The 69,219-nt window shown below is 49.9% G+C and overlaps 6 protein-coding genes and 1 long non-coding RNA gene across 9 annotated transcripts; 2 read left to right on the top strand and 5 right to left on the bottom strand.

The window, feature by feature from the left end:
- Nucleotides 1-835: 835 nt before the first annotated feature.
- On the bottom strand, nt 836-1,249 carry LOC120648200 (mucin-21-like). Its single transcript, XM_039924937.1, has one exon. The coding sequence runs from the start codon at nt 1,247-1,249 to the stop codon at nt 836-838; it is 414 nt and encodes a 137-aa protein (XP_039780871.1).
- A 23,177-nt stretch (nt 1,250-24,426) lies between these two features.
- Nucleotides 24,427-27,019, top strand: LOC120646719 (protein OPI10 homolog). Its single transcript, XM_039923160.1, has 2 exons — nt 24,427-25,179; nt 26,657-27,019. The coding sequence occupies exon 1, from the start codon at nt 24,630-24,632 to the stop codon at nt 25,170-25,172; it is 543 nt and encodes a 180-aa protein (XP_039779094.1). The 5' UTR covers nt 24,427-24,629; the 3' UTR covers nt 25,173-25,179; nt 26,657-27,019.
- A 393-nt stretch (nt 27,020-27,412) lies between these two features.
- Nucleotides 27,413-34,977, bottom strand: LOC120646718 (65-kDa microtubule-associated protein 6-like). 2 transcript variants are annotated; one of them, XM_039923158.1, is made up of 12 exons: nt 34,602-34,977; nt 33,117-33,320; nt 32,102-32,362; nt 29,684-29,899; nt 29,447-29,602; nt 29,213-29,372; nt 28,987-29,138; nt 28,722-28,809; nt 28,452-28,525; nt 28,287-28,361; nt 27,858-28,204; nt 27,413-27,762 (listed from the first exon to the last, which is right to left on the bottom strand). In XM_039923158.1, exons 1-11 carry the CDS (start codon nt 34,683-34,685, stop codon nt 27,860-27,862), a joined length of 1,815 nt encoding a protein of 604 aa, XP_039779092.1. In that variant the 5' UTR covers nt 34,686-34,977; the 3' UTR covers nt 27,413-27,762; nt 27,858-27,859. The 2 variants fall into 2 exon arrangements, with proteins under 2 accessions (XP_039779092.1, XP_039779093.1); XM_039923159.1 differs by having other exon boundaries at nt 33,117-33,336; nt 34,602-34,975.
- LOC120646720 lies at nt 30,133-31,745 on the top strand. Its single transcript, XR_005664549.1, has 2 exons — nt 30,133-30,504; nt 31,246-31,745. It is a non-coding gene; the product is annotated as an uncharacterized LOC120646720 (long non-coding RNA).
- Nucleotides 34,978-44,046: 9,069 nt separating the features above from the next.
- On the bottom strand, nt 44,047-46,677 carry LOC120646717 (cyclin-J18-like). Of its 2 annotated transcripts, XR_005664547.1 has the most exons (10): nt 46,542-46,677; nt 46,362-46,438; nt 46,163-46,280; nt 45,964-46,062; nt 45,860-45,877; nt 45,692-45,762; nt 44,834-44,960; nt 44,682-44,742; nt 44,489-44,583; nt 44,047-44,370 (listed from the first exon to the last, which is right to left on the bottom strand). XR_005664547.1 is itself a non-coding variant. In XM_039923157.1 (9 exons), the coding sequence occupies exons 1-9, from the start codon at nt 46,638-46,640 to the stop codon at nt 44,328-44,330; spliced, it is 801 nt and encodes a 266-aa protein (XP_039779091.1). In that variant the 5' UTR covers nt 46,641-46,677; the 3' UTR covers nt 44,047-44,327. The 2 variants fall into 2 exon arrangements, 1 of the variants encoding a protein (XP_039779091.1); XM_039923157.1 differs by lacking the exon at nt 44,489-44,583 and having other exon boundaries at nt 44,047-44,458.
- Nucleotides 46,678-47,423: 746 nt separating this feature from the next.
- On the bottom strand, nt 47,424-48,209 carry LOC120648858. The gene has a single exon (XM_039925502.1). The coding sequence runs from the start codon at nt 48,142-48,144 to the stop codon at nt 47,497-47,499; it is 648 nt and encodes a 215-aa protein (XP_039781436.1). The 5' UTR covers nt 48,145-48,209; the 3' UTR covers nt 47,424-47,496.
- A 2,966-nt stretch (nt 48,210-51,175) lies between these two features.
- On the bottom strand, nt 51,176-54,124 carry LOC120646716 (type IV inositol polyphosphate 5-phosphatase 9-like). The gene is made up of 4 exons (XM_039923156.1): nt 53,884-54,124; nt 53,490-53,680; nt 52,743-53,396; nt 51,176-52,031 (listed from the first exon to the last, which is right to left on the bottom strand). Exons 1-4 carry the CDS (start codon nt 53,908-53,910, stop codon nt 51,503-51,505), a joined length of 1,401 nt encoding a protein of 466 aa, XP_039779090.1. The 5' UTR covers nt 53,911-54,124; the 3' UTR covers nt 51,176-51,502.
- Nucleotides 54,125-69,219: the final 15,095 nt, after the last annotated feature.

The following is a 69,219-nucleotide window of genomic DNA, read 5'->3' as shown; positions in this document are numbered from 1 at the left end:
GGTGGCGGTGCTGGCTACCCTGCCAACTCTGGACGACGGGGGACTGGCCCCACGCCAGACCGGAGGCGACTCGAACCGCGGGCTCCGGATCCCTGGCGCGTCTGGGAATCAAGCTACACTGAGCGCCGCGGGGTCCGGCGCCACCACGAAGGGGAAGCAGGCCGCGGCCAGCAGCGCCGCCACAGCCGGTTCCAGCCAGGCACAGAGCAGCTCCGGTGCGCCGTCGGGGGATGCAGGCCGACGCAGGCTACTCAGGGGCGACGGGACCCTGGTCTCGGAGCCCGCCGCGAAGCGCCAGAGGACCTCCGAGGGCGCGGGCCAGGGTAGCTCCCGGGCTGCCAGCCCTCGCGGGTCCTCTGGGGCGACTGCACCACCACCATCGCCGCCGAGGAATTCCTCCTGCCGGCGGCAACAGCAGCAGCAGCAGCCGCAGGAGCAGCTGCAGCGGGCGCGGGAGCGGCCACAGCAGCAACAGGTGCAACCCCGGGTCGCGCCCGTGCCGCAGCCACGGGGACAGCAGCAGCAGGAGAAAGCCCGGGTTGTGCCTGCATCGCAGCTGCAGGAGCAGCAGCAGCAACAGCAGCAGCTGCAAGAGAAGAGGCCGGGCCTCCGAGGACGCTGGGTGCCCGGTACTTCTGGGTTAGTATTATCCCGCTCTATTCCCTTGTGCCAGGTGCTCTGCTTTTTGCTGAAGGCTTCTCCACTTTGTTGCCAGGGGTCGTTGCCCCAGCAGTTCTTCCACCATCGCCGGTTCGTCGGCTGGTACCCAGGCGTCCGCGGCCTCGGCGTTGACGGCAACGGCGACGGCGGGTGCGGGGCCCTCTGGTACAGTGACCTATGCCAGCCCGGTGGTGCGCGACGTGATGCTGACAAGCACGTTATTTCCAGACTCAGCAGCACACAACGCTGCGGTGGCGGAGGCACCTGCGGCAGAGGCAGCAGACACAGCGGCGGTGGGGGCGCCGGTGCTGGGTGCAGCCGCGCCCGATGTAGCGACGGCGGACATGCCGGTGTTGGGTGCTGCCGTACCCGACGCAGCGATGGCTGAGGTGCAGGCGCTGGGGGCATCCGCACTCGACGCCGTGGCGGCTGAGACGCCGGCTCTAGGCGCAGCCGCACCCGACGTGGTGGCGGCGGAGGCGCCGGTGCTAGGCGCAGCCGCATCTGACGCATCGGCGGCGGAGGCGGCGCCAGTGCTGTTCGCAGCCGCATCTGACGCATCGGCGGCGGAGGCGCCGGTGCTGGGCATAGCCGCATCTGACGCGGCGGCAGCGGAGGCGGCGGTGACAAGTGCTGCAGCAGAAGCCCCCACCTCCAGCTCCGGTCCTGTTGCAGAGGAGGAGTTGGAGGTGGTCTTTGGCAGGCGGCTCCTGCAGCTCCAACTCCCGGAGGAGGATGTGACTGCCCTCCCCCAGGTGATGTTTCAGGTCCGGCGGTCGATCGAAGAGGCAACCTCCTTCGCCGAGACGGCCTTCCGGCGGGAGTGGTCTGCCCTGGAGAGCGAGCGCCAGCGCCTCTCCGACTGGCACATCCGCCTGGAAGCGCATACGAAGGCTGAAACCTCCCGCACTGCAGAAACTCGGTCAAAGCTCAAGGCGGACCATGAGGCCTACCGAGCCAACCTTAAGAAGGTGTTTGACCGGGAGTTCGCAGTGTCGAACCGAGAGAAATCCCTGGCACAGCGGGAGCAGGATTTCACCCTGGAGGTTGTTGGCTTCGCGGCTCAGCGGTCCGACCTCGAGGCTCGTCTCGCGGCTCAGCAGTCCGAGCTAGAGACTCGCAGCCAGGACCTCGAGGTCCGGAGGCAGGAGCTCGACGTCTTCTCTGCGACTCTGCAGGGATGGCGCGAGCAACTGCAGGAGAGAGCCAGCCAGCTGACTGCCGACGAGGCGGTTTTGGAGGAGGGCCGGAAATCCCTCGCCAAGCGGGAGGCCCACGCCACCGGCATAGATAAGGAACTTGGGCGCCAGCGAGACACGCTCAAGAAATTGAAGGAGCGGGCGGAGCAGAGGGAGGCCGAGCTCGAGGAGAGGTCCCACGAGCTCGAGGAAACGTCCTGCGAGGTGGAGGTGGCCAAGGCGGCTCTGGACACCCGGGTGCGAGAGGCGGTCCAGGAGGCGGTCCGGAAGCACCAGGAGGACCAGCGCGCGGGAGCCCAGCGGATCACTGACTGGGCGGCCAAAGCGAGCCTCGCACTGGTGCCATTTGGAATGAGCCCAATCCAGATGGCGGAGCTGCCAGCTTCGATAGCTGATGCCCTCCCAGTGCTGAGCTCTGCTTCGGATAGGCTCCATCGTCTGGAGCCAGTCCTTGCTGGTCAGCTTGAAGCCGAGGGTCGCGAGCTGATTTGGATGGTGGCGGAGCACATCCTAACCTGTCTCCGGAGCCATGACCCGGCCATGTCGCTGGCGCCCGTGGTCAGTGGCCATGTAGCGGAGACGGAGGCCGCCGCTCGGGACAGCGTGCGAGAGGTCGTCGACTTCATTGCCGCCTACTTCAAACGGGAAGCTGCGGACCCTTGAGCTGGGCATTGTATCTTTTTCTTTTTGCACTATGTAACAAACATTGTAATAGCTGAAATTTTTTGAAATAGAAGAAACTTCAACTTAGCTGTTTGTTAGTTGCTGATTTGCGGTATACAGCACCCCGGCGCCCTGGCCCCCTGGCGGATAGGTTCAGTTGACTGGACCTGTCTGCCACGTGAGCCGTAGAGGTACTCCGGACCTCCTTGGGTATAGGGCTGCATAGTTTGTAAGACGAGCAAGCATCTTGTTCCCTGTGTAGCATACAGAACTACAGGGAGAAGAATCAAATTCACTTATACAGTAGCAATGATACTGCAACTTAGCTGTTTCGACGCATGCAGAATCCATTCATAATGTCTGGGACAAAGCGGATGCTCCGGGCCCCCTGGGAGATAGACTCAGTTGTTTTGAGTCTGTCTACCATTGAAACCGGACCTTCATCTGCATGAAGGCTTTGAAGCGGATGCTAGGACCCCCTGGTAGGTAGGCTCAATGGTTTGAGGCTGGCTACCACCAGTCAGGACTTAACCTGTGTACCACTTCAAATTTACAGCTTAGTAGCAGGCCCGCGGGACTCATCCCTGACTAGTGCCAGGCTGGTACAAGGTCCGGGGCTCTAGATGCGCAGGTCCAGGTTGCTCAGTGCTTGTTACAGAGTGGCGGAGTGCGTATGCTTAGGGTACGGGACCAGGCTAAGGCGCTACACAGGGCTCCGGACCACTCCAGGAAACAGCACGATCTTCCCGGACCTGGCTTCATCGTCCCAGGCCTCTCGCAGCAGTGGCAAGGTCACTTTGTTGTACTCGATCCTTTGAGATATAGGGCTGAACATGCCGTGTTGGACTTAGGAAACCAACTCTTGAGCTGGAACGGGGTCCGGGCCCTTAATTACCCGGCTCCAGGTACTAGAGTACTCGTTACAGGATGGTGGAGTGTGTAGGCTTTTGGGTACGGAAATAGCTAAGCGGCTACACAGGACTCCGGACCACCCCAGGAAACAAGCATCCGCTCTCCAGAGTAGGTCCTTAGGGTTCTGGACTCCTCTCCAGCAGCAAGAGGGACCGGATCTGTACGGCGGTCCAGCAGCTCAATTCAGATCTTAGTTGTAGCAACAAGAGTTGATGTCCCCGCGGGGGTTAAAAAGGTAAAAATTTGAGAATCGGAATGCGAATTTAAATTTTGACACAAAGACAGAACTGGGAGAAATTATTTCCTTTGCAATCTTGATGTACATGGCTTGCGCGATGGATGCCAGAGGCCGGGTTTACGAGGTCGGACCTCTACCGTTCTGAGCCGCGCGTTAGCCGACGGTGCGATGGATGCCAGATGTCGGGTTTACGAGGGTGGCCCCCAACCGCTCTGGGCCGCACGGTAACTCTATCTTATTACAAAGGAAAAGTTTATTTTCCGGCTCTGCCTATGTGTAGAACTTACGCAGATGCTCTATGTTCCATGGGTTGGGCAGCGGCACTCCATCTTCTGTGGCGAGGCGAACGCATCCGGGCCGGCATACCTATGTAACTTTGAAGGGCCCCTCCCAGTTGGGGGAAAGTTTGTGGAGCCCTGCTCGGCTCAGGATCCGTCTGAGGACGAGGTCGCCAGCCCGGAGCCCCCTACTGTGCACGAATCGTTGATGATAGCGCCGGAGCGCCTGGTTGTAGCGTGCATTTCGGATTGCTGCTCGCCACCTTCGCTCATCAACGAAGTCCACGTCGTCACGCCGCAGCTGTTCCTGCATGGATTCGTTAAAGGCCTGGACCCGTGGTGAGCCCAGGTGAATTTCTGGGGGAAGGCATGCTTCAGCCCCGTAGACCAGGAAGAACGGAGTCTCCCCGGTGGCTCGGCTGGGTGTGGTCCGGTTGCCCCATAGTACGCATGGAAGCTCGTCAACCCATTTGGCATCATGCTTCTTCAAGTAGTTGTAGGTGCGGGTCTTGAGTCCCCTGAGGATATCTGCATTCGCTCTCTCAACCTATCCATTGCTGCGGGGATGTGCTACGAACGCAAAGCATAGCTGGATGCCGATGTCCTCACAGTACTCTTGGAAGAGTATGCTTTTGAATTGGGTCCCGTTATCCGCAATGATGCGGTTTGGGATGCCAAATCTGCACACAATGGACCTGAGGAATGCGACTGCTGATTTCTTAGTGATATACACCACAGGGGTAACCTCCGGCCACTTGGTGAACTTGTCGATGGCGACATAGAGGAACCGGTACCCACCGACAGCCCGGGGGAATGGCCCCAGGATATCCACACCCCACACAGCGAATGGCCATGAGGGCGGAATCATCTACAGAGCTTGAGCCGGGGTGTGTATTTGCTTTGCATGGAATTGGCATGCTTTGCAGGACCTTACCAGCTCAGCCGCATCCTGGAGTGCTGTTGGCCAGTAGAAGTCATGCCGAAAGGCCTTGCCAACAAGCGTGCGAGAGGAGGAATGACTTCCGCACTCGCCTCCATGGATCTCCGTGAGCAACTCGCGGCCCTCTCCCTGGGAAATGCACCGCATGAGGACACCGTTGGCGCCACGGCGGTAGAGATCCCCTTCTACCACCGCATAGCGTTTAGCCAATCAGACTATGCGCTCAGCGGACACATCGTCATCAGGGAGGATGTTATCTTTCAGGTAGCCCCGGATCTCGGAGATCCATGCATCGGGAGCTCCCTGAGTAGGTGGGGGTGGCTCTGCGAGGTCACTAGGATCCTCAACAGGGCACACGGCCCAGGTTGGGCACCACAGGTGGAGTGCTGCCGGGACCGCTGGCTTCGAGGTGCTAGCTTGATCCCCTTCACCCAGCTCAGCAGGCTGGGCGGTAGGTCTCAGCAGCCGTCTTTCGAAGACACCCTCGGGCACAGATGCCCAAGTAGATGCTCTCGCAGAGAGATCATCTGCTGCCGAGTTGTGCTCGCGGGGAACGTGTTGCAGTTCCAAGGCGTCGAAGTCCTTCTCGAGCTTCCTCACGTGTATGAGGTATGCCGCGAGCTGGGGATTGTTGCAGTTGCAATCCCCTCGGACCTGCTTGATGATTAACTGGGAGTCCCCCTTCACCAGAAGCTGCCGGACCCCCAATGAGAGGGCTTGCGTCAGGCCAAAGATCAGAGCTTCGTACTCCGCCATGTTGTTGGTGGCCTTGAACTCAAGGTGCACCATGTACTTCAGCTGATCTCCGTTTGGGTCGATGAGGACCACACCAGCTCCGGCCCACTTTTCGCGGGCGGACCCGTCAAAGAAGAGTGTCCAGTGGGGCTCGGTGAAGACTGGTGCCCTGATTTCCAGCTCCGGGGGTCCTGCGTTGACGACCGGACCCCTGAATTGCTTGGGGAAGGAGTCCACTCCTCTATGAAATCAGCCAGGATCTGGCTCTTGACTGCAAGGCATGGCTGGAAGTCCAGTTGGAACTCGGCTAGCTCTGCCGCCCACTTGGCGATATTGCCTGTGGCGTTGGAGTTGTGCAGGATCGCTCTTAACGGGTAAGAGGTCACTACGACAACTCGGTGTGCCTGAAAGTAGTGGCGCAGTTTCCTGGAGGCAATAAGTATTGCATAGATAAGCTTATGCGTCTCAAGATACCTGGCCTTCGCCTCGTGGAGGAATTCACTGACGTAGTAAACTGGCTTTTGGACGGTCCGGACTCTGGTTACCGGGTCCGACTCGCCCTTATCTACCACATCAGGTCCTTGGGCCCCCAGCGGCTCTGGGTTCCCACTGGCACAAGGCTCCTCCGGACCCCCTTGTGCGGGGTCTGGGGCTTCAGGCAGAGGTGAGGCTGACGGGCCCCCGTGTCCGGGGTCCGGCTCACCATCTTTGGCCGGGGAGACCCTGGTGTCCCCCTGGCGAGCTTGTTCCGTCCTTTCGGCGACCAGCACCATGCTGACTGCCTCCGCAGACGCAGCAAGATACAGAAACAATGGCTCACTGGGCTCTGGAGCCACCAATACTGGCAGCGAGGTAAGGTGCTGCTTCAGCTCCTGGAGGGCCTGTTCAGCCTCTTCGGTCCATGAAAATGGACCGGACCTCCTCAGTAGTTTGAAGAAGGGAAGGGCCCTCTCAGCCAACCTCGATATGAAGCGGCTAAGAGCAGCGAGAGATCCAGTAAGCTTCTGGACGTCCTTGATGCGGCCAGGAGGCCTCATCGCTTCGATCACCTTGATCTTGGCTGGGTTTGCCTCGATGCCTCGATGTGAGACCAGGAAACCCAGCAGCTTCCCTGCTAAGACGCCGAAGATGCACTTCTCTGGGTTCAGCTTCGTGCGCGTGGCGCGGAGCCGGTCGAAGACGAGGGACAGGTCCTCCACTAATGTCGACCCTACCTTAGTCTTGACCACAATGTCATCGATATAAACCTCAACAATATCTCTAATTAGATTACAGAAGGTTTTGTTCATAGCTCGTACAAACATGGGTAAGGCATTCCTTAGACCATACGGCATGACAATGTAGCAATAAAGCCCATCTACTGTTACAAAGGCAGTATGCTTCCTATCCTCTCTAGACATCTGAATCTGGTGGAAACCAGAGTATGCATCTAGGAAAGACAAAAGGTCACACCCGGAGGTGGAGTCCACGATCTGATCGATACGCGGAAGAGGATAGGGGTCTCTAGGACATGCCTTGTTGAGGCTGGTGTAGTCGATGCACATCCGAAGCTTCCCGTTGGCCTTTGGGACGACGACCGGATTGGCCAACCACTCGGGGTGGTGGACCTCCTCGATGAAGCCGGCGTGTAGGAGCTTATGGACTTCTTCGCGGAGGAAGTTCTGTCGCTCCACGGACTGCTTCCGAGGCTTCTGGCGTACCGGCGTGGCGTCGGGGTAGATCCTCAGATTGTGCTCAATCACTTCCCTGGGGATCCCGGGCATCTGTGACGGTTCCCAGGCGAACACGTCGACATTTGCCCGGAGGAAAGTGATGAGCGCGTCTTCCTATTTCTCCTCCAGGTTCCCCGCGATGCGGGTGGTCTTGGTGGAGTCCGCTCCAATCTGAACCGTCTTCACGGGAACATGGTCCGGATCGGACGGTTGGACTCTGGGAGCCTTAGCAGGCGCCTTGGGTTGCGAGGTGGATGGATCCTCCTCAGAACGTGCAGCCTCTGCCGCCAGAGCATGCAGTCTCTCAACTGCAGCGACGGCAGCGATGCGGTCGCCCTGCACGGTGAGGACTCCGGCAGGGGAAGGCATCTTCAAGACCAAATACCCATAATGAGCAATGGCCATGAAGCGGTAGAGCGCCGGCCGGCCAATGATGGCGTTGAACGGGAGGTTCACTTCCGCAACATCGAACAGAATGCTCTCTGTGCGGAAGTTCTCCTCGGTCCCGAACGTGACCGGCAATGTGATGCTCCCCAGAGGGAACACCGGGTGTGGGCCCACTCCAGAGAATGGGCGAGAGGGAGTCAGCTTGGACTCTGGGATCTGCAGCTGCTTGAACGCTGCATAGCTGATGACATTGAGGCCAGCCCCACCGTCAATCAGCACGTGATAGAGCCTTATGTTGGATATGACAGGAGCGGTGACTAGAGGTAGTACACCAGCTCCGGCCATATTCTCCAGGCAGTCGGATGGCCCGAAAGAGATGGTGGTGTTCATCCACCTCTGGTGCGGCGCCGCCTTCGGGACCCCCGGCTTCACCGAAAGGACCTCTCGGCGAAGGGTCTTCACGTCCCGTCGGGAGACAAGCTCCCAGCTTCCGCCGTACATTACGTACAGCTTATTGCGGCGGTCGCCGTTGTCGGAATCGGAGTCGTCGTCGTGGTAGATGCCCTTCAGCTCTCGAGCGGGGGATTGGTACCCCAGCTCCTTCTCCCCGGCGGCGGCCCCACTGTCGGAGGCCTTCTCCTTGCCGGCCCGCTGGCGAGGAGGGGGTGAGCCGTCTTTGGAGGACTGCTCACGCCGCCCATTGACCCGCTTCGCGAGCTTCTGGATCTCGCGGCAGTCAGCGGCGCTGTGGCGAGTGGTGGGATGCACTGGGCATGAACCTCCGCTTCCACCTTGCGGGCGAGGGCGTTTGCCATGTGCATTCTGGCCCCCAGCCGTTGCTGCCGCTGCCGGCGCCGCCGCTGGCGCTGCTGCTGCAATGACTGGTCCGCCGGATTGCGGTTCCCCGCGATTCTGGTTCTTGTTCTTCTTCTTCTTGCCACCGCCCTGAGCGGTAGCACCGGAGCCGCCAGCCTTGGCGTCTCCATCTTGGGGGGCTGAGTGCCTTGCACGGCCCTGGCACACTTGTCTGCCAGGGAGAAAAGCGTAGTGACGCTTTCCACCTCGTGCGTCGCCAGCTTCTCGAGCATCTTCTCGTCACGTACCCCCTGGCGGAAAGCAGTGATAATAGATGCATCTGAGATACGAGGGATGGTACCCCGTACCTTGGTGAAGCGCGAGATGAAGGTCCGGAGCGTTTCTAGAATCGAGATCTTCAGAAAAAAAATACTTGTGCATGGGAAATGTCACTTTTGCCCCTGCTAAAAATTCAGTTTATGTTTAACCTAGTTTATTTAATACCAGTTGTTCTGTTGCTCTAAAAATTATGAAAAATTCACAGTGGCTTACTCCTTACATGTGTAGTCCACTGAAAAATTTCCATGAGTAAAAGTTTTGTGTGTATTACAAATCCATTTATGCTCAATTTATTGTAGCTAGTAGCAAAGTAAATGTTTTCTTTCCCAGTATTTGTTAATAATTTGTTTCTTGCATGTTATGTTTATACATTATCATGCTGGTAAACATTTTATCACCAAGTCAGGTTTGCAAGTTAAGTTTTGCAAGTGTTTAGCTCCTAACCGCAGTTTTTTTTCTTTTGTGGTTGCTAAATAAATTCTTTTCTACCATAATTGTATCCTTGAAGCAATTGCTCGAATTTCCGTTTGTTTCTTTCTGTTCTGGTTTTAGGATCAGAATGGGATGCTCTTAGGTATGTTGTGGTTCTATTTGTTTGTTCGTAATTAAATCACTAATAAATCGTTGCCAAATTGTTTCTTTCGTTTAATTGCCGTATTGCATTTTGAGTGCCCTGCATCATTTCATTGCACCGCTTTAACTTTTGCATTGCATCCCTTTTCATACGTGTAGACGTCACGAGCGAAGCCGTCTACGAGTTGATCGCTGAGCCAATCTAGGAGCCGCAAGCAGGGGAACCACGAGCCGAAGCAGCCGTCGAGCCAGATTCAGAAGTTGCTGACCCCGCTGACTGGCAAGGCAAGCCCCGGTGCATAACCCTTATTTTCAGTATTCAATATTTGTTATATATTTATTGTGCATTTAAGTTTCTAGGAGTTGATTGGAACCTTAGATGCATGATCCCTAGGTTTCCTCAGTCGCTCTACTAGTATACAGGTCGTTAGTACTGCAATGCTTAATTAGGATTTGGTAGAAGACGAGTGATTCCTGTCACTCGCAAGATATATGTCTTGTTACTTATGAAAAAAGTTCTGGAGAACGAATCTTTGAGAAAAAGAAAGGAAAAATGGAGACCGGGCGGAGATGGATTGGTTATGGATATGGAAGTTATGGAAAGTAAGCCTCCGCCTGTGTCGATTGAGGACCGTACCATTGTTGGCACTATTGATCGAGGATTGAACAGTACTAACCGCATGCCGGGAGTAGGAGGTAGTCGAAACCGGTAAGCTCAGTACCATATGTGCACCGGTAGGCGGACTTGATACTGTCTTCACTAGTGGAGCTAGTATACAAACTCATGGCTGACCCTTCGTTGGTATCGGTGGGGCTAGCAGTCCCGGGTCGCAGGGCAGTTCGCCTATTCGGTGTGCATATGTGAAGGGTTGGTGTGTATAGCCCGACGGGGCATATACGTGCCGTGTTGGTTAGGTCCACCTTGCAAGGTTAAATCGAATCGATTCGCCGTGACTCGCGGATATGAGAACCTTGATCTCTCTGTCACATCGTAGTAAATAATGGAATTGGGAATGAAAAGTTGAGAATATGAGTTATGGTTGTGGTGCTCTGAAAAGATATTGTGATCAACCATGTATGCTCTAGAGTACTAGGCAAACCTAAGTTATAGCGGTCAACTCAATTGGCGCAAAAATATTGAAAGTAAGGATTCAGTGCTAGCTGCTTTTCAGCAAAATAACTCCAGAACCAAAAAGCCTTTCATGTCTAGTTAATGGGCTAAGTATACCCATGGACGGGTAAGTCTTGCTGAGTATTAGAATACTCAGGCTTGTTGTTGCCATATATTTTAGCAGGCTACATTCCGGAGGACTCCGAAGAGATCTGCGCCTCGTGGATCGGTCAACCACTTCATCCCGGTTGGTCGGTCGAGTGGGTCCCGTATTCTCCGTGAAGTCGGGCAGGTGAGCCTCACATCAGTGGGCAAGATGTGAAGTTCGTCTTCTGTGACAGCTGGCATCAGAGCTAATTGCACTGGGGGGTGATTACCGGTATACTTAACTATGTTAAGTAAACTTTGTTTTGCAAAAATTTCGGGTTTTCGAAAAGTTGACGTTAGATGCGCTAAGGAATAGAGTAGATAGTTCGTATGCCCTAATTATGTTCTATAAGTTAGGTGGCATCTAAGTATCTATTTTTATTCCAGCACTTCCAGCATTTACTTCTCGTTAAACCTTACTTTTATGCACAACTACTATTCTGTAACGACGCACCTACGCTGAGGTAAGCAAGGTGAATATTCTGATAGTCCTTAGAATAGCCCACGTGTTTCATACGTGCGTGGGTCCTGTATGTTGAGCATACGAGGAGGTGATAAGGCTCAATTCAAACGAGCCCGTCGCTATCTGCCGCCTGATATGGAGTGCGGATTTCATACCGTGTGATTGTGATCACAGCCATCTCGTAAGGCAATGTTACGAGGTGAAGACTCGTTATGCAGTTGGTCATAACCGTGTACCTTGGGACACGTGTACCCTTGGGTGTCCCGTAAGGCGATTTGTATGGGAAGTGAATACGTTGCTTCGGTAATGTATGCAGCGCTGCCCATTCAGCGTCGAACGTTTGGGTGCCATCTCTATAGTGGATGATAATGTATGTGTGAATATGTGGGAAACTGCATATGCGTTACCCGTGTGGCGTAGGACACATGGGGGCCGTTCGTGTGTGCTGGCACGAAGGGTCCAGAAATGGATATTTATATCTATATCTTGTTGTCTTGGTTTGTTTGCAGGAACACTAACTACGTAAGTACGTTATGAATCCTTGATCGTAGGAACGACTAGTATATATAAGGAGAGTACGTAATTGTGCCACTGGTCGTCTTCATATACCATAATTGGTAATTGTTTGGGTGAGAACGATAGAACGTGCATGCATCTTGCATTTTTGAGTTGGTTGGTCGCTTTGTGGTTAATAATTGTGCAACCTTAAGACTGCAACGTTATAGCTAGCCGAGTTACCAACCTGTTGTTCAACCCGGTTAGATGCGGTTTCAACTGAAGCAAACCATTTTGTCATCTTGGTGAACCATATCGCGAAGCGAACGATTCATGATGTGTGTTCATATTAATTATGCACATTCTTTATTTGCATGGATTAGTCCCGATAGCGGAATGGCTAACCAAGGGATGGTGCTTTTGCAGATGGGCAATAACAACACTGCTAACCGTGGAAATGAGGGTCAAGGAGCACAACCACCACCGTCTTCCTCCTTGACTCAGGCAATTGCGACTCTTATCGCTGACCGCAATGAGCAGACCGAATTGTTGAGGCAACTGGTGCAAAGCAATGCCGACAGAGGTCGACAAGCACCACCAGCAGAAACTGACTACGTCGGCTTTCTTGCTACTCAACCACCTCTGTTTCACAAGCCCGATGATCCCCTTGAGGCAGATGCTTGGATTCGCATCATGGAGGACAAGTTTGGCATTCTTAATTGCACAGAAGTGGACAAGGCTGCCTTTGCAGCGCAACAGCTGAGAGGCCCGACAAAGATATGGTGGGCTAGTCATATAGCTATGCAACTAACAGAGAGACAGATTCCCTGGTCAGAATTTAGAGAGATTTTTAGGGCACATTATATTCCAGAAGGTTTCATAAAAGTGAAAGTGGAGGAGTTTCTAAATCTGAAACAAGAGAACAAATCGGTGATGGAGTATGCCAATATTTTCAATCATCTTGCACAATATGCTGCACATCACGTAGATACCGATGAAAAGAAGCAAGATTGTTTCAAGAAAGGGTTAAATACCGAGTTACTCATGCGTTTAGCAGCGAGAACATTTACCAGCTACAGTGACTTGGTCAGTAAAACTATCCTCCAAGAAGATGCGATGCTGAAGCATGAAAAGGCGAAAAAGAGGAAGAAATCACTTATTGGGTCTCCTGGGAATATGGTGCAACGCCTACGTATGGGATCCACTAGCTTTTCCCAAACTCAATATCAACTACAACAGGGGATGCCTGAACATGTGGCTCCTTCACCGTTGGAGCAAAAGAAACCAGTATTGCAGCATGTTTTTAACTCCCTCCCTGACTCGTGCAAGCGTCAACTAGCCGAGGGTTGCCATCACTCAGAGGGTATCTGTTATACTCCACCCAAGCCGAGAAAAGGCTCTAGCAATACAAATAAGAAAAAGAAGGTGCCGTATATTAAGGATGGTTGTGTGAGTTACACCACTTGTGAGGACGTGCCAGAAGGGGAACACGTGATGGCGGATATATTTTCCCTCAATGATCATCCAATTAGGGTTCTATTCGACTCTGGTGCTTCGCATACATTTCTTAGTAAAGCTTGTGCAGATAGGCACGGATTGAAAATTGAGTGCATGAATACTTCATATAAAATTCAATCCTCAGGTGGTCAAATAATCACAAACCAAATGGCAAGAATGGTACCAATCAACTTGGCTGGGAGAATCTTTCCGACCAATTTTATCATTCTCCCACATCAAGGGATTGATATCATATTGGGTATGAATTGGATGAAGGCACATGGAGTTGTGTTGGATACTCAGGCGCATGCTGTTCATATCAATTCAAGTGCACATGGTTCTACGGTGTTACTTTTGACCAAGTACAAGACACACAATACAACCATGAATAAATTGGAGGGTAAAAGCTTAGAGGAGATACCTGTAGTGTCCGATTATTCAGATGTCTTTCCAGAGGATTTACCTAGGCTGCCACCTGATCGGGACGTTGAGTTTGTTATTGAACTCCAACCGGGTACAGCACCTATCTCTAGAAGGCCATATCGGATGCCACCAAATGAATTGGCAGAACTGAAGGTACAATTGCAAGACCTACTGAATAAGGGCTTCATTCGTCCGAGCGCATCACCATGGGGATGCCTAGCTCTATTTGTGAAAAAGAAAGACCAAAGTTTGAGGTTATGTGTTGATTACCGGCCTCTAAATGCAGTTACCATCAAGAATAAATACCCATTGCCTCGCATTGACATTCTCTTTGATCAGTTAGCCGGAGCTAAGGTATTTTCTAAGATAGATCTTCGATCCGGTTATCACCAAATAAAGATCAGACCTCAGGACATTCCAAAGACTGCTTTCTCCACTCGCTATGGTTTATTTGAGTACCTAGTCATGTCTTTTGGATTGACTAACGCTCCAGCTTACTTCATGTATCTTATGAATTCGGTCTTCATGCCTGAGTTGGACAAGTTTATTGTGGTATTCATTGATGACATCCTGATATACTCCAAGAATGAAGAAGAGCAAGCCAAGCACCTTCATATTGTTCTTCAACGTCTACGAGAGCACAAGTTATATGCAAAATTCAGCAAATGTGAATTTTGGCTTAAAGAAGTTCCTTTCTTAGGCCATGTCATATCTGCAGAGGGTATATCAGTTGATCCAGGAAAAGTTCAAGATGTATTGGATTGGGAGGCTCCAACATCAGTTAAGGAAATCCGCAGCTTTCTAGGATTAGATGGGTATTATCGTCGATTCATCCCAGAGTTTTCAAGAATTGCCAAGCCTATGACCGAGCTACTCAAGAAGGGTGTTAAGTTTCATTGGAATGACAAATGTGAAGAGGCTTTCCATACTCTGAAAAAGCTTTTAACTTCTGCACCTATCCTGGCTCAACCTGATACATCAAAACCATTTGACATATACTGTGATGCATCTGGTATTGGTATTGGTTGTGTCTTGATGCAGGAGAACCGAGTGATTGCATATGCGTCTAGGTCACTCAAATGCCACGAGGAAAACTACCCAACTCATGATTTGGAATTAGCTGCTGTAGTTCATGCTCTGAAGATATGGCGACATTATCTTTTGGGTAGTCCTTGTCGCATCTACACTGACCACAAGAGTCTTAAGTATCTTTTTACTCAACCTGATTTGAACATGCGCCAAAGGCGATGGTTGGAACTAATCAAGGATTATGAACTTGAAGTGCATTATCATCCAGGTAAAGCGAATGTAGTTGCAGATGCGCTAAGTCGCAAAGCTCACTGTCATTGCATCTCAGCTATACCATTAAGCGAGTCTCTTTGCTTTGAAATGGAAAAGCTGAACTTGAGCATTGTACCACATGGCACACTGGCCCATCTAGAACTCACTCCTACTCTTCGTGATCTAATCATCATAGCACAAAAGAAAGATAAAGGAATAAAGGAAATTCAGAGGAGATTATCAGAAGGAGATTCGAAAGTAAGTTGTTTTCACCAAGATAGTGAGAATGTATTATGGTTTAAGAACCGATTAGTGGTGCCTAAAGATTTTGAGCTCAGAAAGCAAATTCTTGATGAAGCTCATACCTCTCGACTATCAATTCATCCTAGTAGCAACAAGATGTATCGAGACCTCAAACAACAGTTTTGGTGGACTCGGATGAAAAGAGAGATTGCCAAGTATGTGTCAGAATGTGACATCTGTCGTAGAGTCAAAGCTAGTCATCTCAGACCAGCTGGAATGTTGCAACCTTTGAGTATTCCTGAATGGAAATGGGAAGACATCAGCATGGACTTTATTGTCGGTTTACCCCGAACTCAAAAGGGTTATGATTCGATCTGGGTCATTGTAGACCGACTGACCAAATCCGCACATTTTCTTCCAGTTAAAAGAATCTATCGAGCAAAGAAGTATGCCGAGTTGTATATGGATCGCATCCTATGTTTACATGGAGTGCCAAAGACTATCATATCAGATCGAGGGACCCAGTTTGTTGCTCGCTTCTGGGAACAATTGCATACTTGTTTAGAAACTCGATTGATCCACAGCTCAGCTTATCACCCTCAAACAGATGGCCAAACGGAGAGAATTAATCAGATTTTAGAAGATATGCTCCGCGCATGTGTTTTAGTCTACCCGCAGAAATGGGATGAATGCTTGCCATTAGCTGAATTTTCTTATAACAATAGCTATCAAGAAAGCATTAAAATGGCACTATTCGAAGCTTTATACGGTCGTCGATGCCGTACTCCACTGAATTGGTCCGAAGTTGGAGAGAGGACTATTTTTGGACCTGACATGGTTAAAGAAGCCGAAGAACAAGTTCATCTGATTCAAGAAAACTTGAAGATTGCGCAGTCCCGTTACAAGAGTTATGCGGATAAACGGCGTGACCCACTTGTTTTTGAAGTTGGTGACCATGTCTATTTAAAAGTATCACCTTGGAAAGGCGTGCAAAGATTTGGGATAAAATGAAAGCTAGCTCCCCGCTACATTGGCCCATACCCAATTGTAGAAAGATATGGTCCAGTAGCTTACCGGTTGAATCTTCCAGCAAAATTTTCGGCAATTCACAACATCTTCCATGTGTCCCAATTAAAGAAATGTCTTAGAGTTCCAACTGAAGCTATCGGCAGTGATACCATTCAATTAGAATCTGATCTCACTTATCCTGAGCACCCAATCAAGATACTTGATCGCAAGGATCGAGTTACTCGTCGCACAACCAATCGATTCTACAAAGTTCAATGGAGTAATCACTCCGAAGATGAAGCTACTTGGGAGGAAGAGGAATTTCTTAAGGCCAAATACCCTGATTTCCTAAGCACGCATCAAGGTACTTCACACTTGAACCTTCTTGTCTTATATTTTCCGTTATGCTTGAATCTCGGGGCGAGATTCCTTTAAGGGGGGAAGGTTGTAACACCCCGGTGTTAGTTTTGACGTTAATATCGTGCTTAATCGCTAATCAGGGTTAATCACGGTCTCTAGCGTTAATCGAGTTGCGCGGTAAACATCGGTTTAGCCGAGTTCGAGTGCGTTTTTCTTGATGATCCGAGTTCCAAATCAACTTTCGCCTAAAATGAAAGTTGTAGATCATCTTTTCCTCTACAATTTCTAGTTTGGCCAAATTTCAAGTTGTTACATGGAATTTAGAGTTCTAACTGGTCAAACTCAAATCAATTTCAGTCAACGAGCTTACTGTTCCTCCCTGTAACTCTACTGTGCTCGCCGCGACCGATCACCGGCGACTCCACGCGTCGCGCGCGCCGGCGATCCTCACCCTCCGTGCGCGTGGCTTATCCAGTCGCGTGCCCTGGAGGCTTCTCGTTCCTATCCCTTTCTTCCTCCTCGAGCGAGCAGAGCAGCCGAGCCGCGCCATCGCTCGCCCTCCGGCCATAGCTCGCCACCCCGCCTCGATCCTTCGCGCCAGAGCCTTCTTCGCCTCGCTCTTTGCCTCCTCCACCCGTTCCGCAGCTCGGCCGTGCCCAAACCCGGCTGGAATCGAACCCGTCGAACCCAACCGCCATTGAAGCTCCACCGAGCTCCGCCCCCTCCGTCGATGTCCATCTTCCGGCCTTCCTCCATCCAATCCATGAGCACGGTGAGCATCCCGGTGACCTTCTCAAGCTTCCCGACCTTTTTCCCCGCGGAAACCGCCGCCACCACCGCCGGCTCACCGTCGCGCCGCCGCGCGCGCCGCTGCGGGGCCGTCCTGCGCGGGGCCGCGGGCCGTAACCGCGCGCCCCGGGGCCGGTAGGCCGCCCTGGCCACGAGCCAGCGCCGCAGCGCCGCCGGCTAGCCCCCGCCGCCGGGGAACGCCGTGCGCCGTCCCGCCTCCGCCATGGCGCCGCCCCGTGTGCCCCCGTGCCCTGCCCCGCGTGCGCTCCGCTCCGCCGAGCCGCTTTGGCCGCGGTCCAGCCAGGCCGCAACGCCGGTCGGCCGCCGCCGGCGGCAGCGCCGCCGCCCCCGCCGCGCCAGGCCGCGCGCCGTCCCTGGCGTGCGCGAGCAGCAAAGCAGGGGAGAACCCCGCCCTCTCTCTTTATTTCACTGACGGGTGGGGCCCGCGGTCAGGGAGAGGGGGAAAGTTAGGGTAGGTTTTGTTTTATTTATTATCTTTTGGCTGAAAACTTCAAGTTTGTGTAGAAAATTATAGAAAAGCGAGAAAAATGCAAAATAAATTTTGTTAGGTTTCTAGAATCGAGATCTTCAGAAAAAAAAAATACTTGTGCATGGGAAATGTCACTTTTGCCCCTGCTAAAAATTCAGTTTATGTTTAACCTAGTTTATTTAATACCAGTTGTTCTGTTGCTCTAAAAATTATGAAAAATTCACAGTGGCTTACTCCTTACATGTGTAGTCCACTGAAAAATTTCCATGAGTAAAAGTTTTGCGTGTATTACAAATCCATTTATGCTCAATTTATTGTAGCTAGTAGCAAAGTAAATGTTTTCTTTCCCAGTATTTGTTAATAATTTGTTTCTTGCATGTTATGTTTATACATTATCAAGCTGGTAAACATTTTATCACCAAGTCAGGTTTGCAAGTTAAGTTTTGCAAGTGTTTAGCTCCTAACCGCGGTTTTTTTTCTTTTGTGGTTGCTAAATAAATTCTTTTCTACCATAATTGTATCCTTGAAGCAATTGCTCAAATTTCCGTTTGTTTCTTTCTGTTCTGGTTTTAGGATCAGAATGGGATGCTCTTAGGTATGTTGTGGTTCTATTTGTTTGTTCGTAATTAAGTCTCTAATAAATCGTTGCCAAATTGTTTCTTTCGTTTAATTGCCGTATTGCATTTTGAGTGCCCTGCATCATTTCATTGCACCGCTTTAACTTTTGCATTGCATCCTTTTTCATACATGTAGACGTCACGAGCGAAGCCGTCTACGAGTTGATCGCTGAGCCAATCCAGGAGCCGCAAGCAGGGGAACCACGAGCCGAAGTAGCCGTCGAGCCAGATTCAGAAGTTGCTGACCCCGCTGACTGGCAAGGCAAGCCCCGGTGCATGACCCTTATTTTCAGTATTCAATATTTGTTATATATTTATTGTGCATTTAAGTTTCTAGGAGTTGATTGGAACCTTAGATGCATGATCCTTAGGTTTCCTCAGTCGCTCTACTAGTATACAGGTCGTTAGTACTGCAATGCTTAATTAGGATTCGGTACAAGACGAGTGATTCCTGTCACTCGCGAGATATAGGTCTTGTTACTTATGAAAAAAGTTCTGGAGAACGAATCTTTGAGAAAAAGAAAGGAAAAATGGAGACCGGGCGGAGATGGATTGGTTATGGATATGGAAGTTATGGAAAGTAAGCCTCCGCCTATGTCGATTGAGGACCGTACCGTTGTTGGCACTATTGATCGAGGATTGAACAGTACTAACCGCACGCCGGGAGTAGGAGGTAGTCGAAACTGGTAAGCTCAGTACCATATGTGCACCGGTAGGCGGACTTGATACTGTCTTCACCAGTGGAGCTAGTATACAAACTCATGGCTGGCCCTTCGTTGGTATCGGTGGGGCTAGCAGTCCCGGGTCGCAGGGCAGTTCGCCTATTCGGTGTGCATATGTGAAGGGTTGGTGTGTATAGCCCGACGGGGCATATACGTGCCGTGTTGGTTAGGTCCACCTTGCAAGGTTAAATCGAATCGATTCGCCGTGACTCGCGGATATGAGAACCTTGATCTCTCTGTCACATCGTAGTAAATAATGGAATTGGGAATGAAAAGTTGAGAATATGAGTTATGGCTGTGGTGCTCTGAAAAGATATTGTGATCAACCATGTATGCTCTAGAGTACTAGGCAAACCTAAGTTATAGCGGTCAACTCAATTGGCGCTAAAATATTGAAAGTAAGGATTCAGTGCTAGCTGCTTTTCAGCAAAATAACTCCAGAACCAAAAAGCCTTTCATGTCTAGTTAATGGGCTAAGTATACCCATGGACGGGTAAGTCTTGCTGAGTATTAGAATACTCAGGCTGGTTGTTGCCATATATTTTAACAGGCTACATTCCGGAGGACTCCGAAGAGATTTGTGCCTCGTGGATCGGTCAACCACTTCATCCCGGTTGGTCGGTCGAGTGGGTCCCGTATTCTCCGTGAAGTCGGGCAGGTGAGCCTCACATCAGTGGGCAAGATGTGAAGTTCGTCTTCTGTGACAATGCCACTGCGCGGAGGTGCTCCGCCAGTGCAGCGCAGCCCACCCCAGCAACTGGTGCGCCTGGCTGTATCCGGGCGTTCACCGGGGGCTTGGGTGCTACCACGTCCAAGTCGGCGTTGAGGTTGCGGCCCTCAATGTTAAGACGGCGCTCTCGTGCCCTCTCAACGGAGATGCGGGCATCCTCTCCCGCGCGCCGGCGGTTGAGCTCCGCCCGCAGGTCTTCTGTTCGTGCACCCCTAACGGTAGGGGAGTGCACGGATGCCGACGCACCGCCCTGACGCTGGCGGTAAGGTACCACCGCGTTGCCGGGCGGAGGTCGTTGCCCAGTTCTTGCAGAACTGGGGGAGGCCTGAGCCAGGTGGAGGAGACGGTCAATGTCATCCCGCCACTGCTTCAGGGCTTCTGGCGAGGCTGCTTCAGTCGGGGGGTTGCGAAGCAACTCCCTAGCCGCTGCCAGCGCTCCACCGCTCGCAGCTTGTGAGGGGCCCTTGATGGGCGCCCTGACTCTTGCCGGCGAGCAGCGCGCGCCGCCGCCGACGGTGGCTGCTCCGCAGGCACAGTTGCCCCTGGAGCAGGAACACGAGGGGCGTGTGGCGTGGAGGACGCCACACCCTCCGTCATCTCTACGTCGTCCACACGAACCATGGGGACGAAGAAGAGATGAACTGCGACCAGCTAAATTCCCCTACCTGGCGCGCCAAATGTCGCGGTGCTGCAAACCACGGCCGGGTGGCGGAAGGCACCCGCCCTAGCCCAGAGGGTGTGTACTCGGGGGTTAGCTAGTCCCAGATGGATCTCACTCAAGAACACGATGAACACAGCCAGATTTAGAGTGGTTCGGGCCGCCGGAGCGTAATACCCTACGTCCACTGTGTGTTGTATTGCCTTCCCACGAGAGTGAGAGAGTTTGCGAGAGCTTGTGTGTCTGGAGGGCCTGTAGTGCGCAGCGAGCGCCTCCCTTTTATATCTCAAGGGAGGCGCGTACATGGCTGTTGGGTCCCCGATAAGTGGGCCCAATGGTGTAGTATAAAATAACGTACTGTTCATACATCATGGCATCGCAGGCAACGGGGATCTCTCTCCTGGAATCCCTTGCCTGCTCCTGGAGTCCCTCGTTCATCATGTCTAGGCGCTGTCTTGTCAGGACGATGCCAGACGTAGCTAGTGGCGTCGCGTGCCACGTAGCTGAACGGCTGTGTAGCTTGCGACGTAGGCGGCATGATGGAAAAGTGTCGTGCCGTCGTATCCATTTAATGCTGCAGACTGGCTCTGCGCGGGTGCGGCACAGGCGGCTGCACTGTGTACCTTGGTAATACGCGGTGCACAGTGAGGCCTGACAAAGGCTGTCCCGCGTGCCGCGGCGATAGAGCACGCCTCAACCATCCGTATTAAATGCGGTGGGTGGGCGAGTCTCCTTGCGGAGGACTCGCGCACGAGCCCGCCCCCCGTGCCTCTGGGACACGTGGCGGCTCTGGACCCCCACGCGGTAAGGGGGTCCGGATGGGTGCAGGAGGTCCCGGACCCCTATGGGGGGGTCCGAGGCCTCGGCTGTCAGCTCGGAGCTTCCCTTCCTTAGAGACACGTGGCGTCTCCGGACCCATCCCCAGGCGGGGAACGGGTCCGGGGCCGTTGGCCTGGTGAGGAAAGAGCCTGACCGGTGGGGCCTGGCTACTCCGTCCTTTACGCGTAGTTACGGATAACTACGCGGGTCCTGCCTTGCTGCAGTAAGAGTGGGTATCCCTGCTACAGGGTACCGACAACTACTGGAGACAACTAAATTTTTATCCTCGAATTTTGATATGAAGGATCTTGGTGAAGCTTCATTTATTTTAGGAATTGAGATTCACCGAGATAGAAGAAAATGTGTATTAGGATTGTCGCGGAAAGCATACCTAGAAAAAGTATTAAAGAAATATAGTATGCATGCGAGCAAGCCCACACCTGCTCCAATAGTCAAGGACGACAATTTCGGGAAACATCAATGTCCCAAGAATCAGTATGAGCTCGAGCAAATGAAGACAGTGCCTTATGCTTCAGCTGTCAGAAGCTTACAGTATGCACAAGTGTGCACTTGCCCTGACTTAAGTTTTGTTACCGGGGTACTTGGCAGATACCAAAATAATTCAGGCATAGAACACTGGAAAATGATAAAGAAGGCTTTACGCTATAGGGCACTACTGGCCTCATGCTAACGTACAGAAAATCAGAATCTCTAGAAATAGAAGGATATTCAGATTCAGACTTTGCAGGAAATGTAGATGACAGAAAATCCACGTCTGGATACATCTTCACTCTTGCAAAAGGAGCAATATCGTGAAAGAGCTCTAAACAGTCAGTTACAGCATCTTCCACGATGTACGCAGAATTTGTAGCATGTTACGAGGCCTCCGGGCAGGTCACATGGTTTAAGAAATTCGTACCTGGTTTAAGAGTGATCGATAGCATAGAAAAACCAACGCTATATAGAATGGGAGGGGTGCCGGGGCTCGCACTACGAGGTTCGCCACCACAAACCCGTCCCACAGAAACCCTACCCGATCTAGGGTTAGCGCGAGGCCGACAGAAAGCACCCCAGCGCCGCCACGACGACCTCGCCGACCAACTCCCACGCCGTCGACAGCTAGTGCTGGTGGAGGCCCGAGGGATGCCAGTACCCGCGCCGTACACCGCCATCGCCGGACCATGAGCTCGTCGACCCGCACCTCGCCGACTCCGACTTCCTCGCCACCAACCTCAACTCGATAGACGCGATGGCTCCCATCGGCACCAGCTCGTCCACTGCACCGCCTCCGCTGACGGTCTGACTATCTCCCCCTCCATCTCATTCTGATCTATAGTTAGGACCCGAACTACTTGCTAATCTCTATCTAGAACATGTACCCCAGTGCTCGATTAGTGCTCAGATATCGATCTTGTAAAGAACCCTTGTGATTGAGAATCTAACACTCAGTTATCATGTGCCTGCCTTACAGCTAGCGCCGTCCATATTTGTTTTCATATTATTTAAGTTCTTTTTACTGCTTGTATTTAACTCATACTATCATTGGTTGATACTCCCTCCATCCAACTATGTAAGGCCCATTACTAAACAAGGTGCGAGCAGGGATGGAGCCATCTTGCTCCTTGTTTAGTTCACGGGTGCTGGAACTGAGCCATTCCGTGAAGAGAATAGTCGCAGTGATTTGGGATGGCTCCATCCCAAAAAAAAAACAGTCGAACTTAGCCATCCCACTTTGACGGCGTGAGAGGCCGTGATAGGGACGAGTGGGCGAGCAACGTCGGCGGGGGAGATGTGTGGGGGTGCCACTGCGGCACCGGAGCTGCAGCCGCACCTTGCTCGAGCCACGGCGACTGGCGAGAGGCGGCAGAGGACCTGGGCCGCACCCTGCTCGAGCCCTAGCGGCCGGTGAGAGGCCGCGTAGGTTCTCGGCGACGGCGGACCTGCGGACCCAGGGCAAAGGTTCGGAACAGTGACGACGCGGGCCCTAGGGCGAAGGAGTGGGTAGTTGGCGGCGTGGCAGGCCCTGAGGCGGAGGTCCTGGTCGGCGGCGACGGACAGACCCAACTCGGCGACCGAGGTGGAGGGCCCGAGCTATGGCAACGCCTTGGCACAACGGACCAGAGCCAACCTCGATAGCGAGGACGGGCAATGGAATGTTAGGCGCGCGAGATGACCTGACAAGCGGGACACACAAATAGAGACTGTCGGATCTAAAATTTCTGTTATCGTATCCCTCTAACCAAACAAGAAATGAAAACCGCTCCATCTCTCGGCTCCAGCCAAATAGCTTTTATAGGAATCGCCCCAAAAATAAAAATAGAACCACTCCATCCTAATCCATCCTAACTCGCTCTTCCAACTAAATGATATCCTAGTTTTTCTATAGACTCATTTTGTTTGGAATAAGAGTGATATCTAAACGGATTTTCCAAAAGTTGCCGGGGTCCCCGACCCCGACCACTAGCTATAGCTTCGCCCTTGTCGCTCTCTTTGTGTAATCAAGAGTTGAGGAATATACGAACAATTCAGTTAGCAAATACTCGGGGTTATCCGGCTAAAGAAAATAAGATCATGTTTAGTTTTTTAAAAAATTCTACAATACCTGCCACATCGAATCTTTAGACATACGCAGAACATTAAATATAATTAAAAAACTAATTATACAGTATAATTGTTTTTATGAGATGAATCTTTTAAATTTAATTACTTTGTGATTGGACATTAATTATCGAATAACAACGAAATGTGCTATAGTACCAAAATTCAAACTTTTGCGCGAACTAAACAGCCTAAGGATAAGTTTTAGCAGATTCAGGCCACAATTTCATGTGTATGACGCGCGGGACCCAACTGTAAGAAGACGACGTATGCTATGCAAACCACTTTCGTATGCAAACTATGAAAACTCCAATTTGGACCACCGGATCAAGATCCAACGGGCATGAGGAGGGAGTAATTTTATAATTAACTGCCCGCCTTTGGATTAGGTAATCACATTTTTACAAATCCTCCCTCCCACTCCTCATGTGTCATTTGGATTTTGATCTGGTGATCCAAATTAAAGTTTTCATAGTTTGCATACGAACTAGTTTAAAAAGCATACGTTGCTCTGTAAGAAAGGGTTTGACATGTCAAATCCCAATCGACCTTGCAAGCCTCAGTAACGTTCTAGAAGCCTCTATTCTCCCCCAGAACCCAATCGAAGGTACACCCCTCCCCCTCCATGCCCGATGCCCCGCATCGCCGGACAAAGAGCTCCCCGGTGCCACGCCGCCGCCCCACGGCACTAGCGCGAGCACCTTAGCGGCATCCAAGAATCTGCAAGCCCCGCCCGTCGCCGCCGCCATGTTCGGCGTCGTCTTCCCGGACTACACCTTCCCCCTCGACGCCACCGCCTTCGCGCAGGTGGCGCCCAACTCCTGGCTCCTCGACCTCTCCACGCTCGCGCTCGCCGCCGCGCCGCGTTCCGCGGTCGTATTCCTGCTCCCGGCCGCCGCGGCCGCGCTGCCGCCCGGCAAGGCCGTCGCCGTCTACTTCCAGGCCGCCGCCAATCGCCCCTTCGCGTTCCTGGGGGCGCTCGGGGCGACGCGTCCCTCGGCCAGCTTCTCGCTCCCGGAGGCCGGCGACGAGCCGGAGCCTGCTGTAGGCCCCGCTAAGCTGGGCGTCGCAGTAGAGGATGTGGCAGCGCTGCCGCCGCCCCCCGACGAGCAGCGCGCCGAGCGCGTCGCGCTCCGCGTCGGCGAGAACTTGTTCAACTTCATGCAGTCGTTCTGCGGCGCCGACGGCGGCAAGCTGGTGGTGCCCACGGACATCCTGGACCGGTGGTTCCGCAAGTTTCAGGAGCGGGCCAAGAAGGATCCCACATACCTCAAAAGCTTCGACTTTTGAGAGCAAGGTATTGCCTCCCTGTAGTTCATTGTGAGCCACGCTCTTCGGCTCCGATTGGTGCGAATTGCTTCCCTTAGAAGGTGAATCATGTTGTGTGATCTCGATAGATTGTACCGTGCACGTGCATTGCCTGTTCGGCTGTTCCATTGCAGTAGGATGCTGAATGGTGTCACCTAGTAGTAGTTTCAGATAGTGATCTAACAGGTTTTGACAAAGGGAATATGTATACTTTTTATGTCATTGGGAACATGGTTTTCCTGTATCACCAACAAGTTCAACCTGGTCTATTATTATCGAACGGCCTTCTATATTGGGTAGCCTGCTGGTGTGTGCGGTCATCCTAATGTTAGGATCAATGTGACTTCTTGATATTGTTTCGATATAACAATACCTGTTGTCTTGACAGCAAGCTCACACGCCCTAAGTAATAATTTAATGAGGATATGTATAAAGTTAGATTTACCATTGCATAGAGCCCTGACTAATCATTGTGAAGTTACTTGGAGCAATATCTATTGGAAGAAAATGTGTTATGAGTCCATGCATTTGCAGATTTCTGGAACTATGCGGTTTCAGGAACTATGCACTTTCTACCATTCTACTTGGTCATGTACTAATAGTGATTTGATGTTCAGATATGACTCCCTTCATCACCTTACCCTTACCAGTCGGTTTCTTTCACCTATTCATGACCACTTGCTTGTTAGTAAGAGATTGATTTACTTTGATGCGTTATTTGTTGGATTCTTGTTAGAATTTGGCCTAAGAATCAACAACTGCACCATTGCAGTTCAACTTCTTTGAAGTGGGCTAGTAGTGGTGATCTTGTTTTAATGAAAAACAACCGGTTGCCGAATACCTCAAAAGGTCAAAAGTCAGATTGGTTGAAAATCTAAAGTTTGCTGATCAAGCTAGAAGGAAATTATAGCCAACTATGTAACATGTATCGGTACTCCATTTCAAATGAATGATGCTAATTAACTGAGACACGTATGCGTGTATTGGTACAATATTTATATAAACTAGCATGGCAAAAAAGTTCCTTAACCACACTTGGAGATTGGTATTTCTAACATATGCTTGCCAGTTGATAATTGTATACCGGTAGTATTATGGTCTCTGATAAAATACTCAATCCCTTTATTTATTTGCTAACAAACTAATGCATCTGGAATAAATTAGGGTCTCTTTGCAAATTGACAGGTAACTTAGTAATTCTTGTGAAGCTATGATGAGAGTTGTTATAATATTTTGTTTAAGGGGTGATTGCCTTTTGCACAGCTTTTTCCTTGGTAATTCTTGTTTAGAGAATTCCAAAAGGAAAAGAGAAAACACTGACAACATTAATAGCTGGATTGTACAATTCTAGTTTGGTGGATTATCATACCACATACCGCATAGCATATATCCCCCTTTTCTCCTTCATTGGTTATGAAACTATTTGTTAAGTAGTGCTCATCACTTTGTTGCATGCTATTTTGCAGATACCATGCGCATGTGGGAAGAATGTATTGGATAGCAGAGTTTTATTCGTTATCTAGGCCCGCCTATATGTTTGTACACAAGGTTAGGCTGTATTTTAGGGGCTACACTGGATCAAGGTGCATATGCAGCTTCTCTCTTCTAGTAGAGAAGGATGCAGCTTCTCTCTTCTAGTAGAGAAGGGCGACGACACCAAAAGCATAGGTTGGATGGTGGTGCTGTAAGTGCTCACACCTTAACGAAAGGTCTTGCTGGCAACTTGTACAAAACACTTCTAAATGATTCTGCTTGGAATGTCAGTCATTTGGATAATTTCTGGGAAACTCAAGGCCAAGGCAGATGCGATAAACCATCTTTCGCTCGTTTCTCTTTGCATTTCCATGTTCTTTTACTCGGTTTCATTTCCCGTGAGCTATTAATTTCTTTTGCCGTTGGTACTAGCCCCTGTTGATCATGACAAAATGTGGATGTTAGGCATAGTAATTTTTTTTATGAAAAAAGGTTGGGGACAGTACCTTTGAACTAGCAACCCATCCTGCTACTGAAAATCTGGGTACTTTAGAATCAAATGAATGGTAACATGGAGATCCATGTGCTCGATTTGCTGCCTGTGTGAACTGAGATCCAACAGGCAAGACACCTCTTGCTCGGACAAAAAGATGGGCGTTAGATTCCCTCATTCCCATAAAGCACACCAGCTGCGATCCAATAGATACGAGCACACATGCTGCAGTCTGTAAGGCTGAAATGCAACATCATTTTCGACAAAAATCAAGCCTTCATTCACATGCAAAACAAATATCTGACCTGTAGTACAGGACTCCAGGAGGGGGGATGGAGGGGGAGAGGAAAGAGAACACACAGCACGAAACAATTACATTGCACAGCTTATCCCATTCACAATTTCACATGTTTCCTAACCAAACGAGTTGCCTAAATTTGGAAATAGAGCAAAACCATGAATGTTAGAAATTATATCTACAATCAAATTCACCTAAATTTTGTCACAACCTGTCGTCACTCATCAGCAATGTTAATAGCTACCACACACTGGTCCAATCTTGATGCTATCCATCCTTCTCACCAAGAAGTCTCTTCCCTAACCAACCTGAAACCAATTGAAAACCAGGATCAGCATTCAGCAAAGCTTCTAGCCATGAAACATCATGAAGAACACTGCAACAAAACTCTCAGAGGTCTCACACTTAGTGCAAATACAATGGCGAATCAGGCTCCGAGCCGCTAATGGAGGCGAAGGATGACATGCTATCCTCTTTGGAAACCGCTGAGAAGTTCAGTGCTGCTGCTGTCAGACGCCTATTCTCCTTGAAGTAGTTATTATACCGCCCAGAATATGAGCGTGGGGTTAGAAGCTCCGGGGTCGCACTGCCAGCTGAAACTCGGCGGGGCACTGGGGTCATGAATCCAGTTCCATTTCCATTTGAATGGTGGTTGCTCATCCTTCTATTGAAGCTGTTTGTCTTTCTGGGACTAGGTTTAGACCCGAAAATCAACTCTTTAAGCAATAAACTCTGCAGCTTCTTCTGGTCCTATAATAAAGATTTAGTCAGTAATTATATGTGCAAGAGCTCTTGTGGTTGCAGTGGCAAAAGGAGGGATATTAATTTTTACCCGACAGCGTCTCTTGTCTTCCTCCCTTTGTGCCCTTCTGAGTTTTTGCTCTTCCAAAATGGCAACCAAACGAACCTTCACACACAAATTCAATGTTCCCTTACTATATAGAACAGAACTACCCAACTGGATTCATCGTAATGGTTAATTAGATCTACAACTTACTCCATCATATAAAAATGGCACATTTCTTTCATCCTCCCACGCGAAAGTTTTGGCTATCAAGCTGTCAATCATACCTGCAGAAAAAAGAGCAGTTTATGATCATTCTACATAGGAAAAGTCAATTAGTTTGAGTTAGCAGTACATCAGCGGAGTTATACCCACAATTTTGTATGTCAAATTCCTAGATTAGATCCCACTGATACTGCCAGGATACACCAGCATGTCCAACTGAAGTTAATAGTATTAACAGCTGGGGAAAAGAAGACTCACTTGGAATCTTTTGGACAAGTATCCTTGCCTTTTCTGCACGCTTGAGATTCAAGTGGGCACCCCTGCCAGCGCTATACCTGTTATCATCCTGCAGGACACAGGAAAACATTGAAGATGTCATTACCAAAATAAATTATACTGAGATGCAAATTATATTTTTTTAAGACAATCCGAATGTACAATATTAACATGTCAACAGAGGGAAAAGGCTGAAACCATATTCAATGGATGCATCCTAATCTTTTAACAAAGAAAAGAATCTTACTTGGTTATATTCCTCAAGCCAAGTCTCTTCATCACAAGCCGATAGCCATTTATCCACTCTGTCCATGATATCTTTCCTTGTTAAGGACTCTTCATTTGCTTTTGCTATTTGTACTTCAATGCTGGAAAGGAGTTCGCAAGGATCTACTAAACCTGAATGTGGAATGTTCTTAGATTATTCAAAAATTAACCATCAGCAAGTTCCAGTTTTGTGTCAGAACACATACCAGAATCAATCAATGCAATGATCTTCTCTGGTGCTGTGTTCATATCAGGCTCCATATGTGCATTTCTGCAGACGTCTTCTAGTTCTAACCTTTTCTTGAGAACAAGCTCCTTCATTCTACTAGCTTTTTGTTTAGTTAGCCTTTCAACTTCCTCTTCTGTCTAAAGAATCCAATAATAACAATAGTGAGAACTGAATCATCTTGTAAATAAATAATTATCTCACAGATGGTTACCTCCTGAATTGTGTCCAATGACAGAATGCCAGGAGAAGTTATCTCTTCCTCAGAAGATCCAAGAACAGCTGCTACTTTGGCAAATTGTCTCCTCTCTTGTTCAGCTGACTCCATGAGATTCCATAATTTGTGAAGCTTTTCCACAATCTCTTGCAACTGAACGCATTGACCAAATTGTTAGAGAAGCTAAACAAACAAAAAAGAGCTACCAACCCCAGTTCTACGCCAAGGAATCACCTTGAAAACTCTTGTCTTCTTTTCTGCTTTGAGCTTCAGGATAGTCTGAGTAAGACCTTCAAGAGTGCTATCACTGATATTTGTTGAATTTTCTGAGTTGGTTCCGTGCAAACTTGGATGCACCTCTTTTACAGTCTCTGCAAAATCCATCCCAAGCACCGCACATAGGCCGTGCACTTCATCCACATATATGAAGACTTTCTGAAGGCGATCAGACTGAACAAGAAAAAAAAAAGGAAAGGAGAGAATTAATTTTCTTCGACTTATATAGCATAGCCAAGAAAGAGATTAGTTACTATTCAGGTTGCAGGCGGGGCGGGTTCTTCTACAAGCCCGCAAACCCGCCCCGCAAAATTCTCGTATGCGGCTGACGCGGCCAGCTGCAACATTCTAGTGGCCCGATATTGGCCAGACTGCTAAAGCCCGCGGAGGAGAATGAAACCCGCCATACCCTCAAGAACCCGCAACTTCATTTCGCATCTGCTTGCCTCGCGGAAGCCGGCGGCCGCCGTCGCGGTCCCCACCCCCACTGCAATCAACGTCTCCGTCCAGTCGCCCATCATCCGCTCCTCACGCCGCCCACTGCGAAGTCACTCGAGCCGAGGGCCCGACCCCAACGCCCTTACGTCGTGCTGCCACCGCTGCAGCGCCGCCGTGGAGATGCCAGGGAGCACAGCAGGATGTCAACGCTTAGGCCGCCGTCGTCTCCGCTCAACTCCACCAACTAGCATCACTGCCTCCCTGCGGGCTACGCCGGCACGTCCTGCCGTGTTACGAAGTAGCAGCCAACCCTGCGCCCTGTTCTTAAGTCTGCATCACAGGTGAGTGTGGTTCGTAGATTTGCTTAATTGCTTAGCTTCACCAGAAATTGGTGTGTGTTCATCGTATTTCAATGGTTAAGGATTTACTTAGCTAGTCTGCACCGCGTGTCACAAGCAATTTAGAGGGTGAAACAGTGGTAAAGAGTATTCTAAATCTCCGATTGATGAATTATGCTCCCATCTATGAGAAAACAAATGCCATGGAATGCTACTGCTGCAGACATGCAGGCATGGCACTGGTTTGCTATTCAGAGTATTTGCTAAAGAGCATTAGTATGGAGAGATGCAGGCATGGCATTGGATTGTTAGCATATCACTGATATATTTTTTAAATGAATATACACTGATATAGTTGTTGTTACCTGTGTCGACCTTGACTAAAATGATGCATGAGGTAGGGACTAGTTGTATGTTCAGAGTAATGTTTGGTATATCTTTCACGTTGTGCAATCAGAGTTACATATTGGAAAATATCACTTTAGATTGAGCCAATCTTCTGATATGTGTCAATCTGAACATCGCATTATAGATCTAATAAAACATTAGCATTTCTTGAATGTTTATAATTGGGTCGATTGGTAGTTGTAAACCTTAGCAAGTTAATTATTAGTTGTATCATGAGCATATCGCATTCAGTTAGAGGACTTAATGTTGGCTAATACAACATCTGCTAATATATTTCTGCTAGTTTCTAGTAGTTGCTAAATTTTTCGTTTGTTCATGTTTTTCCACATGAAGCAGCAATCAGAGGTGAAGTTGTCTTTATTCATGGTAACTGCACTATCATTGGAGGCTGCCCAAGGAGAGCTGGTTTCTCACAAAGTAGGACTGTATTGTTCCTAAAATTTGATGAAATGGCTTGAAGCTACAGAATTCCTTCACACTACATACATGCAGTTCTGATGAAAACTTTTGTTTTTGAACTTTTCCAGATGTGAAGAAACAAGATGCTTGGATGGATAAAATTTTTTTAGTTCTTTTCTTAGTAGCACCATGATAATTTAATCTATCCTTATTTGATTATCCTTGATGTAATCTATCCTAGTTTGGTTATCTATAGTGCCTTCTTGCTTACTGGGAGCTCTTTAGCAAATAGTACTCTGAATAGCAACCAAGAATAAACAGGTGGTAGAAGCTAATGGTTCTTGTTAATTCTTGATGATGTAATGTAATCCTAATCTGATTGATGATAGAATGACACAGTTCTAATTATTAATACTCGTTTTTGAATTTTGATTTCATTCACTAGTTTATATTGTTTTCATCTAATATAGTTGATACTTATTGGTTCATTAAATGGACTAGTACTGGGTAAGCAAGCGAGCTAGCTGTATGTCCATGCGGGACATGCGGGATTAGAGCTTGTGCCACGAAGCCCGCGAACTGCTTGTTGCCCGCATGTTGAACCTCGTGGGCAGCCTCAAACCCGCACAAAATATTAGCGACAAGCTCTGCGGGTTTGCGGCCGGCCGCAACCCGCCCCGCCTGCAGCCTGAGTTACTATTAAAGAATTTCGATGGGTCAACCTATATATATCTACAATATTGAACCAAAGAAAGTTCCACAAATAAACATTACAAGCTAAGATCACTCCTACCTTTTCCTTCTGTAGATTCCGCAATTGCATTTGAAGATCAGAAATTCTTCTCGTCGATAAGTCATGATCATCACTAAGTTGTTTGACACAACCATCATAGTTCTGATAACCATGATCAGAAATTTGTGCTTTTATCTTCTCAATTTGAGATTGCACATTTGAGATCTGTTTGATTCTTTCTTCTTTCTTTGTCCTAAGCTCTTCTAACAGAGGCGTCACTGCAGCAAGTTGATCTTTCAATGATGTGTGCTTTTCATCCACCTACAAACGAATATCTTACATGACAAAAAAGGAGAGAGAAATACATGCTGGTTTACTTTGGATTATACAGTGATGTCAGACACAAGTTTTTTTCCCTCTGGAAAGTAAACATGAATGCTCATGATTCTCAAACATATGTCATGTAGTATCTAGGATACATAAAAATTAAAAACGCAACACTTCTGCTTTGTTGGGAATTGGGATGCTTTTATTTTATCCTAACATTCAATAAGCAATTACTTCGTTTGTCTGTGTCTGATGCATGTAGAAGCTGTGGGTCAGAAGATCCCAGGCATTGGCACTAAACAAGTATGTTCCATAGCACACCTTATGCGAAAGAAAAATCCTACATGTACCATCCCAGTAGGATTGAATTATAAGAAAGCACTATATTCAATAATTCTTCAACTGACTGCATGGTTCGCAATTACAAATATTCTAAAAAAATGGGTTCCACAATCTAACTGTACCCATCTGACATGACTATGCAACAACCTTATGACTCAGCTGCCCATGTCACTATGCTATGTTTTCATCATTAACTGAAAAAAGACAGCCGGCCCGTATAATACCAAATATTCTACACAAGGTGCTGCATGACGTAGACAATGATTTCATTGCTTGTTCAATGGACCTGTTGCAGCTTGATAGGCAAACTAAAACTGAGAATTACATGACAAGTGACAGCATACGAAGGTCAATAAGCTAAACACTTGAGAAAGAGGCAAAAATATAAATTATGACAAAAATATACCTTGAATTGTGTGGTGTTTTCCCCTATAGAAGCAACTAGAGCTTTAAGCTCTGCTTCTTTGGCCATCAATGACTGATGGAGCTGAGCTCTCTCGGCACTGGCACTATCTACCTTTCGACGGTACACACGCATGCACTCTTTTTCGAGTTCAAGGAACATACGATCTTTATCTTGTTCACGCTCCCCAATCTCTGTCCATATTTGCTAAAACAAATTTCATCTGTCAGATGATCAAACAAGACGGAAAAAATATATAAAAAATAAAATTTATAAAAAAATAAACATCATTTATTGAATGTATCGAAACTTTACGGAAAAAATGTATAAAAAATAAACATCTTTTATTGAATGTATTCGAACTTTATTAATAAGAATAAGAAAATATATGCAACTGCAAGCACCCGAACATGATTTAAGATCACTACATGCAACTTAAAACTAAAAAAATTGACAAACGCCTCTAAGCTCATTTGAATGTATTTATTTGATCAATAAAGGAATGTTTTCTTAAGCAGGATGAATGGAGTTATCTTTAATGGACATCATGGCGTGTCTCTAGAAACAATGTTACCAAGGAACTTCTCTGGATAGCATTGCTGTCATAAAACTAGTTTTGTTATAGAAAAATTAATTCAATTACGCAGAACTTCCGAATAAGTGGGAACATCACATTAGTTTTCCCAAGTTGCACGACATCAGAGAGTTCTATAATAAGTACTGGCCCATGAGTTACAAATCCAATTTTGAGCGCAGTTGTTGCTATTATATTAGTAATAAAATGAATGATTTAAGAATCCGAATGAATACCAGCGTAACAGTATATTCCTCTTTCTCATGCTGTGTCAGCCAGTGGCATACTACGAACGCTCCTAATTACCATCGACAATTACAGCATTGATGCTATAATGCTATTTCAAGCATTCTTTGTTCTCCAAATCCATACGTCCTTCGAACAATTATAAGAAAGAAGTAAATATATGTATTCCCGTTGCTTCTTAATAAGAAACACAGAAAGCGAGACGAAGACTTGACAATCAATCGAAGGTTGCGCCTTCAAAGCTCAAATGAAGAAAGCTGCAAGCAGCTGAAGCAACAAATTTCCAACTGTTCCTCTCAAAATCGTGGCATCTCTTCAAAGGAAAGCCACCTTTTTGGGGAGGGGAGCGAAGGGGAAGAGAGGAACAAGAGGGTGACAAAAGCAGCAAGGCTGACGAAAGAATTCAACCTCTCCGCAAAATTTGAACTTGTTTAAGCCCCTTTGAAGAACGGTGACAATATCAGAATCTCAAAATGGCTAAACATCTGCAACTTTTGTTCCTTCAAAAGAAAAATAAAATCGGCAACTTTCCCTGAAACAAGGAAGCACTTCATTCGGTCGTTCCTGAATCACACATACGATTGCCAAATGATTCGAAGAACCAAGCAAATCAAGGACGCGGCGAACGAACAAACTAAAGCACACTTCCTTCTGGGGGAGAAACGCACCTCGAGCTCGCGCAGAAGCGCGCCGCACGGCGTGTCAAAGCTGACGCTGGCCCGCACCGCCTTGTCCAGGCCATAACCGGCCATGACCCTCTCCCCCGCGCAAGGAGAGAGAAGAAGCAACTGGAAGCGAAGGAGGCACCTTTCTAGTGCCCCTCACTCTCTCCCTCCTCTTCCCTCCTTGTCCTTGCTTCTTGCTCTTGTACCAATGGCAAGGACTCCCGACTCCAATGCCGCTTGACAACCACCCTGGCTGGTTCCAGAGAGAGAAGGGAAGAGAGAGGCGGAGAGATGGGCAGCGGTGGTTGCCTCGTTATATACGGATCTCACTCGAAGTTGGCAACAGAAAGGGAAGAAAACGGGGGGTGAAAATGGCGAGAGGTAGGAGAAGGGGAGGGGAAGTTCCTTGTGAATAGCCAAAAATTACTGGCTTGTTTTTTGGCTGTAATAGGAGCTGGCCAACAAAAACTGCTGCTTTTCTTGATGCGGTTTGGTAACTGGTTGCCGCAAGATTTGCCCTTTTCTGCTTGATTTTTCAGAAGTCGTCAGCAGGATGTGGTGACAAGATCTGAATTTTTGTGACAGGGTTCTCTCTACTACTCCCTACCGCTCATTGTTATATTGTCTACCTAATTAAAGATTCACAAATCTTAAATTAATTTGAGTTACAGATAAAAGACTCATGCTTCATCAATCACTCGTCCAGAACAAAGTTACCGGAGTTCTCGGGATGGATCGAGGAATGAGAAACAGTGAACAACATTTGAGATGGATTTTTACATTGTGAGGACGGAAATATTTCCCGTTCCCGTCCACGAAACTGCTTTCCCGGAACGTGGGGGCGTTCCATGTTCCCGGGGACTATGGTCCAGAACAAAAACCCAATTGGAATGAGGGAGCTTCTCCCATTTATTTCCTACTAGCATTGAATTGGTTCTATAAATTACCATATTTTAAATGGACAAAAATAAATTCCAAAATTTATGTACAAATGAATTTATGCTTTCGGAAGAAAATTTGTAGGTAGCTAAGTAAATGCTATAACATTATTGTTCAGTTTTAAATGAGACAATGACTTGCTTATGGATTTGGTGAGAAAAAAAATGCGCACATAATTGGTTTAGGGGGGGGGGGGGGGTGAGAAAGAATCTACAGGTTACATGCCAGCAATTCCATGGAGCCATGGAAGCAAGACATCTACCTCTGGATGAGATCAGTGAAATTTTCGTGTGCCTTCAAATTTTGCCAAGTAGTCCAACCAAACACGGCTAGTACTTTAGATGGACCACTTTGCTGCATCTTACACTTCAAGCTACACTAAAAGTAAGTCCAATGGTCCAGCATTTTGCATCTCGTGTGTGCGATCTGAACCGTCCAAGTTTATCGACCAAAGCATCACGCTTGATTGTAAACTAGATCTGCAATGCGCATAAGAACAACCCCAATGAGTACTAAATGATGGCCACTCTTTGTTTTTTTTTCAGCCGGTTCGACAGTTTCTGCCGACCATTAGGCAATAATCACATACAAGGAGTATAACATATACGTAGATAAGAGTTGACCCAAATATTCTCTCTTCTTGAAAGTTTACTAGTCCCTGTAACTACTAGAATGATTCTGAACCTACAAATTCCACATGCACACAGTATAAAGATTAAGGAGCCATGCCCTGATGCCATGTGATGCTGAGGTCAACCTCTCAATAGATTAGGAAAGGCCACTGAGCTGAGAAAGTTTAAAGGCATCTTAAACAAGGCAGTACTGGATCTAGATTCCAGGAGCATTGGTCCTTCCATTCCTGCCCCTTTTTCAGGCTCCTCACACAGTCACATTGAGGTGCACACAAACTGCCAAGTGTTACTTGCATTGTTCTCCAATATGTGCAGTTTCTGCACTACACACATGGTGGTCTATTGCTCTCTTACATTAAACCATACAATGAAGTTTGAAGCATTTATGATTTTTTTTCTCTTGCAAGTTTCTCAAACAAAAAAAAATCTCATGCCTGTTTTCTTCATCAGAAAGCATCAAAACAAGGTCATGTGTAGCTACAGCGGAAAGGTGAGGTGTCTGTGTTTCTGCCAAAAGGACAATCTCATGGGAGGGTGCGATGCCAAGATTGATATTCACTCTGTTCGCTGTTTGGTTCCTCCAGCCAGCCAACAATATTTTTTTTTCACACAGCTCCAGCACCAGTCTCCAGCCACCAGCCAGCCAACAGTATTTTTTTCTCACACCACTCTAGCGCCAGCCACCAGCACCAGCACAACGAACAGAGTGAAAACTCCGTTGCAGTGACATCTCTGGGGTGGTGCTACATTGCTACGCCATGGCCCTCTCTGTTTGCTCAAACGCACGGAACCTGATGTATGCGAAGTACTAAACTAGGATGGCAACGGGTATAAACCCGTCGGGTATCACTAACCCAAACCTGCACCCTCCAGAATAAAATCGCACTCGTTAAAAAACACATACCCGTCGCGGGTATGATTTCATGCCCGTACCCGTACCCGTGCGGGTTTTTTTTACCCGCGGGTTTCCCGTACCCGATAGAAGAAGCAACAAAATTTAATAGAAAACATAAACAAATACACAATGCATTATAGCCAAATGAGTCTATGAATAGGTAATCATCGATGGGAATAGAAGTACATGAGCCTAAGTCTCTCTTAGCATGTGATTGGATCTTATTTTGATACAAGACCTTGTGACATTAGTATTTTAGGTTATATATTGTCGGGTTTATTGTACCCACGGGTTTGCGGGTTTGGGTACTTGAAGAACAAACCCGCACCCGCAAACCCGACGGGTATGAAGTTTATCCCATTAAGAAACCCGTGGGTATAGAATTTAATCTATGCCCGCACCCTAAAGGAGCAAAAACCCATCGGGTTTTGGGTTTCGGGTACCCGTTGACATCCCTATACTGAACACTGAAGTAGGAGCTAGCACATGTTTATTTCATGCACATCGTGTCTTATCTTTTCTTTTCTTTTTCTTTAGGAGTTTAGTGTTTTTTTTAACATTGTTGTCTTTACGACAAATTTTAAGTCAGTAATCGGTACTGCAATTTGTGGTGCATGAGTTCACCAAATCTTGTCTTTTGGCGAACTAAAATCTGTATGCACTGGGGAACAAGGAATGAAAGGAATCATCATGGTAGTTGCACTGGGGAACAAGGAATGAAAGGACAAACGTACGTGCTGATGTGCACGCTTCCATGCTTTGGTTGCCTGGACAGTACTTTCTGGGAAAAAAAACTAATTGTGCTCCAATGATGAATTAATCTATGGGTTGTTAGGACAAATCTTGTTGATCACTATGTTCCCACATATCTTTTTTCATATATTTTATTAAATTATGTTGTGTATGTACCTCTTTCTGTTCACATCTACGTTGTTAGAAATGGTCTACAATAGAAGTGACTTTCAGGTACTATCATGTCAGTGCATGTATAACGATTTCAAATTTATGTCATGATTCCAATAATATTATCTACATCTCAGCTCGACCTAATCTCAAATTTGCGAGGTTATTAGCAGTTTAGGTTTCAGCAACTTAATTTGTGTGCATATTATTGCCAAATTGATCATTGTGCATGCCTACCACTTGCATAAGATAATTCATAAAATTCTGATGAAGTCATAAGATTGTGCAAGTAGTTTTGAAGACAAATGTACACGGCGACTTTTCCATTTCCAAACTAAACATGCTAAAAATTATTATTGATTAAATTTTCAAGATTTTGACCGGATCTTGTCTAATAAACATGTTTTTCCCTTCTACCAAATCACTGTGGGTTTACACATACACATACACATCCACTGCCAGTCTCCCTACTTTTTCTTCCATGTCGGGCCAAGATTGCCATCGCCTAAATCGGTTGCTGCAGAAGGAAGAAGAAACAAATGGCGTAGGCGTGTATTCCCTATCCGAAGTGTAGCTCTGTGCTGCAGATGAAGTACAGGGCAAGGCAACGTCGACCTCGAAAGGATCCTGCACCAAATCCCCATCATTGGGAGGTTGGCCTGGCTAAAAATTTGGGCTCAACTACTCGCCTTTGTATGCTGCCCAAATTTTCTCCCTGTTCCATCCATGATAAGCTCAAGGAAAGCCATCATTATTGGTGTAATTGGGACCCCTGCAAAGCAATCAACCACAATTCAGAGGCCCCAATCATTTGATTTGTTTGCTTAACAAATGATCCTTTCGTTATCTTTTCAAAGGACCCTCTTGTCCGTAATTCAAACCTAATTTACTCAAAAGCCTTTTCCTCTTGATTGGGGAAAACTTTATTGCAGATTTCAAATCGAATATCTTTAGACTGTAGCTGTCATTTTTGGCTACTGGTACCTCACTAGAAGCAGCAGATCTTGTGTCACTGTCAGCCACTTGCCACATTGCTACTATCACACTGGTAGCTAGGTCTGTAGTATATATGTAACACCCTGCCTCGCGGACAGTCCGCTCTGGGGCGGCGGACGGTTCGCCAAAGTAACGCCCAGATATTTATCTGGTTGTGGACCCGGTCGTCATCTCCTCCTTCCTCCTTTCCCCATGGATCAGTGACTCGCTCCGCTCGTCCGCTCGCTCCGCCGTCGCCCCCGTCCTTTGATCTCCCTCCGGCCCCCGTTCGTCGATTCCTTCCACGAGCACCATCCTTCCCTTGTCCTCCACCTCCCCCCTCACCTTCCCAAGCCTCACTCGAGCCTTCCCCAGCCGAAATCGGCCCTCCATCGCCGGCCGCCATGGGAGCACCGCCGGAGCTCCGCCCCTTCGCGTCGATTCGCTTCTACGGTCATCCTCCGCCCGAACCGACCGCGAGAATGGATTCGTGGTGAGTTACTTGTGCTCCCCGGCCTTTTTCCCCTTCTGTTGAGCGCCACCGCCGCCGGTGAACGACCGCCGCCGCACCTGCTGCCGCCTGTCGCGTGGTGTCAAAGAGGCGAACCGCGGACGGTCCGCCCAGGGGGCCGGACAGTCCGCCAGTAAGATTAGGGTGGGCCCAGAGACATCATTGGCTCTGGCGGGTCTCCAAAAGTGAACTGCGGACGGTCCGCCAAGGAGGGCCGGACAATCCGCAAGTTAGGTTAGAGTTTTTCTAGAAACGTTGTGTTTCTGGTGGTCTCGCGTAAATGAACCGCGGACGGTCCGCCAAGGAGGGCCGGACGGTCCGCCGGTAAGATTAGAAATTTGTCCAGAGACGTCGTTGTCTCTGGTGGATTGGCAGAGTGAACTGCGGAGGGTCCGCTAATGGGGAGCGGACAGTCCGCCGTAGAGCTTGAATTTCGTCCAGAGACGTTGTTGGTTCTGTTGACGTTAGCAAAGGTGTACTGCGGACAGTCCGCTACCGGATCGCGGGCAGTCCGCAGTATAGTTTTAAGTTTGTCCAGAGGCGTTGGTAGTTTGGTAGGTCGGCAGAGTTGAGTTGCGGACAGTCCGCTTCTGCATAGCGGACAGTCCGCCAACTAGTTCATTTTTTAGTATGATTCTTTTGTAAGTAAGGAATTTTAGCTGCACTAATTTGTGTCATATGCTTGTGCATTAATTGGCATTTCATATATATTCATGCATATGCATTATTGCACCTCATTTAGGTGCGCTAGATGTACACGTGTGGACGTGAAGCACGCGGTGTTGGAGTCGACCCACAAGACGGTGTTCGACGGATATCGCCAGAAGATGGAAGGACCCGCCGAAGCAACCAAAGACTCGACCCAAGGTCGGAAGGGCCCAAGGCCTTAATAGCATTAACACTGGCTTAGTGTTACCCCAGGCAAGCCCCGGTGCACATCCTATTAATTTAAATTATGACACATATATATGTATTTATTACTTGTGCATTACGTTTAGGAGTTGTTTGAAACCCTAGTTGCATGAACCCTAGGTTTCCTTGAGTTGTACTAGTATGTATAGGACGATAGAAATGCTATGCTAGATAGGGTTCGGTAGAAGTCGAGCAATTTTTGGTTACTCGCGAGATATAGGATAGTTTTATGTTTCCATTTATGAGTTACTCATCTTGGGATGAAAGTCTTGGAATGAAAGAAAGAATATAATCTGAGACCGGGCGGGCGGGATAGGTGTAGTTCCGCCTGTGTCGGTTAAGGACCGAGCCGTTGTTGGCCCTGTTGATCATGTTTTAACTGTACTAACCGCATGCCGGGAGTAGGAGATAGTCGAAACCGGTAAGCCGAGTACTGCCTCACCTCGAAAGTACAGGACTCCACCTCACCTCCTGGGGTAGTCGAGTAGTCGCGGAGAAATGGGGATGCATATGTTTACTTTTGGTGGTCTCACGTTGAGCTCGGCTGACCATATGATGGTGGGGCGGTCCTGTAGTTCGAGACGGAGAGAGGAAAGGTCGGTGCGTGGGGTCCGATGGGGCTTTTGCGTGCCGTGTTGGTTAGGTCCACCTTGCAAGGTTAAATCGAATCGATTCGCCGTCAGTCGCTCTCGGACATGGGCACCTTGATCACCGAGTCGCAGCGTAGTAATATGAGATGAAACATGGATTATTTTATATATGTTGATTCTACTTTGAATTGTGCTTAATGTTCTACCATGTTTGATCTAGATGGTTTATGCAAATATTAGATCATGGTTAATCTATATAGAACCTGGAGCAAAAATCTTGAAAATAAGGATTCACTTTTAGACGCTTTTCTGCAAAATAAACCACCAGCCAAAAACTTTGCATGTCTAGATATGTGGGCTATGTATACCCGGAGTCGGGTAAGTCTTGTTGAGTATTAGTTGCTCAGGGTATGTTGTTTACCCTATTTCAGGTTTAGGAGCTAACTAGGTTTCACATCGGTGGGCTCGATGTGACGTCTTGTCTTCACGTCTCGGTAGTCCTCGACTTATTTCGTTTGATTTATTATTCTCTAGTAAAAATGCTCTGTAAGTTAGTTTCTCTTCCGCTGCTATCTTTCTTTTGTATATTTTAAACTTAAAGCTTTTAATTTTATTTACCATTTTTGTGAGATTGTATCATTGCTGGTACCTTCTGCGCTCGCCTTCGTGCGAGACATCTGGTGTGTTTCGATCGGCCTGTGGGTTGGAAACAACCTGTCAAGTTACACTTAATTAAGCTAATGTGTCAAATGATAGTGGTTACGCTTAATTAAGCGTTTTAACTCGGCGGGTCTGTCACAATATACATACATGTATATGCATGGAATTTACACTTGGGAGAATCAAAGTACAGGTCAAAAGAGAAAATGAAAGAAATCTGACTGCCTAACTGCTTCGATAAACCTTTCAAAAAAATTCAGATAAACCTCCATGTCGCCAGCTGCAGGTGGTTCGTGGAATTATCGGCATGACAACGAGAAAGCTCTGGAAAAAAAAAACATGCATATGTATCTATCTGCTCCCTTTTGCAATGATTAGTACATAATTCAGACAGTTCAGAGCTTGAGAACAATTCGTTGGATATCGTAGTTACATTTCTTCTGCAGCGGTCAATCATTAGATGATCATCCATTTGTGGATGGGAGGTGAGTTTTTTATTTTATTTTGCTTGTTTGCAGTAGGTTTAAAGTATGAGCCTGCAACCAGCTAACACATGCAGAGGCAGTTCAGATAAACCAGTAGAGGCCTTTTCTTTTATCACACACAACACAAGCATGCAATGGGAGGTTAGTTACAGGCTACGCCTGTCAGCTAAGTTTCTTGCATTGTAATACATGCAGGAAGTGAAGCACCTCAACACCTTACTTCCACCACAATATGCAGGCTCTAAGTTGCAATCACTTTGCTTAACAATTGAAGTTGCATTTCCTGGTAAGAAATTCCTTTATATAAAAAAACTCATAAATCCTAAATTATATACACTTATTAGATCTCTTAATTGAAGATAACAGAAGAGTGCAATACCACCAATAAGAAATCAGCGCTCGCAGTCCAAGGAATATCTACAGTACCATACCAGTTCTATCGACATTCAGAGAATGGGATGGATATAAACATGAAAAGGAGCTAGCAAGCAAGTAGGGCGAATGGGAAATCATATATCTTTTTCTCAAAGACTAACCGTACAGACACTATAGTACTCTTAACAGAATCCATCAAAGTCATGGCTTTAACACACTGCTAACCTAACAATATCGGGGTTTTTTTTTTTAAAAAAAAGGCAGACTTGTCAATGCTTCCGAGGTTAAACAACCCATCAACATAAGGATGGGATTATCCTAGGTTTTACTTTACTTCACTGCTACCTTCCAAGCTAACATGAACACATTTCGGATGTCATTGAGCCTACAAAAGACCAAATCCTAAGGTTAGATTAGGGCATTAGGCACTAGGCCGTGATGGTTTATTCCTCCTGTAAACACAAAGCATACGCTACAGATTAGAGAATCTAGGCCATAGACTGAGCCAACCGACCAAGCAAAGATTACGAAAGACGAAAGCGTTTTATTTGACTGAAAACCTAAGATTAGGCCTAGACCAATAAGTTATGATGGTTTATTTGACTAAAACCGAGCCCGTTTAGCATGAAAATCTCATGCCCGAAGCTACTCGGCTCAAGCTCTTCACCCTGTAAAATAAAAATGAAAAAGAAAAGAAAAGCAGAAAGCTGAGATCGACGCACGAGCTGCAGAGGCGTACACGTGTGGCCCTTGCTGCCGATCTGCCGGCTCCAGCTTCAGGTGCTCCGTCCCCATCGCGCAACGAGAATGATCGCTTTGGAAGCTGCTTTTGCGCTTTCCCTTTCTCCTCTGCGAACCAAGTGCTCTGGTTGGTGGCTCCGGTTTAAGGATGGTGAAGCGGACGTCATCGCTGGAGCAGAGATCGGACTGAGCGAGGCGACGCTGATGAGTGATGTGAAATTCTGAAGAAAACCCAGGGGATATTGGTTGGTTCAAGCCTTTTAAATCACTTCAGTTTGATGCAATATTTGTATACAGCAAACAACAGAATCAGGGGGAGGGGGTAGCTATTTTTTAAATTCTTTCTTGGGTTCAGACTGCACTTGGAATTCTGGATCAAAAGCTCCAAGCATGGCATCAACGTAAACAAATTGCAAGTTGCATGCGTGGACAGGGACTTGGCACCAGAAGCTCATCAGCTCAAGGATAGCCGTCAGCCTGTCGCCCGTCACGACCTATTGGTTGGTTAGGGGACTTCAAGCTCGGCTTGCATTGGTGACTGGTCAATGAACTCGAAGACATGTTTGCTTGTGGTGTTCATTTGCACGGGAGTATCTGACGGTGCCCCGTTGTACACTGTGGCGATACTCTGAACCACACTCATCAACCACTCCTTGGAGGCTTGGACCCCCCATGTATGGTCTCTGTTGGATGATTCAGAAGGCCTTGACTCTTGTGCACCAGTCTTTCCTTTCGATTAGGAAAACAAACAGATATTTTGAGTATCACAGCCGATCTCAGTGAGAGCTGATGGGCCATCTGTATATTGATATGCAATCTACTTTAGAAACTTGCATGAATACATTCCCTCAGCATATTCCATTACTTTGACATGTCATCACTGTATCCAATACAGAGTTCCATTGCGAAATGCTTGTGTGTATATTCCTTTAATCATCATATAGTTCAGTTCACAGGGCTATTCAGGACATCTTAATCTTGAACCGCTGGACAAAATGAGCTGAAGTGTCTTATACAGGAATGTATCTTCTGTACTCAGTTTGATGGCGTTACTACTTCACAACTCAAAGGCAAAACTGACGGACATTCTTGTGCTCTACACATCACATATTCACAATAAACATCTGACGTCGAAATCTCCCTTGTCCTTCTCCCTGATCCCATCCGGTTTGAGCACATGCAGGAGAATTGTCAGAACAATCTTCATGATTTCCTCCTCATCATGCGATGTAGCAAACTTGACTGCAAAATGCAGTTGTTTTAATGGGTTACCTCATAGGCCTATCCATTAAATACGCCTTGTTAAAATTTACTACTACATGAACAGCTGGTCTTGATTGAGGTAGCAATAAATTAATACTCTTTGGCTGGATAGAAAATATGTGCAAAAATATTAATATTATTCATTTTCTTCCAAATGGATAGAAAATATTATATCATATATAAATAAACTGGAGTTGCTTACCCCAAGGAAGGATTGGAAACTCCCATGTCTGCTTAGGAACTGATATAGCATATGCAGCAACCTGAAAAGGAATGAAACAATTTTGTGTCAGGCATTAATTTGGTGGCAGCTCTTTCCAAAATATGTGTAATATAGGAATGCAGAATACATACAAGAGTTGAAGCAGCAAGCGAGCGGGGAGAGTTAAAAAGTAAAGAGGTATCTTCATTCTCATACAGAATATCCAAAATTTCCATGCACACATCCAGATCCAAAAGATCACCTAATTTTGATATTTCCCTGTCAGTGAAAGAAAAAATAATGAATAATTTAATTGCAAGTATAAATTTATGTTTATTTAAACCAAGTCAACAACTAGAAAATAGTAGCCGTATTATATTTTATCCTATAACACAGCTGTCCAAGTCCAGTTATGGTCCTATCAATATGTCCAGTTATGGTGATATACTACTAGTAGTAGTAACACATGCTTACTGATAATTCCTGTGACCTTTAGTTTGTAGGATTAGTAAAACTGTAAAGATATGGCAAAGATAAGTCATCCAATACAGGGGTTTAGGGGATTTTTCTGATTATCCAACAACCCCTTCTTTAGTTTTTCATATTGTCATTCACTTGTGACAGCAAGTCAAAAGGTATTTTCCTGATAAGATATATGACATGAGATTATTTCCACTAATGTGTCCCATTTCAGCACTACACAGGCTGCACTAAGAACTGCTATAAAGAGCTACACAGACTTTAGAGATGAGACATTTCATCACCGGGGGTGAGAAGACTAAATCTGGCATATTTTCACCTGTCTGATGTAGTGATGTGCAATGCCAATTGCTTGAATATTGAAATTGCAAAAAGGTGGATTTAGAGATGAGACATTTCATCACTTTAATGGTGATGCACAACCAAAAAAAAGTCATGCATACACTCCAATCATTCCCATTTTGATGTTTCGTGGCTTTGCCTTTAACAAAGTCAGCAATTAGTTATGGATGAGAAACAATCCAAATGACCTGAAATGGATGAGAAGCTCCTCCAGATATATGAAAGCAATCCTTGAAGATCCAATATTATGCTCCACTACCTGAAAATCCAACAACACATAAAAAGAATATAGCATTTTTGTTGGTCGAATCGATTTAGTTAACTACTGTCAGGTAATAATCTTAGCCAGGCTTTACCTCCATGAACACCAATTCCTGTGGCATTACAGCAAACACCTTCCGTCACAACACCGACACGTAAGCAGTCAAAAGAAGGAAGAAATAGTTTATCATGAACTCACAGCATCTGCGAAGTCTCGGCACGTGAAATGCTGGTCGGCGATGATGCGATCGCCCAACGCTTTGAGGCTCTTCACTGACAGCGGCCTCAGATCGTGGATCTTAACGAAGAATTGCACGGATCGGAGAAAAGCAATCAAGGTGATACTACCGCTCACGACAAGCAAGCGTTCGATCAAGGAAAGACTCGCAATGCCTCACCTTGCTGGCGATCCAAACTGCGACGAGCGCGAAGAGCTCCAGGTTGCTGTCCCTCAGAGGCTCGAGAAGCCAGGACCTCACGGCTCGCCCGCTTCGCGCGCCGTAGAACCCCATCTTCCTGACGCGACCAGGCCTAGAAATAAGAACAAAACCGTCCCCCAGACCCAGAGAAAAAAAAAATCGGAGAATGGTGGGTCACCTCGGGAGCGCGGGGAGGAAGCGGCCGGCGAAGAACGCGAGCGCGGAGTACTTGACGATGGGGCGGAGATCGAGCCGCTGCGTGGAGATCACGGAGGTAGCAGCTGAGGTCTAGCTCCGTCGGGGAGTCCCGGTTGCTGGGTTGGGGAACGGACAACAGAGCGCATGGGACAGTGAGCACCTTGGAGGCGTGGAGGAGGAACTGAAGGAGGTGGAGGCGCCTGGCTGAACCCGGCCACGCGCTGGCCGCCGCCGCCGCGTCGTCCTCCTCGACTTCCATTCTGACGCGCGAGACAGGCAAGGGGAGTAACTGCCAGGTGACGTCGGCGCAGAGAGAGAGAGAGAGAGAGAGAGAGAGAGAGAGAGCGGGAGCGGCGAAGAGGCCGATCAGACCGTGGTGTGAAGCGGCCCAGGTGGAAGGGGGTGCGGCCCACTCGTCCATCGGGGCGGATTTTTCATGCCGCATTACAGCCCAGTGTATGTTTCCTAACGAAACGGGTGAAAACTATTTTCTTCATTTCTTTCATGTTTTTATAAGTATAAGTATAAACTATTTTTATATGCTTTTCTTTTAGGTTGGGAGTTGGGAGTTTCCCATGCTAAGGAGTGAAATAATTGAATTTCCAGAGCCGCTTGGATTCTTTTTATCCTTTCTCTGTTGATGAATGATTTTATTTTTCTATACTACTGTGACAACTTTTTTCATTCAAAATTTCAAACGGAGTTCGAAATCCATCTATCAAGCTGCCACATCAAGGAAACAGATGGGGATCCGCCATGACATGCACCGCGGTCTCGCCCTCGACAATCTGGATTCTCGACGCACCAGAGTTCACGGTTGTGTAACAAGTAAATAATTAAACAACGAATATATTGTTTTTTTTTTGAGAATTTTGCGAATGTAGTGTGCATAGGGGTAGTAAAGGTCTTAAATTTTGACTTACATTCTCTAAAGGCCGGATTCTGATCTTATACAATTTTAAACTAAAAATATATAAGGTTTAACTTGAATCGTGAAGAGACCATTAAGGCCATGTTTATTACCACCCCTAATTGTGCATTGTCCTGCAAATTCCGCTTCAGAACAAACAAAGAAACGCAGAAGCAGAACCATGTGTCCATGTCTGATGGCTCGATCAACCGTGAGATCCCACCGCGAACGAGCGCTCGAACTCGGCATCCATGAGGACGCCCGCCACGACGTGCACCACGGTCTCGCCCCTGACGATGTCGGTGCACTCGGCCCGCACGCCATTGACGACGAGCGCCCCGCTCGCGGCGTCCCGGGAGGCGCGGATCCTCAGCCCGGACACGGAGTCCAGGAGGCGCGCCGCCCCGCGCGGCGGCACGTCCGCGGCGAGCAGGCGCTGGGGCACCGCGGAGAAGCCCAGCACGCGGGAGAGGACGGCGGAGGTGCTGTCGTCGTCGCCCTCGGCGGCGGCGGCGCTGGCGTTGGACCCCCGCAGCTTGAGGACGCGGCGGAAGGAGTCGGGCGACGGCACGAAGACGGTGAAGGGGAGGTCCCTGGGGAGCATGGACACCATCGCGTCGCCGAGCTCCCCGAGACCCGCGTCGCCGCAGCGAGGCGGCCCCGTGGAGGAGGAGGAGGATCTTCCGCCGCCACTGGCGAGGCGGGACGAGGGCGCCGGCGGAGTGGAGGTGGAGAGGAGCACGAGGGCGAGGAAGATGAGCGTGGACGCGGAAGCGATGGCCACGGCGAGGAGGCGCGGCTGCGCGCTGGCTGGGGAGAGCCTCCGCTTCCTCCTCGCCGGCGTCCTGTTCATCTGCTGCGATCAGGATAGGCGGCAGATCGAGGAAGCCGAGACTCTGGAACTGGAAGCGCGCGCGGTGCCAGCGTTGCTGCCTGTTGCTTGCCGGGGTGGTTACTGGCTGCCATTGACGGCTGCATCCGCACGTTCCGCTGCTGCAGGCGCGCTCATCGATCACGGCGTTGTTTAGAGTTTTCGTACGCTCTAGACTTCCAAGCAAGAGAGACGCGGCAGCTGGGCGTGAGGAGAGGAAGCAAACGGCTCGGGGAATGGGCGCGGCGCGAACGGACACGCCGGATCCGGCTTGCGCGTTCCCGAGGTCCTCTCAGTCTCAGTACAGACACGGGCGGTGCTTGCTTGGGCCGTCAGGGCGTGTGACTCAACCTGACTGAGTGGGCCGTGGCCGGGAGCCCGGAAGGCGGCGCATCCCTTATTTTTCTGGGTCGCTCGGGTGCTGCTGGACAGGCCCGCGTTTCTCGCCGCGGGCGTGCGGGCCGGCACACCGAGCACACAGAGGCCGAGAAGGCGCGGGGCCATCCCTGCCTTCTTCCTTGCCCGGCCGTCGTCGTCGCCCTCACGGCGGCGGCGCCGTGCGTGCCGACGACGACAGCGGGCTGGCTCCGGCGCCCGGGGCCCAGGCTGATGCGGCATGACGAGATGGGGCGCGACGGGCAGGGGCAGAAAATCTCCGGCCGGCACGTCGCCACTGCGTTTGTGCTCTTCCTTCGCTCGCTCCCCCCTCCTCGACACTTGTCCCGGATCCATTGGAGTTTCAAGTTTGGAAGGCGATTTCTTGTGTTCGTCACTTGCTGACTTTGCGAATTGTGATCGTGCTGTGCTCCGGAAGTTTTGGGTTGCGTTGCTCACCAAGTATACAGGACTCGGATGCTGATTCGCTGAAAGCCAATGCAACCCCTCTTTTCAGAAGATGTTGATAGATAAGGCCACTGTTGCTGCAGCCTTGTTCCAAGTGTCCTGATCAGCACATTCTGGAACTCATCCGATTGGAAGATATTAGCAGCTGACCCAGAGAGACGCGTACGAGTATGTCAGCGCAGAACCGATGGTTGAGGGATAGCTTCAAGGTATCATCCATCTACTGCTTACCAGAACATGCATCTTCGATGCCACATAGAAAAGCTCTCTGAAGCAGCGTGATGGCCAAAGTAACCTAACCTACGCAGTGCATGATTGCAGGAGTAGGACCATGACATGCGGATGGCAGTAGGGAAACAACCTGCAGCCGCCACATGGTCATGCCATTTGTGGTGATGCCCACAGTTGCATGTCTCCCAATCAGGCCAGTGGTCCCCAGAGCTGCCTACGGTGGCGCCCAAAGTCCTGAAAACCCAAATTCGGAAACTCTGCCGCTTAGCGTGAGCATTTAGCACTTTCTGTTTGGAGCATGCAGCAAGTGGTCCGGTTGCGGCAAAGATATTTCTCCAGCGAGGAGGCAACGAAGAACACAGATCACTCTAGACCATTTCCTGTCTCACCAGAAGTGTTAGTTCTTCCTCCCCTTGCTACCTCAACATGGTAAGTGGCTGTGGAGGAGTTGACCTGCGAGCCCATTTGAGGATAGGCAGGGCCTACCAGCAACTTGCCATTCTTGTTTCTACCAGTAAGCAACTTGCATCATCTGAAAGAAGTGTTGTTGTCTCCTGAAAATATTTGCCCTGTGTCATGGATGAGGATGAAAGATGGTATTTGTTTTCTGCAACGCTCTGCCACGCGATACCAGCTGAAACATGGATTAATGGAGCTTTCAGACGGATAAAAAAGGGAGGCAACTTGCTCATGGGCTGGTGTGCTGATGTGATTGTTGAGGGGGTTAGAGACGCAATTTTTCATCACCGGGAAAGCCTTTCTGAACTGAATGAACTTTAAGTATATCTAATGATCAGTGCAACTTGGAAATGTTATCTGTTTACTAGTTCTTCTAGACGCCGTCAGCGATCCGACGCACTGTTGTTAGGGATCCAATGATTTCGCTATTTCTCTCGAGGAAAGTTGGACCCATTTGAGTATGATTTAGCAAGTGTTAGGTGATCCATGATGTAATATGATTGGTTATTTCTTTTTGCCGCTCCCTAAGAACTAACATCGTGTGGTTATCGAGTGGAAACGCCACAATGGTCCAACGCAATTAGTTTAGCTGTTCCTTAAAGAAACACCCTTTGTGTATATATGTTTACTCTTGTACTAGTGGGAGAGAATCTTTAGGGATCCCTTGTTTAGGACCAGTGCCATACATTAATTAGACTGTGAAACATCTGAAAGAGTATACGACAACAGGAGTCCTGAGGTGATTCAGGGTCGACACAATGTCTACCTTCTAGATTAAATTCAGAATTTGAGGGCAATACCAAATTCAGAATCAGTATCTCTGAATAAACAAGGGTGTTTTTGATTTCAAATATTGGATATTGTGAGTTAAGTGCATAGACACAGCAAAATATTTTAGGTGGAAGGATAAATTTGAACTACTGGCCATTCGCACAGAGCTACAATCATGAATGCTAGCGTGCTTAAATGATAAGCAGAGGCTATAGACAAAACGGCTGTCTCGCACCGCATGCAGCAAGGCAACATCCTTGTCTTGGATCAAGCGATTTGTTCTGGAGAATCCTGACAAATAGAAGGAACAAGCAGCAGCAAACAAGAGGGACAGAGCGGGGACAATCTTAACAGAGCCCTTGAATTTAGGGCATGGATTGCGAGTTTCAGACCACCAGTTTGGCTGCGTATCGGTATCGCCCAATTGCTATGGCCATGACAACTCCACAATAGTTTTGAAATCCCCTAGAGAACACTTGCCTCAAGTGCCCACATTAATTTCCTTTTCGAAGGGTCACCGTAGACACACGAGAAGAGAGGTAACACATTGAAATAGCTGAAAACTGTAATATATGGTTCTGAATACACCTCCATTCAGAAATGATAACCACACTTTTGCTGAAGCTACCGGCCGTAGCAGGCAATAGCAATGCCCAATACAAAATTGCCGTCCGATCCGTAGCTTGTTTTTTGCAGCTGCTGGTGTATATGTATAAAAAAGAACTGCACTAAGTTAGTTTAAGGTCACAAACTTGTCTTGGCATGCTTGTCCATAGGTACAAATTCGAGACAACTTCATACTCAACGGATCAAGACGAAGAGTACAGATGCAGTTACAGCAAGTCAGGAACAGGGTGGAAAAAAACATCTCTGTATCCTAGCTACCTGTAGATGTAGATACGATCATATGAATACTCACTCAGAACTGAACAATCATATATACTTTTTGCCTGTGTACAATTGGAGAATCGGAGTGACGATTCCACCCACTCCTAGAAGTAAGGCAGACCGTGCGCTGCCTGGCGTGGTCCTTGTGTCAGAGAGTCTCGGCGAACCTGGCGCTGTTGACGTCGTCCTTCCGGAGCAGCCGGTCGGCGGCGGGGCTCCTGGCCCTGTCGAACCTCTCGGACATGAAGAAGCTCCTGAGCGAGTTGAGGTTCCTGGGTGCGTCCACCTCGACGGTGAAGACGGCGCGGACGGGGCGGTGGTCCGACAGCCGCGACTCGCAGCGGTCGTAGCGCGTCTGGCTGAGCCCGGCGCCGCGCCACAGGATGCGGTCGCACCACGCCGGCGCGCGCCGCTTCTCGCCCTTCCTGCCGCCGCCGCCGCCGGCGGCCGCGCGGCCGCCGTAGTAGGTGTCGGAGTTGGGGTAGTACTTGTAGGTGGGGGAGAAGGCGATGTCGCCCTCGCTCCAGCCCCGGAACGCGCCGCCGCCGCGCGTCACCTCGGCGCGCAGCTGGTCGTTCTCCAGCAGCGTCTTCCAGTCCCGCCGCTCCACCAGCAGCCGCGTCTTGGCCTCCGGCAGCGAGATCCTGTAGTTGAGGTCCCCCAGCAGGATCACCCGGCTGCACGCACGCACACACGCAGAGGGCGTAAACAAACCCCGGTCAAAGCCTGACTCATGATTGGTTGGTTGATCTTGGCTGTCCCTGTCCTGACTTCTTGTCTTACTACTAGTTAAATCGAAGATCAACCGACCGGCTAAGTTACAATACTAGACTATTACAGTAGCACAAGCTGTTGTATTTTCTGTATATAAAAACATGGATTTGGGCGGTCGATCGGCTAATTAAGTTACTGTGTGTGAAGCTTCTCTAGACGCACTGAACTACCACTACGCCGCCCAACAAGCTTTCTAAACGCCGTATGGTTTTTGTATCTTGCTGAGATCCCAGATACGGCGGTGCATGTGTAGTTGTTTAAGTACACCTACCCTGGACGGTTCAGCTACCGGACCGATTGAATACGATTCATCAAGTCAAGGGGTAAAAAAGAAAGGCCGTTCATACGGATGCGGTGCGTGTCAGTGTCAGCGTCAGCGCCTACTGTGCTGCGGTCATGGCCGGGCAAAGCAAAGCAAGCACACAGTTCTCTTTCTCTCCGGGCGGCAGCTGGGCGCCTGGGCCGGCCGACCTCTCGATCTGTTTCCTGCCCGGCATGGCACGCCGGGCAGGGCAGGCACTAGTGCATGGATGGATGGATACTGATACTGACAATTAATCTGATATGATCCAGCAGGTCTAGTAGTAGCAGCAGCAGCATAGTGGGTGACTTACTCGTGGTCGAGAATCTTGTTGGGCAGGTTGAGGGCGTGCCCCCGCGGGAAGGACGTCCGGGCGAGGATCTCCGTGGCGTCGGCGTTGCGGAGCGCCTCGTCGCCGTCGCGGCCGCCCGAGGCGAGGTGGCAGCACACGAAGCAGAAGCTGGTGTCGTGTAGCCAGAAGCGGACGGACACGGCGCCCTTGTTGCCGAGGCAGCCCATGACGCCGCACCCCACGCACGAGACGCTGGCGCGCCGGACGAAGCGCCGGAGGTCGGCGCGCACCCACACCGTCAGGAGGATGCCCACCATCTGCTTGCTCACCACGCACTGGTACTCGCGCGCCAGCCCGCCGCCGCCGCCGCCGCCGTCGCGCACCGGGTGCACCTTCTGCCTGCTGCCGCTGTCTCCGCCGCCGCCGGCCCCTCTCGGCGAGGACGCCGACGACGCCGCCGCGGACCGGTTGAGCGCGGCGCGGATGAGCTCGATCCACCGCATCCCGACGCGGCTCTTGTCCGCGCCCAGCACGTTGCGCGCGCGCAGCGGCACCACCTCCTGGAACCCGAGCACGTACACGTCGTAGGGCCCGTCGCGGGCATCCAGCCAGTCCGACAGGTCCAGGTCGTCCGGCGGCGCCACGCCGCCCACGTTCCACGTGCTCGCGAACAGCCTGCGGCAGCTCAGTTGGATCAGCTACCTACATGCGAAGAATAAACGAGGCGAGAATGGCCGGCGAATTGACGACATGAATGCACACACGTACTTGTACTTGAGGGTCTTGCTCCGCTCCTGCGGCCGCGCCCGCTTGACGCAGCGGCTGGCGTCCGCGTCGGGGCTGCACCCGCCGTCGTCGAAGGCGGCGGCGTCATCGGCGACCGGGAAGTCGGCGACGAAGGCGTGGCTGCCGGAGTTCTTCCGGAAAAGCTTGTTGGCCACCAGCCTGGGCCAGAGAACCTAGCAGCAAAGCAAGCAAGCATGTGCGCACACCGCGGCGTCAGTTACATGTCGGAGAACGTAACCGTGCCGTAGGCCGGTCGGATACTCGGATCGGAGCTGGAGCTAGCTAGAAAGAGTAGTAGCCGGGGAACGGAATCGCCCGGGATCGGATAGGAGACAGACACAGAGCGTTAGTGCGTGCGTGCGCCCGGGTGGCCTACCTCCGCTTGCTTTTGGTTCTCTAGCATGATGATGATGATGAGGTAGCAGCACGGTGGACCATGGAGCCGCAGCCCTGGTAGGCCCTCGATCGATCGCGGTCGTCTAGGGTGGCCGCGAGCTGAGCTGACCGGCGATGACTGCCGCGAGCTTCAGCTGAGCTAGCTGACAGGCGAGAGGAGAGAGAGAGAGGCGCGAGCGAGCGGTGCCAAATAAGCGAGACCGGGGGAACGGAAACGTTAGACGGGCAAGGGAAAGGCGGCTTAAATAGGCGCCGCGCAGCTACGCGCCGAGGCGCGACGAGACAAAAGCCCGCGGAGCAAAGCAAGCGTCTGCGTCTCTCTCCCGCGGCCACATCCGGCGAGCTCTGAACTGTGCGGGTGGGTGTGGATGTCGATCGGCGCGCGCGTGCGATGCATATGGTCGCGCGCGCCGTCGCGGCGAGCCAGGGAGATGGGGAAAATGGAGGAGGGTGGCAGTGACAGTGGGGGAAAAGGGAACGCTAGCTCAGCCCAAGTCGTCTTTCCAACGCTAGCTGCAGGCGGTCAAAAGGGTGTGGGGGATTACGGCGTTGATGTGGTGACTTGTGTGAGGGGAGGGGCACGAAGGGGGAAGGGATGGTTCCAATCCGTGGCCACTTTATGGTTGGCTACTAGCTGTTCGCCAACATATGCATTGTCATCTCACCCCAAAACACACACACAAAAAAAGGAAAGAAAAGAAAGCCATGCGTGGATTTCGCAAGTTTCAGGACAACTCTTTTTTCTTTCTTCCCTTCCTCCCCTGAAATGTGAACCCTCCGATTCTGATGCGTGCATCGAGGAGCGAACGATCAGGTGAATATGGGCCGGCGGTTTTAGCTAGCAATTAGATTGCGTCTTGGGTGGAAGGCTGCGAATAATGATATTTCTTTTGTATGTCCAACTGGCTGTATTATTATTGTACTTTCTGAGAAGCGCATAAGTATTTTTCTTGCACGTGGTTTAAGTATTGAAGCCTAGTTATACATAGACTCGGGATAGGGAGGTTGAGGTCTGCGTGTCGCTCAGGTTCAACTTGACCAACTTGCATTGTCTCTACTTGGCGCCACATCTTCCATGTCTGATGCAAAGAATATATCACATCATGCATCTCGTCATCAGAGAGTAGTCTTCTCGCAAAAAAAAAAAAAAAATCAGAGAGTAGTCGGCCAATCTTTTTTTTCTTCGTATAATGCTCAATTTTAACTTGACCGTGTTAGCTTTTTTTTATCAACTACATCACTTACGTACATACGTATACCGTAATTTAGCATGCAAAAAAGGTTTCCTTTACTTGTGTACACCTGCCGAGATTAGCTTCACATTCAGTGTACTGATGAAAAAGATGGGATATATGATTCCCAGATGATGAAACAGACTTTGCAGGTCAAAACAAAATGTATGTGCAGATAGGATGCAATACAGATTCAATGCACAAGGTTTACAAAATATCGATCTATAGATATGGCCCCGAGATACTGTTCTGATGTTGCATTCCAGCTAACTCCCGCAGGATTTTGGCGCGCATGTTGCCAAAATGCCTAATCATGCTTACTAGTAAGACCCCCCCCCCCATTTTTTTAGCGTTGTTCTCCCTTTCAAAAATACCCATTGCACAGCCTACCTCGCTTGTCGTCTTTCGAATTTGCTTATGCTTTTGTCTCCTGTCCTCCAATATATTGTTTATCATGTCTTGTTCGAAGCTCCTGCATTGCTATTTGTGCACTAACACTGCACAATGGCCCCGAGGGGGAAAAAAAAGAAGTTGAACCGGTTATAGTCATGGTTTATTCAAAAATCCATGCGCCTCATCAAAGACAATCGTATAGCACCAAGGATATGCATTATAGAACTGTAGCTCACTATAGAATTACTATCCCTTTTGATTGGAAAAAAACATTGTCGTGGTGTGGCAAACCACAGCCGGGTGGCGGAATACACCCGCATAAGCCCAGAGGGTGAGTACTCGGGGGTTAGCTAGGACTAGTTCGATCACGCTCAAGAATACGATGAACACAACCGGTTTAGAGTGGTTCGGGCCGCCGGAGCGTAATACCCTACGTCCACTGTGTGCTGTATTGCTTGAGTCTGGGTGAGCTCGGAGAGAGATTGATCTGTGTGTGTGCTCCGGAGAGCTTGTCCTGTGCAGCGAGCGCCTCCCTTTTATATCTCAAGGGAGGCGCGTACATGGCCGTTGGGTCCCCGACAGGTGGGCCCTAAACGATGTAGTATAAGATAACGTACTGTTCATACACTATGGCATTACAGGTCAAGGAGATCTCATCCCCGGATTTCCCTGGTTTGTCCGTGGGAATCTTCCGACCGGCGTGCTTTGCCCTGTCTTGTCGAAACGGCGCCAGGGTGTAGCGTGCGGCGTTGCCTGCAGCGTAGCTGAACGGCCGTGTAGCTTGCGGCGTAGGCGGCATGATGGAAAAGTACCGTGCCGTCGTATCCATTTAATGCGGCAGACGGGCTCTGTGTGGATGCGGCGCAGGCGGATGCACTGTGTACCTCGGTAATACGCGGTCTACAGTGAGATCTGACAAAGGCTGCCTCGCGCGCCGCGGCGGCAGAGCGCGCCTCAACCACCCACATTAAATGCGGTGGGTGGGCGAGCCTTCCAGTGGAAGACCCGCGCCCGCGCCTGCGGGACACGTGGAGCCTCCGGACCCCCTCCCGGCGGTATGCTGGCTCTACGTGCGTGGGAGGTCCGGACAGACGCGGGGAGGTCCCGGACCCCTATGGGGGGTCCAGGCTCTCGGCCGTTGGCTCGGAGCTTCCCCTCCTCCGGGACACGTGGCGTCACCGGACCCGTCCCAGAGCTGGGAGCGGGTCCGAGGCCGTTGGCCCTGTGAGGTAGGAGCCTGACCCGTGGGGCCCGGCAGCTCCGCCCCTTATGGCGTAGTCGCGGATGACTATGCGAGTCCTGCCTTGCTGCGGTAGAAGTGGGTATCCCTGCTACAGGGTACCGACAGTTGCTCGCGGACCCACCTCGGGAGAGGTGACGAACCCGTAGGTGGGGCCACTACTGCGATTTGGCTTTGTATAACTTGAAGCCTCTTACTGCAGGAGTCTTGTCCGGCCTTGACCATCCATCGGGTTTTTCATTGTCTCATCGCATCGCAACGGCTTACTGACTCGTGGCCCCCACGCACAGTGGTTCACCTAGTCACGCGTGCGACGCTCGGCATTGTTGCGGCCGGAGTAAACGGGATATTTACCACCGGCGCAGTTCCCGAAAAGCTTGGTCATGCCAGCGCTTAATGCACGCACATCAGCTCAGCTTCCGCCTCGCTTCGCGCACTGGCGACGGTTCAGGTCCCGCCTTTTCACACCTTTGTTTGTTACCCGCTCTCCCTGACAGGCGGGCCTAGGCCCCCTTGTCATGGACGGGGCGGTTAACACCAGGTGCGGGCGTCGCTTGGGTTCTAGCGACGGTTCCGGGGCGCGCCGGTTGGGTCAGGCTTCATAAAGGGACGAACCGCATACTGCGGTTACTTTCCCGCATTCGCCTTCTTCCTTCCAACCTTTGCGCCTCTTTGCCTTCGAGCCTCCTCGCATCTTGCTTTCCTGCGTAGATAGCAACTCGCCTCCATAGCGAGATGGCATCCCTTGGTCGTCCCCGCCGTTTCCAGACTGAGGAAGAGCTGAACACGGTGCGTCGCCTGCTTGGGTGGAGTGCACAGGAGACTGCTTGGGGGATTCGAGCAGGCTCGGTTCCCCTCGGCAACCTGCGCGCCGGGGAATTTGTGTTGTTCATCTCGCACATTTCCACCGGCCTGGGGCTGCCGATCTCCTCATTCTTTCTGCTGCTGCAGGAAGATTTCGGCCTCCAGCTTCAACATCTCACGCCGCACTCCATCCTCCTGACGGCCATCTTCGTGCACCTGTGCGAGATGTTCGTGGGGGTGCGGCCCTGCGTCATCCTCTTCCGCCACTTCTTCGTCCTGATGAAGTCCGGGAAGGGCAAAGACGAAGTGGGGGCGTACTACTTCCAGACGAGGAGCGACTTGCGGACGCCGTACATCCCCGGGCTCGTTGGCGGGAAGTGGGAGGAGTGGCGCAGGGAGTGGGTGATCGCCACCACCGAAGCCAGCGAGCGCCTGGTCATGCCGACCGGGGGGGCCGCCTCCGACCGCCTGTCCTGGAGGGCCAAGCCATCCCTGCCGCCGGATTTCGACTCCGTGCTGAGTAAGATCAGGGCGCTGGCAGAGAGCGGCCTCACCTCGCTGCACATGCTCGGGGACTTCCTGCTTGGAGCTTCACCGGCCCCAATGACTGCAGCAGGATCCACCGTGGAGAGGGGAGCGACCTGACCCAGGAAGCCCTGGAGGTCTTGGTGTGGGCGGTGACGGGGGAAATCTTCATCCCGAAGCACCAGATCCTTCCTCAGGGTGTCGTCCCTCTCTGCGAGGACTCACGCCTGTGGACCGCGGTGCTGGCCACCCTGCCGACCCTCGACGACGGTGGGCTGGCCGCTCGCCAGACTGGAGGCGACCCGGACCGTGGGATCCGGATCCCTGGCGCGTCCGGGGAACAAGCCGTGCCGAGCGCCGCGGGGTCCGGCCCCACTGCCAAGGGCAAGCAGGCCGTGGCTGGTAGCGCCGGCACGAGCGGTCCCAGCCACGCCCGGAGCAGCTCCGGCGCGTCGTCGGGGGAAACGGGCCGGCGCAGGTTGCACCGGGGCGACGGGACGCCAGTTGTGGAGCCCGCCGTGAAGCGTCAGAGGACCGCCGAGGACGCAGACCAGGGTAGTTCCCGGGCGCCCGAACCTCGCGGGACCCCCGGAGCAGCCGCGCCGCCTCCACCGCCGCCGAGAGATGCCTCCCCTCGGCAGCAGCAGCAGCAGCAGCAACAGCAACAGCAGGAGCAGCCACGGGTTGCGCCTCCACCGCCGCCGCCGACAAGAAGAGACGCGAAATAAGTTTCAGCCCAGGAGATTTGGTGTATCTCAAGGTATCACCCATTCGAGGAACCCGAAGATTTCAGGTACATGGAAAGTTGGCTTCCCGATACATTGGACCATACCAAGTTCTAAAGAAAGTTGGGACAGTAGCATATCGCCTAGAGCTACCGGAGGAGATGTCGGACATCCACCCCGTCTTTCATGTCTCGCAATTAAGAAGGTGTTTGAGGGTACCCGAGGCAGAGCATGTGCCGGTTGAAACAATAGATCTACAGCCAGACTTGCGGTATCAAGAAGTACCGGTCAAGATTCTAGACACCGTCACTAGAAGGACCAGAAACTCCGAAGTACGGATTTGCAGAGTTCAGTGGAGCAGACACGGAGTAAAAGAAGCTACGTGGGAACGCGAAGACGCTCTGAAGAAGGAATTTCCCCACCTATTTAGGAACCAGTCGAATCTCGAGGACGAGATTCATTTTAAGTGGGGTAGGTTTGTAACATCCCGAAAATTGACTAAAATAAATCATGCGCTAATGATGTGTTTCGTCGTTGAGCTCGAGATCCTTCTAAAACCCTAAACCCAAATCCCGAGATCATTTCTCCTTCCCGAACACCCGTTGTCCCATCCTCCTCTCCGCGCGACGCGCGCGTGGCCGACCGGCCGTAGACCACGCCGCGAATTCCGCCTGCTTTCGAGCGACCGTCGCGCGTGGCCGGCCGGGGTCACATCGCGTCGGCGCGAATCCCGCCCCTCCTCTCTCTCCATTTCCCTCTCCTTCCTTTCCTCCCTCCTTCCCCGAGCGCGGCCCGCACGCCCCCTGGACCCCGCTCCCGGCCGCTGCCCCGCACGCCACGCCACCCCTGCCCAGCTCGGCCGCCACGCCGCGGCCGCCTGCCAGCGCCGGCCCTGCTCCTCGCCACGCTCGCGCGCACACCACGACACCAGCAGCAGCAGCTCGCCACTGCCCACGCCCGTGCGCACGCGCCGCACCCCGCGCACGCGTGCGTGCACACGCTAGCCGCGCCGCGCCGCGCCGAGCCGTGCACGCCGCTACGCCAGCTGCGCAGCCGTGCCACGCCGCAGCCCGCGCGCTCGCTTCCCCGCGTACACGCGCCCCGCCCCGGCCTGCCAGTGTGCCCGCGCGCACGCACGGCCGTACCGAGCCACACGCCCACAGCACCGGCGACCTCCGCACAGCGCCGCCTGCGACGGTTGACGCCTGCGCCGAGGCGTCGCATCACCTCGTCGCCCGCACGCAAGCGCGCCCCGCCGTTGACGCGCCGCCAGTGCTGCACAGCGCCCATGTCGCCGCTCGCCGGCGCGCCCTCCCCTCAACCGACCTAGCTCGCCTATAAAAGGCACCCCGACGCCGCTTCACCACCCCGTGCCACCCTCCCCGAGCTCACTAACACCGCCACCGGAGTAGCCAGCGCCGCCGCCGCTCCAATTCACTCGCTCCTCTGTTTCTCCCCCAAAAACAGAGCACTCTCGTCGATCTCCTCCGCGAGGCCATCACAGCTCGATTGCTTCGATGGTGAGCATCCTCGTACCCTCCTCTACCTTCCCCAACCAGCACCGCTTCTTCTGCCAGCCACCAGCGAGCTCCCCACGAGCTCCGAGTTGTCGCGGCTATGGCTGCCGCGGCCGCCGAAGCCAACCTCTATCTCCCATGCCCGGAGCCACCAAAGTGGAACCCCCTCCCCCTCCTCTCTCTTCCCATGCTCTTGGATTCGAGAATCGTGGCCGGAAGCGCTGTCCTGGAAAAGCTCAGAGAGCTCGAGCCTGCGGCCATGGCGACGCAGAGAGAAGGGGCAACGCCCTGTTCCTTTCCCGTGAGCAGATAAAGGCTCGTGAGTTTTTTTTTGGTCCAGCCCCTCACTATGGGCCTTGCGGACACCACCTGGCCCAGGAAAAACAAAGAAAAATAAAACAACAAGTTTAAGCCACGTGCTTCCCTGGTGCATTAAGCCCGAGAAGCACTCCTCCTTTATGTTAAGTTAATTTTCGGAATTTATTAGCGTCCAAACTTTATACAGCCATATCTCAATTAATTTAACCCTGTTTCGTCTTATTCTTCTTTCTAAATTCTTATAAAATCATATACTATCCGTTCATCCTATTTTCATCTCACGTTACCCCAGATTAACCCCTAAACCTCTCGTTAACCCATCATTTCATGTGCCAAAAACCCTCGAAATATCCCGAAATTTGACCACGTCTAATTTCGGCCGTGCCATTAAGAAACCACCCGAAAATATCACTCCTATCTCCATATCTTAATTATTTCCGAATCGAGCTCAACGATAAAGCTTTTATTTCATTTTCTTGATTGTGTGTTTGTTTGTATGCGTCGTAGATCACGGTGTGAACGAAGGAGAGCCCGTCGACGAGCAGTACTGTGAGCAGGTGAACGAGGACCCGTTCCGCGATCCCGAGCCCGAAGGACAGGACTTCCCCGAAGGCTGCGAAGACGGCAAGTTCAATCCCATCCTTTGATGCATGTTTCTGTCCTAGTTTTATAAACACAACCCAATGGCCTGTTTTATAAAACTGCATATGTTTTGCTTGCATGAAAACACGGTTGGATAGCCACCCCTTGATTAGTGATGACCATTCCTTGACCACCTAGATTAATGTCTGATTTTGCTTGGACGTTAATCGATATTAGAATGCTTAGAACTTTATTCATAATGCTATTTATTTTATAAAGAAAATGTGTGCATGTGGGAAGGGATAAAATGTGGATTTCCAAAAGATGAGTATGGGCGAGATGGACGGCATTTCTGTGTGATTTGCCGATTGGTGTGCTTATGCCTGTGTGGCAGGGCAAAGAAGGGAGATATCCATCTTGTCGCGTCTAAGGACCGAGTTGGTGTGTCATCTCACCTAACTCCACTATCGTGCAAACCACTCGACCGTTGAATGGGCAACGGCGTAGCATAAATCCCACTAGTTGGTGTGATAGCCATCAGGAGAGCTGAGAGCAACGGGTGACTAAGGAAAAGGGATAAGCCCAGAGTGACTTATGCCCGGTTATACCTAAGTGAACGGTCGATGACCCCTTGGTGCATCCCGTGATGGCTAGTCAGGCTTAGCTATGGTGGGTAATGGCTATGTTGGGATCTACACCGACACGACGGTGTTCGAGTTGTGGTATCCTACTTGTGGGTAAAGTTGCACACCTCTGCAGAGTTAAGAATCTATTCGAATAGTCCGTGCCCACGGTATTGGGCGAGTAATGGTGTGGTCACATAACTAGTGTTTCTTTGGGATGGGCTGGTGTGAGTTGTTTTGGAATTGGTTCCGGCAGTTGTGCCATGTGCTACGACGGACGGGGAGTCCGGTAGCAGTTTTAAAACCTGAACCCTGTGTTACTGCAAAAACTGATTTCTAAAAGGTTTTTCGTAAAATAAACCCCTGCATAAAATGTCGTTTTTCTGCAAATTAAACCGTAACCTTATCCTTGATTTACCTATGCATATTATTCTGTTATAACCCCCTCCGTGGGTGTGGTTGGACTTGCTGAGTACGTTTGTACTCACCCCACTCTTACTTTTTACAGAAGAAGACCCGGACTTCATACCAGACGACGCCGAGTAGGGTTATCGTTCTACACCCAACCTTGCCTGTGGAACCGGCCCTGTTGAGATGCCTCCGCTGTCGCAGTACTCTGAGCCCGTAGTAGACCCTATGTGGTTCGCGGTCTGGTGTTATGTCGTAGCCTGGTTAATTATTATTATCATCTGTATCGAGTGTCCGCCAAGGTTTGTAAGGTTTTGAACCATCTGATGTAATAAATGTGGCATCAGCCTCCTGGGACTGATGTTTTGTATCACATTTAAGTCTTCTCTTATGAGGGGACGCTTCAGGTGGTATCAGAGCCGTAGGTTGGCCGTAGGACGTGACCCTAGGAGCGAAACCCGTTTTCAGGACCTTTCACCTTAGGACTTTTCTATCCTTAATCCTTTCCTCACACAAACACTTACCTTTGGTTCTTGCCCTGTTCCAGATGGCTGACAATGGATGGATCGGCGGAATCTGTTTCGCAGAGCCCGGCCTTCCAAAGTTGTTAATACTCAGCCTGGAACGCATTGGAGTTGTGGATCCGCCAGAGTTTCTTTACCGAGAGTACGACTCCAAGGGCACTCTTCGGTGTGACCTGATGATCTTCATAGCTAGGAGCACCCGCTACCCAGATGTGGACCCTTGGTTCATCTCCACCACTGGGTTCCGTTTTCCGGACACTTATCGAAAAGCCGCCCGCAAAGCCCTACGACGGCTCCGAGTGATCTACAGGCATCATCTCCAGCGGACTCCTATGGGATTTTTCCCGCCGACTGAAGGAAGAGGACGCACATGGATTGCCAGGATGAGCGGACTTGGAAGAGAAGAAGAAGACCTAGAAGACACGGTCTCTCACCTATCCATCTATCTCACCGGCCTGGATGAGCTCTATCGCGAGCAAGCAGCACAACTGAAACAGCAGGTCCACAGAGCAGAAAAAGCAACCCAGGAGATGGAGGAACAACGGTCGAGGACTTTCCATGCCGAGTATTCCCTAGCCGCCCTCCAAGTCCAAATGGATGAAAAAGAGGAAGAACTGGAAGAACAGCGAGCAAGAGCCACACGCGCTGAGGACTCGCTAGCCGCTCTCCAAGCTCGGATGCGGAGGTACGAGGCTCGCTGGGGAATAGGCGGATGGATAGAAGAAGACGCAGAAGAAGAACCCGAAGAGGCTCAATGGGATGTAAGCATTCAGGCCGAAGAGGAAGAGCCCATGGAAACCCATTGGGATGTTGGAACTCAAACCGAAGAAGAAGAGCCCATGGAAACCCATTGGGATGTTGGAACTCAAACCGAAGAAGAAGAGCCCGAGGAAACTCATTGGGATAAGGGTACTCAGACCGATGACACCACGGATCAATATCTCCCACTGAAGAAGCGCTCTCTTAGGATCGAGGAAGGGTCCCCATGATAGGAGTAGTCTCTAAGCTTGAACCTTTGCTCTAATAATCATGTACCCATGAAGTTGTACCCCCACCGTGATGCCATAAATAAAAATAATCTCCCCTTTGTGTACCTCAAATAATTGTGCAAGTTTTTCACCATATCTTTGTTTTCAGATGGCTGAGGAAGGATGGACCCAGGGCGACTGCCAAGCTGCACCTGGCTTCCCCAGCCTCTTGATCAACGCCCTGGAGAGCCTTGGCGTCACGGAACGCCCAAGGTACTACAGCAGAGAGTACGAGCATCATGGCACTCTCCGCTGCAGGGTGATCCTAGTCGTCGCCAGAAGTGACCGCTACCCCGACATCCTGTCATGGCGAGTGACTGCTACAGGGTTTAGGCACCAGGACACCTATCCCCTAGCCGTCAGGAAAGCACTTCGTTACCTGTGCCGGATTTTTGAAGGACACCTCACCCCCACACCAATGAGGTTCTTCCCACCAGCCATCAGAACTCCAGTTTGGGAAGCTCGAATGAGAAGCCTGGAACGGCGCCGCCATGAAGAAGTCCTCCTGTACCAAGTAGCTACCTACCTAGCCTCTTTGGATCAGCTCTTTGACGAGCAAGCCAACTTACTGAGGGAACAGACCCATCGAGCCGAGCAAGCAGAGCTCGCGCTAAGACTGCAGCAGATCCGAGCAGTCCAAGCCGAGGCAAGAGCCGCAGCCGCGGTCAGCAGTGAAGCAGTTGCTCAGGAAAGCCTCAGGCAAGCCCGGGACCAGCGTATGCAAGAATGGACTAACAGTAGAACCCCAGTCCCGGCAATAGGAGAAGACCATGTTCTGCTCGGAACGCCCGTCATAGGATGGGGACCACTCGTTGGAAACCCACTAGCCCCACCCGAGAATCCTGGAAGGACTACGGCCGTCGCCGCAAGAGAAGCCGCAACGCAACCCCGGGAAAACGGAGGTCTAGAGGATGGCGAACCGGGACCACTCGTTTCCCCGGAGGTCGTGTGTTCCTTTCCGAGGGAGGAACCCACTCAAGCCGATGAGTCAGCCTAAAGTGGTAGCGACCGTCAAGGGATGAAGCCGTGTGGTCCGACGAAGATCTGTGCCCCTTTTCTTTTGTAGTTGTGTACCCGGTCGTGTAGTACGCGTTTGGCCTCTCCCCTTGTTGTACCACCCTTGCTGTAATAAAGTTGCTTGTGCTTGTTGTTTGTGATGTTTGCTTGATGATTGTGAGCTTGCCGGCAGTAAATAGATACTGCCTTTTCAAAAATACGACTTAACCAACTTAAACATCACCTAATCTTAGTCCCAATCCACTCGTTCTGCAGATGGTTTCCCGGAGCATCACAAGGGCCTCCCGAGTCAAGGACCCTGTAGCCGCTGATGCAGGAGTACACCCTGACGGGCAAAACCATCCTCAGGAAGAACAAGAAGTGAGTCAGGGCAGAGGAGAAAATCATGGTGCACAGCTGCCACCACCACCACCACCACCTTTCGTGGACCTGGCACAAGTAATCCATAACCAGACTCTCATACTGGAGACACTGGCCAATGCTCTAGTGAACAGGCAGCCACGAGAGCAGACCTTTAATGACAAGCTGACAGCTTTTCTGAGGGCCAAGCCACCCACTTTTGCCGGATGCAGCAACCCCTTGGATGCAGATGACTGGCTCCGCGTGATCCAGAGGAAGCTCGAGCCATTTGGGTGCCAGGATCGAGATAAAGTTCTTCTGGCTGCACATCAACTCACCAGGACTGCCTTAGCCTGGTGGGAGAATTACTGCGCTGCTGCTAGAGATGCCTCCACCATCACCTGGAATGAATTCGTGAGGGAGTTCCGCCGTTATCACATCCCCTCGGCCACCATGAAGCGCAAGGCAGATGAGTTCCGCGCACTTCAGCAGGGGAATATGACGGTGGAAGAGTATACACACCAGTTTATGGAGCTGTCTCGATATGCGCCAGATGAAGTGAACGACGACGAGAAGAAGCAGGACATATTCAAGAAGGGACTAAACCCAGAACTCAGGACCCTGCTCACCCCTCAGATCTATCCTGATTTCAACACCTTGATGAACAAGGCAATCCTCACCGAGAAGGCTAAGATTGAAGAAAGGAAAGAGAACAAGCGCAAGTTCCTGGAGAGTAAGTCTCGCCAGCAGGATCGTTTTCAGAAGACCAGAAGTCTCAGCTACAACGCACCAAGGTCCCAAGCCCCAATGCAGTACAAAACTCAGTCTCAAGTGACAAGACCACGGGCCCCTAACACACAGCCCAGAAGCCAGAACACCATGAGGGCCTCACAGAATAATGCGAGCCAGGTCACCAACAACAACAGCAACGTGAGAGCCTGCTTCAACTGCCGTGAGACGGGTCACTTCATCGCCGACTGTCCCTATGCCAAGAACAAGCCGGCTACATCAGCTTTCTCCAACACAGTGAACGGACCCAAGCCAGTTCTGACCGGTGCCAACCGAGTGCCCCTCCATGGCAACAGCAGCAACAACAACAACCAGCAGAGGCAATCCCAGCAGTCTTTTGGGCGAGCCCGTGTCAACCACATCGACGCACAGGAAGCTCAAGGAGCCCAGGGCGTAGTACTCGGTGAGTACCTAGTCAGCTCAACTCTTGCAACAGTACTGTTTGATTCTGGAGCATCACACTCATTCATATCCTCGAGCTTTGTGGAGAAACATAAAATACCTACAGTACTACTAAAAACACCCCTATTAACCCGGACGCCCGGAGGAGACATCAGGTGTCAACTGGGTTGTCTACGGGTAAGGATCAATTTAAGTGGGGTAGAGTTTTTAGCAGATCTAGTAGTACTTAAGTCAGAAGGGATAGATGTGATTCTTGGAATGGATTGGCTGAGCAAACACAATGGCCTCATAGGTTGTACGGATAAGGTAGTACATCTAACAAACCCAGAGGGGGTCCGAGTGACCTGTCATACCCGGGAAAGTGGGGCAAACCCGATGGTGTTTAGCATGGAAGCCAAGTCCTTGGAAGAAGTCCCAGTAGTGAATGAGTACCCCGATGTCTTTCTCGAAGAACTTCCCGGTATGCCACCAGATAGGGACATAGAATTTGTCATTGATCTTGTTCCTGGAACCGCCCCCATAGCCAAAAGACCCTATAGGATGGCAGCCTCTGAGTTGGCAGAGTTAAAGAAACAACTAGAGGAGTTACAACGGATTGGCTTCATCAGGCCAAGTTCGTCTCCTTGGGGAGCCCCGGTTCTATTCGTCAAGAAGAAGGACGGAAGTATGAGGTTGTGTGTAGACTACCGGGCACTAAACGAAGTCACTATCAAAAATAAGTACCCCCTTCCCAGGATCGATGATCTCTTTGATCAGTTAAAAGGAGCCAAGTACTTTTCCAAGATTGACCTAAGGTCCGGATATTTTCAGCTCAAGATTAGGGAAAGCGACATCCCGAAGACAGCCTTTGTCACCCGATACGGACAGTTTGAGTTCACAGTGATGTCTTTCGGACTGACAAATGCACCGGCCTATTTCATGAACCTCATGAACAAAGTGTTTATGGACGAGCTAGATAAGTTTGTCGTAGTCTTCATTGACGACATACTTATTTACTCAAAGAGTATTCAGGAGCACGAGCAACACCTGAGGGTAGTTCTAGAGAAGCTGAGAATGCATAGGTTATACGCCAAATTCAGCAAGTGCGAGTTCTGGCTGGAGAAAGTAGCCTTCCTTGGTCATATTTTGACCGCAGAAGGAGTGGCAGTAGACCCCGAGAAGGTCGAAGCAGTATCCAACTGGCAGCCGCCGACCAATGTGAGTGAGATCAGGAGTTTTCTTGGATTAGCTGGGTATTATCGGAGATTCATTGAAGGGTTTTCTAAAATAGCCCGGCCCATGACAGAGCTGCTCAAGAAAGAAAAGAAGTTCACCTGGACGGAGTCGTGCGAAAGGAGCTTCCAGGAGTTGAAGCGAAGATTGACGACAGCCCCAGTGCTAACCCTGCCGGATATTCATCGGGATTTCGTCATCTATTGTGATGCGTCCCGACAAGGATTGGGTTGTGTACTGATGCAAGATGGGAAAGTCGTTGCATATGCTTCCCGTCAGCTCAGGACTCATGAGCAAAACTACCCGACCCATGACTTGGAACTTGCAGCCGTAGTGCACGCACTTAAGATTTGGAGGCATTATTTGATTGGAAATAAGTGCGAAATCTTTACCGATCATAAAAGTCTGAAGTATATCTTCACCCAACCGGACCTAAACCTGAGGCAGAGAAGATGGCTAGAATTAGTCAAAGATTATAATTTGGAAATTCATTATCACCCCGGAAAAGCAAATGTAGTAGCTGATGCTCTAAGTCGGAAATCCTACGGGCCCAAGAATGACCATTTACGAGAGGAAATGGCACGATTAAATGTGCACATTGTCCCTCGAGGTTCCAGCCAAGTGCTGAATGTTCAATCCACTCTAGAAGAAAGAATCAGGAAAGCCCAAAGATCGGACAAGGGACTGATGGAAATCCGGAGGCAAACCGGAGAAAATAAGGCCCCAGACTTTCGAGTTGATAATAAGGGAACGTTGTGGTATAAAGACAGAATTTGTGTGCCCCAGAAAGGAGATTTCAGGCAGATAATCATGAATGAAGCCCACAACTCAGCCTACTCTATCCACCCAGGATCCACCAAAATGTATATGGACTTAAAACAGAAATATTGGTGGAATGGGATGAAGGCAGATATTGCACGATTCGTCGCCCATTGCGATACTTGCCAGAGAATCAAAGCCGAACACCAGAAGCCGGCAGGACTGTTGCAACCCCTACCCATTCCAGTTTGGAAATGGGATGAAGTAGGAATGGATTTTGTAGTGGGTTTGCCCAGAACCCAGAAAGGACATGACTCCATATGGGTAATAGTGGATCGCCTTACTAAATCAGCTCACTTCATACCCGTACGGACCAACTATGGCGGGGAGAAGTTAGCCAAGCTCTATATAGAGAATATAGTGAAATTGCATGGTGTGCCCAGCCGAATCGTTTCAGATAGAGGGACCCAGTTCACCTCAAGATTTTGGAAGAGCCTGCATAAAGCCATGGGCACCAAGCTAGACTTTAGTTCCGCTTATCATCCGCAGACTGATGGTCAGACGGAAAGGGTGAATCAGATTATGGAAGATATGCTAAGAGCGTGTGTCCTCACTTATGGCAAGGATTGGGAACAAAGCTTACCTTATGCCGAGTTCCCATACAACAACGGATACCAAGCAAGCTTGGGCATTTCACCGTTTGAAGCTCTCTACGGAAAAAAATGCAGAACCCCTCTGATGTGGTCAGAAGTTGGGGAACGTGCCCTAGTCGGCCCCGCACTCATAAAAGAAGCAGAAGAAAGAGTTGCCGAGATTAGAGAAAAGCTGAAAGCAGCCCAGTCCCGACAAAAGAGCTACGCCGACAAGAAGAGACGCGAA

This window comes from Panicum virgatum, chromosome 9K (genome assembly GCF_016808335.1).
Source record: "Panicum virgatum strain AP13 chromosome 9K, P.virgatum_v5, whole genome shotgun sequence".
In the NCBI taxonomy this organism is placed as follows: Eukaryota; Viridiplantae; Streptophyta; class Magnoliopsida; order Poales; family Poaceae; genus Panicum; species Panicum virgatum.
Note: the sequence above shows the minus strand (reverse complement) of the source record. Positions and strands in the feature narration are given on the sequence as shown.

Excerpts from the sequence above, each read along its gene's own strand:
- LOC120648200 (XM_039924937.1), bottom strand. The coding sequence starts at position 1,249 with ATGCCCAGCACCGGCGCCTCCGCCGCCGATGCGTCAGATGCGGCTGCG.
- LOC120646719 (XM_039923160.1), top strand. The coding sequence starts at position 24,630 with ATGTTCGGCGTCGTCTTCCCGGACTACACCTTCCCCCTCGACGCCACC.
- LOC120646718 (XM_039923158.1), bottom strand. The coding sequence starts at position 34,685 with ATGGCCGGTTATGGCCTGGACAAGGCGGTGCGGGCCAGCGTCAGCTTT. Across the intron at positions 29,900-32,101 it reads GGAATCTACAGAAGGAAAAG|TCTGATCGCCTTCAGAAAGT; the intron begins GTAGGAGTGATC and ends TTTCTTGTTCAG. Across the intron at positions 29,373-29,446 it reads CATTGGACACAATTCAGGAG|ACAGAAGAGGAAGTTGAAAG; the intron begins GTAACCATCTGT and ends TGGATTCTTTAG.
- LOC120646717 (XM_039923157.1), bottom strand. The coding sequence starts at position 46,640 with ATGGAAGTCGAGGAGGACGACGCGGCGGCGGCGGCCAGCGCGTGGCCG. Across the intron at positions 46,281-46,361 it reads TTCCTCCCCGCGCTCCCGAG|GAAGATGGGGTTCTACGGCG; the intron begins GTGACCCACCAT and ends TGGTCGCGTCAG. Across the intron at positions 44,459-44,681 it reads GTTTCCAATCCTTCCTTGGG|TCAAGTTTGCTACATCGCAT; the intron begins GTAAGCAACTCC and ends TGCATTTTGCAG.
- LOC120648858 (XM_039925502.1), bottom strand. The coding sequence starts at position 48,144 with ATGAACAGGACGCCGGCGAGGAGGAAGCGGAGGCTCTCCCCAGCCAGC.
- LOC120646716 (XM_039923156.1), bottom strand. The coding sequence starts at position 53,910 with ATGCTAGAGAACCAAAAGCAAGCGGAG. Across the intron at positions 53,397-53,489 it reads AGCAAGACCCTCAAGTACAA|GCTGTTCGCGAGCACGTGGA; the intron begins GTACGTGTGTGC and ends GAGCTGCCGCAG. Across the intron at positions 52,032-52,742 it reads AACAAGATTCTCGACCACGA|CCGGGTGATCCTGCTGGGGG; the intron begins GTAAGTCACCCA and ends GCGTGCGTGCAG.